Source organism: Alnus glutinosa, chromosome 13 (genome assembly GCF_958979055.1).
Source record: "Alnus glutinosa chromosome 13, dhAlnGlut1.1, whole genome shotgun sequence".
Taxonomy (NCBI): domain Eukaryota; kingdom Viridiplantae; phylum Streptophyta; class Magnoliopsida; order Fagales; family Betulaceae; genus Alnus; species Alnus glutinosa.
The window spans coordinates 3,692,363-3,764,095 of record NC_084898.1 but is presented as its reverse complement, the minus strand read 5'-3'; the positions used below and the strand labels follow the sequence as shown (position 1 = coordinate 3,764,095).

Here is a 71,733-nt window from a genome sequence, read left to right as displayed (position 1 = left end):
AAATTGGGGAGTTTCCTTCATATAAGCTTGTTCCATAAAAGAAAGCACTACATATAATCTATGAGTTACTTCATTTGCCTCTGTTCTGACATGTCCGGACAACTTTGAATTCTTCATATAAGAACTCACGTCAAACAACGGATATATATATATATTATGGAAGAAAACTTTATAAACCAAACACCAGAACTACAACACACCAGAGACTGGTAATTCAATCTACACAAAGGGCAAAGAAAGAAAACAACGTACAGCACCTTCTAAGCCCTCACAGCATGACACAAAAGCAGACTATTAATCTGTAGAAATTAAACAACCAAGGCAAAATACAAGCCCGAAACCACAAAGCCTAACAAGGCTACAGAACACACCAAAAACAAGCCAAACAACAGAAACTAAGGCTCTGTCTTCTTGTAATTCCCCTTCACAATAATTCGAGCTCGAACCTCCCATTTAATTAGATCCTGAAAATATTACTAAGAATGCTGAATTGTCGAGTTTATTTCTACTAATATAAGGTAAACTTTGGTATTTTGAGGTGACTGACACTTGGTTAGTTTAACTAACTATAGAATGAATTGTCAAGTGTTTTTTGGCAGTGATTAATTAAGCAGTCTCCACGTCAGATAATGCAACAGATATTCAAACACAACCAACAGCATCAAAACAGAGATAGCATTGATTTCAAACGTTAGTTTCATATGTATAGGTTAGATTTTATATATTCAAATTTTGTATTCAGTTTAGATAGAACGAACTCCAAGTATCAAGGAGTTTCAGTTTTGATTATACTCTATTTAAACCCACGTACATACTCAATAAAAATTATCAAATATTCAATCAATTCATTGAAATCTTACAGTGACGAATTGCCAAGTTCAAACGGCTGCTTAATTTGCTCGATCTGGGTAAAAACTAGATTTTTTTTTAAAAAAAAAAATGGGGAAAAAATTAGCTCTGTAAAGGTATCTTTTTGGTCGGTACGTAATAAAAGTTGGAAAATACTTGATTCATCATCAGCCACAAGAAATAGCGACATATTGAGAGAGTTGCAAACATGGTTCACCAATAATAAAACCGAATTACAAATAGACATATGAGCGTGATTTTATTGCAACCAATTACGTGAATACGTAATATGGCTTCTGCACACGTGTACGTACGTGTGCACACAAAGCCTTTAAGCTTTTATTACATCACACATTATTATATAATTTATATATTACTAGCTAGTAGCTAGTTTCCTTCCACTTGAAGTACTACCTCAAGGGCAGAAGACAACCTTGTAGTTAGTCCCTCCAGGGCACGTGACTAAGCTTGTTGGGTCATCTTGTGGGTAACTATAAGCATCAGGGCATCGAGCTTTAAAAAATCTGGAATAATCTGTAGGTTGACAGCTTCCAGAATTGCAGCAATATTCGTTGGTTTTGAAGACGGTACATGGATTGTTACAGCCGCCATCAGCCCTCAACGCACTGGGGCACTGCCCATTGATATCAGCAGTACATCTTCTACTACGGGTGGTGCACCCATTAGATGTGGGGCCAAATTCCATAGCAACATTAAACCCGTCAACAAGGGAGATATCAAAGTAGTCCAAATTGTTGGGTTGGTTTAGTGCAAATTCAGCAAGGGTGTTTGGGGCTGCACCATAGCCTTGGCATTGGAGAAGCCCGCCGCAGTCACCGGTCTGGCATCTGCCACGTCCGGAACCGTCGAAACTGCACCCTGTTCGAGGCCAAATGCGAGCTTGTGTAGTGCCAGCATTAACATCAAGGTTCCATGTTTGACCTCGATTAAGCTGCCTACCACCACCGGGCTTAGCCCCGGCCCAAACTGTGAAAGGACAGTTGTTTGTTATGTCAAATCTAGCTGCATGGGCTAGACCAAAGCAGAGAGTGATGAAAAGGGAGAAGAAAATGGATAGGCTTTTGGAGAGACTCATTTTGTGAAGCTTAGAGATACTGTGTAATCTCTTGTGGTTTGTGAGGGAGATGCGTGGGGGTTTATATGGGGTGAGCTTGGGGTGGTTATGGCCTTCTGGGAAGGTGCGTATAGTAGGTCCTACATGCCATTGTGTCTAGCTGGCGAAATTCTATTGGCTAGCTAGTGATCAGGCTTTTGTTAGAAAATTTGACGCACAGTACGTTTTATCTTTGGCTAGACTTGAAGATAAGAGTGATCAACAAATAGGAAAAACCAATCTCAGCCACCATAGTCATCCACTCAAATTTTCTTTTGGGGACCCTTGTTTTATCTCTCCTGAAAAACAATCTGCAACAAAAGCCATGGGAGTGCTTCCCTCCCCCTTCTCCTTTTTTCTCGATCTCCGACCTTCTCCTCCTTTTCTTCTTTGCTTCCACCTTTTTTGAGACCTTTATCTTAAAAGAGTTTTTTTTAGCCTTATTTGCTTCTTCGAAGGTCCTATCTGCCTTTTTGAAGGCCCTGTATATCTTCTCGGAGGCTTTGTTTCTTTTTTCCTTAGTACCATCACAGTTTGCACCGGCCATCTCCCTCCTTCACAGTGTCTACTGCCAGTTTTGTCAAGGATCTCGGATCGAATTTTTCGAAGCTAAATTTACCTTCCTCCGTGATGCCGGGCAGAACTAAGATTATTCTGACAGCGTATGATAGCAGCAGAAACTATGAATTGAATATAGAAAAGAGAATTTAGAAAGAGACAAAATAACAAATAGGGAAAAGACAACCCTTAATTGCCCCAAATAAGCAAACAGAGAAATAACTATGAAAGACTTAAAATTTAATTGATACTTCAAAACTTGATTACAAAAAATTACAGACATAACTTTATATAGGCAAAGTTTGAGTATTTTCCAAGTAGAATACTTGGAGAAAAAAAAAATACTAAACGTAACCGTAAACTTTGAGACAAGTTAAAATTCTTGTATAGAAAGTAAAATATATTATTCAAAAAATAATCTTCAAATATTTTGTATGATTCTTTCCATTCTTGGACTGATCTTATTCAATAAATAATATTCAAATCTTATGCCTAATTTTCTCCTGCATCACTCCGCCAGATCTTGCTCGATACGAGCCACTCCACCGTGTTCCTCGTCGTCTTCTGCCTCCGCTGATACTAGTCATGCCTCCTTCGGACCTCCATACATTGGAGCGTGGCTTGTACACGCCAAAGAGTGGATCTCACTCGCCATCACGTGGTGGCTACGTCTCTCCTCCTCGCTTTCCCTACTACTATTGTCGATGGCTCTCGCTCTATTGACCTCTTCTACAACTGTTGTTCCTTCACCATCTGGCGTGTGGTTTTCACGCGCCGACGTCTATCAACCTCACGAATTGCCTCTATTCCTCATATTTTCGTGGCCTTCCTCCGTTGTTGCTGGTCTGCTGTGATGGTTTTATTGTGTTGCCTCTGTTTTTTCTAGGCTTCTTGGTATTAATTATTATGTCTTTTTTTTTTTTTTTTTTTTCTTATTTTGCTCTGTAGTTGTTACTGTGCAGGTGTTCGGATAGGGTTGAAGGGTATTGCGAGAGTCATGCTCATATTTGAGTCTCATTCTCGAGTGGTTTAGGTAGGGTTGAAGGGTCTCGTAATGGTTATGACTCTATTCGCACAATGCTTAACCGCCTTAATTGGTGGCCTAGTTTCTTGGTCTTCGAGCCAAAAATCAATAGGACCACATCATTCATTTGATACATTATCTTTTAATTTATGTTTTTCCAGGCTAGGTGCTTCTTGTTGGATTGCTCGACCCTAGTTTATTATTCTTAGTTATAATTTTTCTTGTATTATGTACTTACAAAAAAAAAATGAGAAAAAAAGAACCCAATGACTTACGTCTTGTCGTTCCGATCCTTAGTTCTAATACTTTATATGTGCATAAAGTAATTCTAGGTCCATGACATTTGTGAACGATGTTTTTGGTCCCTAGTTAATACTTCTAGAATAAAGTTTCACTTATAATCATTTCAACACTTTAAATTTTTTTTAACTAATTTTTCTTTAGATGGGGAGTTTTCAAACCAATCTATAAAATTTATATATGTTTTAGATCACGTAATTGTTATATACTTTTTAAAAAATGCACATAAAAAACATATACTCTATTAAAAATATTTATAAGAATAATATGTTTTAAGGCATAAATTAAATACTTATCGAGTTAAGCACATGTAAAACCTTGACAGGTAAAAATTAAATTTTTAATTTTTATCTCACAATTCTCTTGCAGTAGTTATGACGTACATGATGGTTAATTGAAATTACCACGTAAAAATGCGAGGATGTTTAATTATGATGCATGTCGGCCTTGACTTGGACTGCTCCAAGTCAACAAGTGGAGTCTTGCTAGCAAGAAGGCTAAGGTGTCTGAAAGAGAGAGCCATTCATTCATGTGGACGAAAGCAAACTAGCTATATTCCAGATCACATAAATTATCCGTGTATTAATTTATTTTTATTTTATTTTATTTTATTTTTTTCTCTCTTTAATTTTCTCTTTCTTTTCAATGAGTCTCATTTTCTTGACAATCTTAACATTTTTCATTTACTTTTCTTTCTTTATTGAATAATGCTTTGGCTCATTCTGGCGGTACCAATTAGTTTTTAGATCAATCTTTATTTAAAAATTAAAAAAAATTAAAAGATAATGAACACTGTCACATCAGCCTAGTAATATTATAAAAGTGAAATCAGAAATAAGTATTTAGAATTAGTAAGTTGAACTAATCCTCCTTTAAATTTAATATAAAAGATTGAACCAATTTTATCCCGAGCAAAAGAAATTGATAAATAAATAAATAAAAATTGCTTTATTGCAGTGTATTAGATATTGTATACGTTGATTATAAATAGAAACCAGACCCAAAAGATTCAATTGGGCTGATTTACCAAAACTCACGTGTTATTGTAGGTCACTCTCCAGCTTTGCACACCATACAATACGCGTCTGGCATCTTTCTACCAATTGGCCATACCTGTTCTTATTCATCTCATCCTTCTACAATGCCTTCACTCAGTCGCGGAGCCAAAATTTTAGGTAGGGTCAAGAATTTTTTTTTTAATGAATAAAAAAATATTAAAGTTAAATAAAAATTAATTAAAAATTTTAACTAAATATCTTTTTTATAAATATGCTCTTCAAATGTTGTCTTTATCACTACGATGGTAATTAGAATTTTTTTTTCTTAAGCAAGGATTGGTTGTCAGATTTGCTAAATCTACTTCAATACGAGCTTATTTAAAATTTGATTGTAGTTCAATTGAATTATTGTTCTCCATAATCTCACACAACTACAATTATATATTTTATATAATTAAAATATGAAACAAAAATTATATATATTCATAAACACTTAAATATAAAAACAATTATAAAAAAAGCAATCTAAATATAAAAGAACAATAAATTGAGAAGAACAATTCAAATACAAAAGCTTAAATCTTAATCAATATGAAAGTTTATTACATACCTAACTGAAAGGTTGAGTTTTGTTTATAAATTAATTTGAACGTTGAACTTTGAAGGCTTATTTGAATGGTTGAATGCTTTGAGTTGGAAAAAAATACCTAAGAACAAATCCAAATTCTTCTACTGTTCTACGCAGCTATAAATAACAATAGAGCTGTCATTTGGATTTTGTTGGTACTTAATTGATAAGGAAGACTCAAGTTTGATTCTTTGTTCTTAGAGAATTCACAGCAGCTTCATTAAAGGGGGTATGTTCCTTAAGTTTTAGGAAAAATTTCAAGAAAGTTACAAAAACCCCTCCACAGCAGCTTCTCTAAAATTTTTGTTTCCCTAAAATTTTTTGTTTCACAAAATATAGTATCTCTCTCATACTTTATCTTCTTTTTCCTACTTTTAATTAAAGTAAAAGTAAAAAAATAATATTTTAATGATATAGAGAAAAATGAAGGGAAGCTGCTATGTGGTGTTTTTTGATAGGAAATAAAAATTAATTTTATTCCTTATATTTAGATAAGGGGTAATTACCTTTTCCCCCATGAACTAGCAAAAAATGCGCGACACCCCCATAAACTACCAACTCGGCCAACATAGAGCATTCAACTACCAAAGACAACCATTTTTTTTCCCTTCCGTCAGTTAGAGGGGTTAAAAGAAACAGTCAACGGGTCATGTGCCGTTTTACATGGGGGCATGTTGGAAGATAGTGGTAGTTCATGGGGGAAAAGAGGAAGAAAATGAGGGTATAACGGCGTGTGACGGTCACGTGACCTGTTGACCGTTTGTTTTAACCCATTTGACTGACGGAAGGGGGGAAAAGGGTTGTCTTTGATAGTTGAATGCTCTATTTTGGTCGAGTTAATAGTTCATGAGGGCATCGCGTATTTTTTGATAGTTCACAAGAGAAAAGGTAATTACCCCTTTAGATAAAATAGTTGAGAAACCACTAGAAATGCTCTTAATTCTCAAAGGAAACTCTAGGTTCTAATCCAAATGGGGGATAACCTGTAACGTTGAGAATGGTATGACATTCCCCCTTTAGATGACAGTAAATATAGGTCTATAGCCGTAACTCTAGATTGTTTTGTTTTGTCCAAGCCAATCCGTCCGAAAATTTCTGATCAAGGCTTGTTTGAAAATCTCCCCACGCACTCTCCCCCCCCCCCCCCCCCCCCCCCCCCCCAACCCTTGGTTCACTGTGCACAAGGACAGTGCACAGTGCGCAAGACAGCTTTGACACGGTTTTTACCCTTTTCTCTATTCTTTTTATTTGTTTTATTTGCCTTTTTTACCCCTTTGAACTCTGAAAAAGCGAGACTAAGTTTTAGGGGTTTACAAGTGGTTATAACTAGTAATTATTGGCTAAAATTGTTAACCGCCTAGCGGTTATTGTATTTCACCAACCGCCTAGGCGGAGGCGGTTATTTTAATAACCACCGGTTAGCGGTTATTGACTACATAACCGGCAGTTATATAACCGCTTTTGAATATGAGTTTTGGGCCTATTTTGGGTTGGTTTTGTGCCTGTTTTGGATCAATTTTGCCTTATTTTGGGCCGGTTTTGGCCACTTTTTGGGCCATTTTAGTGCAGATTTTGAGATTAAAAATTCAAAATCCAAAAGTTTCTAATTAGTAATAAATCCAAATCTAAAAAAAAATAATCAAATCAAAATCAAAATCAAATTCTAAATCCAAATCCAAATACAAACCATAACAAATCCGAATATCCAAAGACAAACAAATCCAAAACCTACCAAATACAAATCCAAAACATTACAAATTCAAATACAAAACCAAAACATTGGAAAATCTAAATATAAAATTCAAAACTTTACAAATCTAAATAACCTTACAAATCCAATATCAAAGGTCCAAAACATTACAATAACACACTACTAAGTACTAACATACTTAGATAACGTTCACTTTAGTACTTGATTGATCGTCATCTACAAAACAAGAAGTGGTAGTTAATTGAAAAGTAAGTTTCATAAATAATAAAATGTACAAATGAAAAGTTTCAACTAATTTAGTAAATTTACAAACATTTATCTAGCTTTTCACAAATTCCTCCAACTCCTGAATGCCAACAAAAAATGATTATGACCTAATCAGTAAACAACAACCCAAAATGAAAAATATAAACCCTAAAATGAAGAAATAATATCTTCCAACATCCAGTAAACAGAAAAGGAAATAAAATAAAACCACTTCATTCTATTTACTTAAAAACTATTCTCAGATCAAATTGCCGCAATAATTTTCTAAAAATATATATTCATTTCTCAAGTCTAATTCTAACAAACGCAAAGTTTTATATATTTTTGTACTGGTAAACAAAAGAAGAACACATAATCTCAATTCTCATCTGTGACAACTAAATGAACCCTAACTGTACGTTTTGAAAATAACCCATTAAATAATTAATCACATACATAAGGCATGAATTCATCTATAGGGTTACCAAAATAGAAGGAAAAAAGAAAGAAATTTATTCCCACAAAAAAACACTTGAACATAATATTCAAAGCAATCCCAATACTAGAACACTTACCACAAATACAAAGATCTTCACCCAAAACTAGATACCCCTCCGAAAATTCCCTCATTCTCCAAAAGCTCGATCAAACCCTAATATTCAAAGCAATCCCCCAATCAAAAACTAGAATGAAACCGCTAAAATCGAAGTCAGATAAGGCACACGAATGAAACAAAAAATCAAAGAGAAAAAACTAAGAAAAAAACGAAAGAAACTGAGAAAAAAAATGAAAGAACCTTACAGTGTAACAGCAGCGGCGGAGACGAGATGAGCGAAGAGGTCCGAACGGCACTGGAGAGTGGAGGCCGGAGGAGAGACGAGAGAGGAGGCGAGACTCACGAGAGACTGGGCGACAGGGTAGGCGGAGTAAGGTGAGGAGAGGAAAATGAAATGAAGAAACTGATCCAACCCTAAAAACTGTTCCAGGTTTTTTATTAATTTTTTAAAATATATATATATATAAACGGTTAGCGGTTATTAACCGCTTTTCCCAAACCCAATAACTGTTAACCACCTCCGCCTAGGTGGTTAGCAGTTAGTGGTTATAGGCGGTTAGCGGTTTTAAAGCGGTTATAACCGCTCCGTTTGTACACCCCTACTAAGTTTATAGAGTTGTAGACTAAATTATAACTCTTGACTTTTTAACAAAATTCTGACAACTTCTACATTGTGCGTTTAGAGAAAATAAAAAATAAAAAATTGTTGCCAACTCAGCTTGTCTTCCACCTTCGGCTTTGTCCCTTCTTCAACCTTTCAAACCTCTGTATTTTTTTTTTTTACCTATTTACAGGAGTGAGAAACGTTTATGAGAAAGAAGAAAAAAAACCCATGGCAAAGGGTGGGCAAGTTTGCCCATTGATGAAATGTTGAGGGGGGGGGGGGGGGGGCCATTCCAAATTTCCAAGGGTAAAAAATAAAATAAATAAATAAAATTTTTTAGGAGGTAATGGAGGCATTTGACCCCTCTCAACCCTCTCTCCCTTCGCCCCTGCCTTCACTACCTGGAGGACATCACCTTCAAGTTCCATCTTTTGCACTCCCAGTTTCCTGACGAATTGAGCAACCCTCAAAGCCGCAGTGGTGTCAGTAACAATCGAATCAATAATATAGTAATTTTTTGGAGTTGACAAAGTCATATCACACCTCCCCCATTTGATCTCTCAGAATCACACCAATACTCATCATTCTTGTTAGAATATATATTCTAAATATAATATTATTGATTTATATTTCCTAGTCTAGGTCGATTTGTATTTCCTTACATAAATCGATTTAGGTTTATTTGTATAGGTCAACTTATTCAACTATAAGTAGGGACCTATGTATTGTAAATAATCAAGTCAATGAGCACAATGTAGCCTTTAGAGCTAATTCTTAGAGCACAATCTGCTTTAAATCTATCGATCGGCGCTGCTATCAAGGTGATTGGATTGACTTTGGAGGGGCGTAGTTTCAAAGGCAGAAACTCTTGACAGCGCATGAAGGCATGATTGGACTGTTTAGACCAAGAAAAAATGGCTTTGATACCATGTTGAGATTTGTGTATAAATCTAAAATATGAGAATAAAAGCGAAACAACTGCGGAAGCGCGCAAAGAGAGAGAAAAGATACAAAATTTACGGGTGGTTCGGTATTAGACACATACGTCCACCACTACAAATTAGCCCTAATGAACACAATGTAGTACAAGCTAAACCTAAATCGACTTATACGAGAAAATACAAATCGACCTAAACTAGGAAATATAAATAAATAATATTATATTTAGAATATATTTGAAATATATTCTAACACTTCTATTGCCCTCATCCACAGCTGCATACCCGTAGGAGCCTTCCACACATCGGTCCCAATATTACTCTCACCTCTCCACACATGCGGCCTTTTATTCGCAGTTTTGGAAGACTATGGATTCACCTGCCTACTCACAATTTGAGTAGGATGTTTGAAAATTCCGCCATGAATCACGATGTTAATTTCTTCTAACCATAAATTCCTAACTGCCCCTACCGCCATTAATTAGTTCAAATTCCTCATTATCTAATATAGTATATATGAAGAGCCTACACAATGTAAATAAACTCCTCATTCTCTATATATATAGACCTCTCTTTGAATCTTCTTGCCACACATATTTCACGCATCTCTTGCCGCTAGGCAAGACCACAGGACATACCTACTAGTCTCCGCCTCATTCTCACAAATACGACATAACATATTTGCAACAATTTTTCTTTTAAACAGGATTGCTTTTGTGGGCAAAGCATTGGTACAAGCCCTCCTATATATCCACATAAAAATCTTGACTACATTAATGGGAACATTAATTTAAAGCACATAATGTGTCTGATCATCCAAAGTGTTGTCATTAAAACGCACTGTTTTAAACCTTCGAGTCTCCAATGGAGAAATCATTTCGGCCTTCATAAAAAAGCTTCCCTCCATTGATACTATCAAAGAGGAAGCAAAGGCAGCTTTGCTTGCTGTGGATATACCTATATATTATGGAACGTTGTAATTCTTCTCGGATTGGAGAATCTCACCAATCATTGTCAATATGCAGTTGAAACTTCAGCAAGCTTCATGAATCATGTCTATACACCTTTAAAAGTTTCAATAGGTGCCAATTTTCGTGTGCACTATTTTGCAAAGTTGATTGTTTTTAATTTTGTGTTTGGAAGCTTTCTCGATCAACATGTTCCTATTTTTTTCTGCTATTACTATTGGCAAGGACAGAGCCCACCATTTATGGGGAAGGGCCAATTTTTTTTTTTTTTTTTATCCTTATATTAAAATAGAGATATCAAAGTATAAATGAAAAATATATTATATTTAAATATTAAATCCGGGAAGGGGCTAGCGGGGCTTAAAATAATATTTAACTTCTAAAAAAATAAAATGAAAGGAGTTGGGGGCCATGGCCCCTACCGGCCACCCTCAGCTTTGTTGTCACTAGCTACTAGGATTAAGGCCTTGTTTGGCAAATGTTTGTACAGAATAAAGTAGTGGGTTGTTAATTTTGAAATTAATAAAAAGTGATGATGTGATATAAAATAAAAAGAATTTGTATAGAAGTGAAAAAAATTTGTATTGCAGTGAATTTTTTTATTTGAATAGTAATAAAAAATTATTTATGTGATATAAAAAGTGAAAAAAGTGTGAATGTTTTGATGTTGATTGTTATTGAAAAATATGAAAAAAGTGAGAAAAAATATATGAATAGTACTTAAGAGCACTAGCAGCAAATTTCCAACCATTTTCCCTATATTTAGGGAACAAAACTACTTTTTGCTTCCCTATAAAAAAATACCCCACAATAGATTCCCTTACTTTTCCCTATATCAATTAAATATTATTTTTTTACTCTTATTTTATTCTTTTTCTTCCTTTCTTACTTTTTCTCTCTTCCCTATATCAATTAAATATACTTCTTTTATATTAAAATAATACATAGGGAATGAATAGTAGACATGTATACATAGGGAATCACTATTCATTCCCAACCCCCTCATCTAAATATAGGGCATCTGCTGTGGAAGGTTTTTTGATGATTTTCATGAAATTTTCCCTAAATATAAGGAAGGGAACCAATATAAGGTAACTGCTACTAGTGCTCTAAGCACTACTCTGTCCATTGCAGATGTCCTATAAGTAGTTATGTTCCCTAAGAGCACTAGTAGCAGTTACCTTATATTGGTTCCCTTCCTTATATTTAGGGAAAATTTCATGAAAATCATCAAAAAACCTTCCACAGCAGATGCCCTATATTTAGATGAGGGGGTTGGGAATGAATAGTGATTTCCTATGTATACATGTCTACTATTCATTCCCTATGTATTATTTTAATATAAAAGAAGTATATTTAATTGATATAGGGAAGAGAGAAAAAGTAAGAAAGGAAGAAAAAGAATAAAATAAGAGTAAAAAAAATAATATTTAATTGATATAGGGAAAAGTAATGGAATCTATTGTGGGGTATTTTTTTATAGGGAAGCAAAAAGTAGTTTTGTTCCCTAAATATAGGGAAAATGGTTGGGAATCTGCTGCTAGTGCTCTAAGATATGGAAAATTTGAAAATAATCACAGCAGTTACCCTATTTTAGAGGGTCATCATTGGGAAGCTACATTGCTTCCCAATACATTGGATAGCATTGTAGCTACCCAATACAATATTTTAATTAAAAAAAAAAAAACAAAACGCCTCTCTCTCTCTCTCTCTCTCTCTCTCTGATTCTCTCTCCTTCACACCTTCACGCAACCCGCCTCTATTCTTCTTCCTCATCTTCTTCTTCGTTCAGCCTTGGTATCCCATCCAACAGCAGCTCGTCGTTGAGAGGTTATGAGAGCAACAACCATCGAATTAACGAGAACCCATTATCAAAAACTACATTTGGGATCGTTAAGAACAATTTGAAGCAAATGGGCATTGACAGAGACAAACACAGCTATCTATGCAAAAAGATTAGTGAGAACTCATTAATAAAACCACAACAGGATTGTTTTAGAACACCCATGAGCAAACGAACATTGACAGAAAGAGGAACACAACTATCTATGCAGCAAGATTAGCGAGAACCTATGACTGAAACCATAATAGGATTGATTCAGAACACTTATGAGCAAGTCTAATAGGGATATAAAATTGAATCACTGACGTAATGGTAGTAATTGTCGTGGGTGCTGTTGTGATTTGCGTTACATCTGGCCTTCATCTTTTTCAACAAAAAAATTAAACCAAGCCTCTTCCACCAACACCGTTGCCTTCTCTTGTGGGGAGTGGGAGCCCCAACGTTCACGTGGCTCACGTGTGCCTTTCCCCTCCTCCCCAGCCCACGAACCTCCGGTGGCCTGCAGTTCCGAATCAGCGACCACTTAATCCCATCAACAAAAGGATGCCTTTTTTTGTCGGTGGCTCCCCTAGTGCAGAGCCAAGCACAGAGCCGCTCTGATCTACGCGTTTGGATCCTGCTCCGTGAAGAGCACGTCGGCCAGGGGCTTCAGAAACGAGACGAAGCAAGAGAATGAAGAAGAACTGCACCCATCTCATACAATATTTTCTTTTTCTTTCCCAAAGTGATGCAGAGATTTCAGAGGAGAGAGAGAGAGAGAGAGAGAGATTTGAGGGAATGAAAGGGGAAACGGAAGTAGGGGTGGGCAAATTATCCGCCTACCGACCGCCTACCGAACTGAACCGAACCGCCATCGACCGCCTACTGACTTTAACCGACTAATTTCGGTTCGGTAGTCGGTATAAAATTTTATTCCGAAAGCCGGATCGGCAGCCAAGCCGAACCGAACCGAACCGCCTTTTAAGCGGCAGCCGAACCGAACTGAATTCTATTTCGACCGATTAACCGAACCGACATAAAACGAAACGACGTCGTTTTAGTAAGAACAAAACGTATGATCATTTTTTTTTTCCTTTAAAAAAATCAAAACGACATCGTTTCATTACCCATTTTAACCAAATGTTAACCGATTTAACCAACTTAACCGACCGCCTATTAACCGTCTTACCGGCTTAACCGACCGCCTATTAACCGCTTAACCAACTTAACCGAAATAAATTCACTGACTACATTCCGACAAAAGTCGATTAACCGACCGAATTAACCGACTTAACCGCCTACCGAACCGACGCCCACCCCTAAATGGAAGAGATGATTCTTGTTTAGACAAAGAGAGAATAAAAGAAATGAATAAAAAAACTAAAGTAAAAGATAAATATATATATATATATTATTTTAATATATAGAGAAAGATAAAGAGAAACTGTCTTGAGGTGTTTTTGTATAAAGAAAAAAAAAAATAAGTGATTTGATTCTCTAAATTTTTTCTAAAATAGAAAAAATGATTTGGTATCTGCTGTTAGTGCTCTAATAGTGAGAAGTATCATCCTATATAATTCCATCCTTTTTCTTTGTACTGCTCAAGGAAAAAAAAAAAAAACCAAATTTATTACCTTTGAGACATTTCAATTAATCCATGTCACGATTTGGAGAGCTAACTTTATTATATCTTCGACATGCACTTAGAAACGAGTAAAGTTTATAACTTTTAAGAGGTAATTTTAAGAAAGTTTCTCTATAAAGTAAATTATCCTACGAAAAAAAACCTTCAAATATAAGGCTGGATCTAATATATGGTTGCTTGAGGGAAGAGGTTATTTTTGAAGACCCACAATTTTATAAGTAATTAAGGTTCTATTTTTTCAAGCCCAAAGTTTACAAACGCTAAATTACGTTTTTATTTTAATTTTTTGTTAAAAGGAAAAATCAATTGTGTTTTTATTAAATGCATTGTGAAATTATTTTTATTTATTTTTTTCAAATTGCAAAGTTTTGAAACCGTTAAAACGAATTCCAGAGGGCATCTTCGTAAACAAACAAAAGATTTTATTTTATTTTTTGGAAAAAAAAAATTGTTTTCCTATTTTGGAAAACGTTTCGAACAAGCTACAGTCCCTCTTAACTTCTGACGTAAGCTTCTGAGAGCGTTTAAAAGGACCTCCAAATCAGAGCACCAACCGAAACTCAAAACAGAACAACAACCACTCTCATTTCACTGCACTCTCGGAGTCCTCACTCACCGCCTCATCAAGCTCTTGCTCTCCTCAAAACGACGTCGCCTCTTCACTAAACTCACATTTTGTTCGTTCTTTTTATCTGTTTCGTTATTTATAATATCTGTCTTGTTGGCTTTGGCGGTTACAGTTTCAGAGTCTCATTTAAGGACGAAGAGAAACCGAAGCCGCTCTGACGAACCCTAGAAGCTTCTTCTCTGAGGTTTGTTTGCCTTTTGTGCATGATTGTAATATGCTGTTGAATGCTTTGTGCTTTTTGATCATTGGACTTGGTTATTTCTTTTGTTTTCTGGTTAGAAATTTATTTTTTTTTTTTTTTTTCTGGTTTACTCTGTTTGGTTTCCAAGAAAATGTAGGATAATGAGATAGATTTAAGCTTTCATTTTTTGGTTTTCCGTTATTTGATTGAGACTTGAGGAAATGAATCCTCTGTCCTCAAACGTTCGGTTGAAAGAGAAGTAAACATGTGTTAGTAGGTTTGATTTTCTTTCGGCTTTGGTGTTTTTGCTTTCCCGGAATCGAAACAGAATGTGTTTTGCATTGGTTTGCTGGATAATTTCTGCTTAATTTTGCAAATGTGGTCAGGTAAATGATTTAGGAGAAAGATCATGGTAAAGGTTAAGAAGGTGAAGGAGGAGTGTTCTGTAGATTCAGCTATAGAAGTTAGAGTCGCTGCGTGTTCTTCATTATCATATGGCAATTGTGATACCCCTGTTCTGAGAAGAAGCTCTGTTCTAGGGTATGTGGTTCTTTTCCAATTGATAAAATTCATATGGGTATTTGTTGCATTCACAATGATAAATACTAAATGTTGCCCTAGCCTACGTGGTAAAGCCACAACATAGCGGTACCAGAAGCAATGGTTCAAAGCTTTGCAAGTGTTAGCGGTGCATGCCATGGCCTCTGTCACCTATGGTTTCCGTGCGTATGTGAGAGAGGCCTTGACTCATCCACTGGTTACACGGGATACCGTCTTACTTTTTGGGTCTCTAGCGTCTAACTAATTCCCCAACAGAAGAAAACATCAACTGTTGTACTTTTGTTTTATGCATTATGATGATGTGGGCTGTTGTGTAATTGAAGGAGGCCGATTGGTCCAACAAGACGTTCAAGGAAAGGAGGCTGGACAGAGAAAGAGGTCAGTCACTGGAAATTCTAGTTTAATTTTCTATTTTGGAATGGAAAATATACTGTTATAAGTTACCAATAGCTAATTAAACTTTGCACTATTACTTGGATAATGTTGAATTAGGGCTTGCGCTACTACTTGGAGGAACTGTAATGCAATGTTAGCCTGTTCATAAGACATTGCTAGTAGTTTGCAGAGCAAACAAGCCACATTATTGAATTGTGTAACATGTTGTGTCTTTGATTCTTTTTTTTCCTGAATTTCTCTAGAAATATAGTTTCATCTGTTTGGAATTCAGGAAAGTTGGCACTTAATAGTTTTGATAAATGCACTTAATCTCAACATTGGTCTAAGCTCTCTCTCTAGAATTTGCAGCTTTCACAGTTTTCTAACTTAAATTCACAACTTGTGATGGACAGGATATTGTTTTACGTGAAGTAGTCAAAGAATACAACGGGAAGAATTGGAAGCAAATAGGTACTGGCAAGACAAGTTTTTTCCTTGCTTTCAACTTTGTGCTTTTAGTCTTCTAAGGGGACTATCTACTATTTGTTTTCTGATATCCACCATTGAACTTTTATCTTTGAGGAGGAATGTTTTAAGATCTAGTCATGACTGGCCATTCCTCTGGTTTCAGTTGGTTTGATCTGTTCATGATCCTGAATGCTCTGGATATTAGTGGCACTAATGGTTTGGCGATCCTCCGGCTGAAATTATTTGTTTCATTATTGGATAGTTGCTATGAGGGCTAATCTCAACGTGAAAAATGTTCTTCATTAATCTTCAGTTTGCAGGAATTTCCTTGATGCATACTATTATTGAAAAAATCGCTATCATTTTTCATTTTTTTTGTATTATTCTTTGGATCATTGGATATATATATAATACATAAGTTGTCCATTGCCTTATGGAAAGCCAATCACTTTATTAGTTCCATTTCTAGTACAGCTGCATATCTCCCTGGGCGGACAGATGTTCAGTGCTTGCACCACTGGCAAAAGGTTTTGAATCCTGAACTTGTAAAGGGATATTGGACAAAGGAGGTAAAAATCAAATAATTTTGCATGTTTTGGTGTCCAGAAGAAATAATGCATTCATTCGTATCTTCAGTATCATGGACATGTGATGGTGGTCCTTCTCTTTTTTTCTTTCTTTCTTTTTTTTTTTGGGACTTTCAGGAAGATGATTGTATAATTGAGTTTGTCAAAAAGCATGGCTGCAAGAGATGGTCTCTTATAGCAAAGTCCTTATCAGGTCGCATAGGCAAGCAATGCCGAGAGAGGTAGGTGCTGTAGTTTTCCAGAGACTAATAAAAAAAACTTCATTATTGTAGAACTCAGTTGAAGTGTCAAAGCAGCTGTCTGTTTCATACTTATCTGCATATGCTTTAACAATCTCGTTTATATGCATTTTGTGTTGTGAAGTATATCAGTTAAGAGAATTTGAAGTTAATAATTTATTTTTCCAGGTGGTACAATCATTTAGACCCAGCAATAAAGAAAGATGCATGGACAGAAGAAGAGGAATCAATTATTGCTTATTACCACCAAATCTATGGTAACAAGTGGGCAGAAATAGCAAGGTTTCTCCCTGGAAGGTATGCATCTAAGATCAATATATAAAGATAGATTATATATGATAGGGTAGTAAGTAGTAACAGTCTTGGAATGCACTATCATTGCAAGAATTTACTGCCAAATGATACCCACTTAGATTGATATGTTGGGCTTTTTGGAGCTTCAAAAGTAAATTCTTTTGGAGTTGTTTTTACAACAAAGAGAAAATAAGCAGCTTATATAGTTCTTTTAGTTCTTTGAATTAAGTCATTGTAGCAAGGACTTTACAAGTTAGCCAGTTTCGGTTAAAAATTGATGGAAGTGTAACTTTTGGTTTCTTGGATATGACACTGTCATTATTTAGGGACTGAGTCGACTGACCAACATAGGCTCCCATCCAAAAAATATGGAGAATGGTGCAGAGAGAAAGTAATAAAATGGATGAGTTATCTTCAGGGTAGGGATCATCACATGATGAACTTCACCTTCTCAGTGCACCAAGCTTTAAAAAAATGATTACACTTTTTTTGCTTTGGTTTATTGTTTGCAAACTGAATACTTATGTGCATTGCTTTGATATTTGCGAGCATATTTTAGTATTGCCTTGTTGAATTGGAAAATGGGAAAAATGCTGCATGTATGTATGCTTTTGTACCATTACATCAAGTTATATGTTTTCTTGCAACTATCAAATAGAGAGATCCATGCCTTTTTATTGGATGCATTATTATCTTCTGATAATTCATATATGCCCAAAATTGGCAGGACTGACAATGCAATTAAGAATCGTTGGAATTGCTCAATGAAGAGGAAACTGGATTCATCCTCAATTGATCGTCGTGAAATGGATATGTACGAAACGATGTCTCCTGATTTCTGCAGTCCTGAAACAAAACCTAGATCTCCTGATTTTTGCAGTTCTAAAACAAAAATTGAATGCAGGAAGGTTGTAGTAGAGAGACGGAGTTTTAATGATCAAAGAATGGGGTTGGAGCATTGTGTTGACACTTGTTCTACGGATTTGGTTCTTGGAAATGCTTATGGAAGAGAGATTTGTTCAATGGCAAAGTCTTCAGCTAACAAGCTTTCAGAAAGAGAGGAAAGTAAACTGTTTGATGCACTAAATGCAACAAATTTTGATGACACGGTTGCTGCTGCAAGTAGTACCTCCACTAGATCTTTGACAGACAATGTTAGCCATGATAAAACACATGGACCCTTATCAGCCCCTTGTTTGGATGCATCTGCTTGCACTAAACCAACTTGGAATCCTGTTGAGGTACTTCCTGTTGGTCACAAAATACTTGATTTTCCTAAAAGGTTAAGGGATTATGCTTCAGGCGTTAAGAATTCGATAGCGGGGAATGAATATGTCAATCTATGTTCAACTTCTTTAACACTGGGATTTGGTGATAACATGGGTCAAGTTGGCAAGAAGAACAGAGTCTATAGGGTTTTGCTACATGCAGTGGATATAAATCACGGTTGCTTGCCTTCTGAGCCACCTCTGCTGAATGATTCGATTAATGCTGTAGAAAATAGTAGATCTCCAAGTACAGATGATCATGTTACGCATCGAAACAGTCCATTTTGCTATTCTACTCCAACTTACCTTGGACGAAGAATGTATGCTAATGGTAGCAGTCCATCATCTGTATTAAGGAACTCGGCAATGACCTTCAAGAATACTCCTTCTATAATAAGGAAAAGGACTTCCTCAGAGACTGGTAATGCCAACCTTCCTGGTGTCACCTGCACACCTGAATTTACAGTCTCATCTATTCAGGACGAACACGATGTCAATAGTACAGACTTCCTAAACACGAAGCATGGTTTACTCTCTTTCTTTCATAGACCTGAAACTTCAGTTGTTGGTTCTCTGGGAAGGTGCCTCGAATATGCATTTGACTTGGAAAAGGATTCTGTCCCTGTTAAATGTGGCAAATTAGTATCTGCAAGTGTGTCTCCAAATATTGATATTGGTGCAAATACAATGCTTACACCGTGAATGGTTGAGTTGAGTAAGTGATTAACTTTCTGTTTAGATTTCTTGGCAATGAAACTGAGCATAAAACATGTATAACAGAGATCTACTTCAATTACAGAGATTTCTCTATTTGATTCTTTCTACATCATATTAGTCTTATCAATTTACATTCTTGTAGGCATGCTTGAGAATGAGAGATGACCTTGGTATGTATTTTAGATCTTGAATTGATGCCTTTATCTTCTTCTGTGGCCCTACATTTAGGTGGCAGAAAAACAAAAACTTTTAGAGATTTGAAAGGCATGCAATGGAAATCTGCGTTTTAAGTTGTTCATCATAATTTCTAGTTCTATCTATATCCTATATGGTTAAGTCATAAAAGAGTTATGTCATGATGCAATTGTGTTCTTTTTCTTGGCAGCGATTTTGTATCTTGTGCGTTCTATAAAAGCTATGACAGGCTTGTGAACTGCATTCAATGGAGAGCAATCGATGTAGAGAGGTATCTATTGCATTTGCTCTTCACTATTCTTATAGTGAATAAGATCTATAAAACCATGCATTTTTCAGAAGTGTCACCTGAAACTATTGTTCTTTTTTATTATTATTAATTATTATATTTTGAATGAGGCTGTCTTCATATTCAATCAAAGGGTAAAACCAAATCAATTTGAATGCTATTATATGTAGAAGCAGATCTATGGCAATCTGACTAGTGCTATAATAAAGCAAAGTGGGCCGGCCTTGACTGATCTATATTCTTCTTAGAATTTTATGTTTGATGATGGCATCTGTACTCCATCAAGCATAGCATTCCTCTTTGACCAACTTTATGCATTTTGCCTTATGTATGAATCTGATGTATGCATACAACACATAATTGTTTATAAAGTCAGATTAGCTCATTCACATGTTTGAAGATTCCATGGAGTATCCTTTATTCCCACTCCCCACCGCTTTCCCCGGAACAAATTGAAAAACAGCTTTTACCACAGTTATGCATTTGCTGAATAATTTTCCTATGTTTCAAGTCTAATTCCCACTTCCACATTCTTAGGATTCAATGGAGGTACTTGAATTACCAACTGGAAAATTATATCTTTTAGGCCTTGATGAAATTCCAACTAAGTCTAGATCACTGATATCACAAATAATATGATTTTATCAATTGATTTCCCATGGATTTTATCTAATCTCTTGCAGGTCATAATTCGAAATACTGTCAGGAAACAATAGGAAGCCGCTGCAAGACAGCATAACCCTTAGATAAAGATATCAGTTCTAGCACTGGAAGATTAATGAAGAGACACTTGGGCTTAACGAAATGGTTCCTCGCCATTTCTCTTGAAATTGAGAGGATCCTAATTCGCCTTTTCGATGGATTTCAATGTAAGCCTAAATCTAATGTGATGATGTGTCCCTTATTCAACTAGCTAGAATCAAAGCATTCTATTGGCTCTTCCAAAATACAAAGCAATTATTGTTTACTGCTTTGTACTTTTGAGTTTGATTTCATGAATCGCTTTGGTTTGATCGGCTGATTTCATGTTCAAGCTATAAATAAAACGCTGAAAGCTATAGCACCAATTTCTGTTTTCATGTTCAAGAAAGTGTTTTAAAACACTTTTTCCCAAAACTATCAATGAACCTTTCAAAACATGAAGGCTAGTTGGCAAAGCCTTTTTAAGATTACTTTTTGCTTTTAAACAAAAAAACAAAAAAACAAAAAAAACAAAAAAACAAAAAAAAAAAAAAAAAAAAAAAGGGAAAAAAAAAAAAAAAGCAAAAGCAAAAACACATTCTAAAAATCATTGTCAAACAAAATAATGTTTTCAAATGTAGGTCCAAAAAAAGAGTTTTTTACATTTATATCACATCAAAATATTTTTTCGAACCAAAACTAAGAAAAAAAAAACATATTTCAAAATCATTAATTATTACACATACCATAACCTTACAAATAGATATAAAAACAGACACTTGGAGAGAAGGAATTAAAAGAAATAATGCCTAAATATGCAAACAGACCACCAATCTTGATATCAAATCTAAAAGAAACAAAATATCATCGGTCCATTTACTATTTTTACTAATAAATTGCTTTTATTAACTTTTCTTGCCGTGTTGGAATTTGAGTGATGATTCGTTGCCACCTTTTGATATAATTTTTCACCACTTTGCTTATGTGGCAAGGTGACCCCCCATCTTATTTTATTTTTAAACAAGATGGTAAAAAGTTGTATTAAAAGGTAACAATAAACCATTACTCTTGAAATTTTCTGATTGATAAATCATACTTCCACGTTTTCAGGGCACATAAAAATAGAAAAAGAGAAATTACACTTACCCTTGAACTTTCAGCCAAATTGTAAGGTATTTCTTAAACTGAAAAAAAAAAAAGTTACAATGCAATTGACCTCTTAAACTATCTATCCCTCATGTTCAGCTAGTCCCATAGAAGTCTTAATTCAGAAATAAATAGTATAGCACACTTGTAGGTTTGGGTAGAGAGCCTATATCGTAAATTAGTCCAATAAAGGTGGTAACATTTATTAGCAACCTAAATTAAAACCTGTTAGATTGTGATCGATAGATAAAGGTGGCTACATGCCTAAGGTAAACCATATTAAATAATTAATATGTTTTATGTTAGTCAACTTATAATATGAATATGGCTAGCTAGAACACTTGTAGGTTTGTCTAAAGCATAAAGGACAAGATTCCTGCTTCTGCTCGGATAATTATATGCCTCTCTCACCGGCCCAGCTTCCCTAACAACTCCTATCCGAGGTGGCTCATCCTAACATGCAGCTCTATTCCCTTCCCCTTACGTTGGGTGTAGACATTCATAAAAAAAAAAATGTCTGGTTCACGTATTAATTACAAGCCGAACTTTTATCTTTTCATCTATCAATACAACCAGACATTTTTTTTTTTGAAACAATAGCAGACATATTTGATTTGGAAGTTGGGCTTGTTAATACATATAGCAGTCTAGTAGACATATTCGATTAGGTAGCTACATGCTTAAAGTAAACCATATTAAATAATTAATACGTTTTATGTTAGTCAACATATAATATGAATATGCCTACACCCAACGTAAGGGGAAGGGAATAGAGCTGCATGTTAGGATGAGCCACCTCGGATAGGAGTTGTTAGGGAAGCTGGGCCGGTGAGAGAGGCATATAATTATCCGAGCAGAAGCAGGAATCTTGTCCTTTATGCTTTAGACAAACCTACAAGTGTTCTAGCTAGCCATATTCATATTATAAGTTGACTAACATAAAACATATTAATTATTTAATATGGTTTACCTTAGGCATGTAGATACCTTTATCTATCGATCACAATCTAACAGGTTTTAATTTAGGTTGCTAATAAATGTTACCACCTTTATTGGACTAATTTACGATATAGGCTCTCTACCCAAACCTACAAGTGTGCTATACTATTTATTTCTGAATTAAGACTTCTATGGGACTAGCTGAACATGAGGGATAGATAGTTTAAGAGGTCAATTGCATTGTAACTTTTTTTTTTTCAGTTTAAGAAATACCTTACAATTTGGCTGAAAGTTCAAGGGTAAGTGTAATTTCTCTTTTTCTATTTTTATGTGCCCTGAAAACGTGGAAGTATGATTTATCAATCAGAAAATTTCAAGAGTAATGGTTTATTGTTACTTTTTGATACAACTTTTCACCATCTTGTTTAAAAATAAAATAAGATGGGGGGCCACCTTGACACATAAGCAAAGTGGTGAAAAATTATATCAAAAGGTGGCAACGAATCATCACTCAAATTCCAACACGGCAAGAAAAGTTAATAAAAGCAATTTATTAGTAAAAATAGTAAATGGACCGATGATATTTTGTTTCTTTTAGATTTGATATCAAGATTGATGGTCTGTTTGCATATTTAGGTATTATTTCTTTTAATTCCTTCTCTCCAAGTGTGTGTTTTTATATCTATTTGTAAGGTTATGGTATGTGTAATAATTAATGATTTTGAAATATGTTTTTTTTTTTTTTAGTCTTGGTTTGAAAAAATATTTTGATGTGATATAAATGTAAAAAACTCTTTTTTTGGACCTACATTTGAAAACATTATTTTGTTTGACAATGATTTTTAGAATGTGTTTTTGCTTTTAATTGTGATGTGATACAAGATGAAAATAGTTTTAAATGTTTAATGTTTTGAATTGCTTGTTAATATTATTTTTCAAAAAAAAAAAAAAATGCGAAAAGTAACCTTAAAAGGCTTTGCCCAACTAGTCTTTATGTCTTGAAAGGTTTAGGCCTCGTTTGGTTTGTATAATGGCTATTCCATTAAGAAAATGAATAGCTATATATTCCTGAGAATAGAAGAAAGTGGAATGGAATAGCTATTCCTATTCTTTTGTTTGGTTGTAACTTGTAACGGTGGAATAGAATACTAAATATGAATTCATTTGTTTGGTACAATGTAATACACTGGTGAATGGAATCATATTGTAATCAAATTTCTTAAACACCCTTATAATACAAATATAATTTACATTCTTAAGGACATTGTTTTTCTTTATTTTAGAAACATAAACAGTCATATTATAACTCTTCTTTTTTTTTTTTTTTAATTCCATTGAGTTCGTGCAGTTTTTTTTTCATATACAATTACCCTACAAAATTATTTATAAAAATAAAAAATAAAAAACAAAAACAAAAAGCACATAATCGTCATATCACCATAAATTTTTTTTTTCTTTATTTTAGGAAAAAAAAAAACTATGAAAAGCACATCAACTAACTTGACATCATTTTGTAAAATGAGTCATTATAATGATGGAAAATCACATAAATTAAAATAAAGCGGCCGCTAATGCGCATCACAAAATTGTCTCATAATACTCAATAAAATTTAAATAAAATCACAAAATCACTTATATTTCACCAACCATACCATCCAAAAATTAATGGTCTAGCACCTGTTCTTAATTTTTTTTTTTTAAAAAAAAAAAAAAAAAAAGACATAAAGTCCAACTAAAAATAGTTGATTTTTAACAATTGTTCATTCGTCATTTATAATTCCACGCACTAATTCTTCCTTGTCATCATCTGGAATGCTAAAAAAGAGATCCATTACTTCATGCTGACAAACAATTGATCTTTCTGCTTTTAGACGATCATTAACACTAAGACCAATTATTTTTGATAGTTCGTCATTAACTTTCAATCTATTCTCAGGTGCTACCGTCCTGCTAACTGTCTTGCTAAGATTATCTGATGTAGTAATTAAATTTGTTGCAAGCATGTTACCAACTTCTCTCTTTGTTTGGGCAATGTTACCTTCGCTACCATTGTTATTCTTTTTCCTTTTTCAACCTGAAAGTCCTTCTCCTCCATTGCCATTAGGGGGCAACTATGTGCATAACACGTCTTCGTTAATCTCTTCTAGCTAGGTCATCTTTCTCGTTTTGGCCAATTTGGTTTTCATCCCCCTTCTATGTTGGTTTTGAACAAAAAATTGTCTTTTGATTTTATGAAGAAGGAACGTCTCTACAAAAGTGAAGAATAAGCTTTTTCAAAAGAAAATTCTTTCTGACTGCCTCGATAACATGCTACCTTTCTTATTTTTCAAGCATTTGAATATCTAGAAATGACTTAAATTGCATAACTTTGAGAATCTACAAATTTTTAAAATTGTAAGAAATCCTAATCCCACGACCTTGCCACGCCTCTACTCCTTATCACCTGGCCCTTTCCCCACACCTTTGCCCTAGCCTCCCCAATCTATACATCAGGTTGGTCGCCTGCTAAACAATTGTAAAATCGGATTGAAGGGGGTACGTCGATTCAGCTAGGAGGTCGACCCCCTTCGTTGGTCGGCCGGGTAGGAAAACCTCCCACCGACAGTCGTTGGTAAGGGCTGAAAATTGACCGCTTCCTGTCAGATTTCAGCCATAGGTAGCCAATTAAAGCAACTGGCCGGAAGGCAGGCCTAGGAGTCAACTTCGAGCGCTCAAATTAATTAGCCGCAGCCCCATTTGCCAATTCAAACGTCTTTCTGCTTTGTACATGCATCGGGTGCAAACCTACAAGCTAGTGTTCTGGCCTCCCCTTTACGCACCATATATTAGTCAAAGAGAGTTTATCCCCCAAGGGGCAAGGGGATGGGAAAGAGTGGTGATTGTTGTACGTTTTTAAAAAAGCATGTCTTGTATGCATACATAAGGCAAAAAAAAAATGCATAAAGGCATAAAGGTCGCCAAAGAGGAATATGCTATGCCTGATGGAGTACAGATGCCATGCATCATCAAACATAAAATTCTAAGAAGAATATAGATCAGTCAAGGCCAGCCCACTTTGCTTTATTACAGCACTAGTCATATTGCCATCTTCTACATATAATAGCATTCAAATTGATTTGGTTTTACCCTTTGATTGAATATGAAGACAGCCTCATTCAAAAGATAATAACTAATAATAATAAAAAAGAACAATAGTTTCAGGTTAGAAGTGTCACGCTTCTTTATTTTACCCATAAGCTATGGCATGTTCTTCGGTCGTGTTGTAATTGATAGAAAGGTGGAGAATCATCCAGAAAATAAAGATTACTAATGTCACCGCCGTGTGGTTGACCAGCGATTACAGCTTTATGCAATCGAGTTGCTTCCTACAATCCGAACTGAAGATGGCTTTCACTTACAATCCAAACTGACGTGGCACTCAAATTCTCAGTCCTAGTATTTGTTGATTTTTACTGCTGCATCATCAAATTATTGTTAGAGCATTTTCAAATATTTTGTGTCTTGGGAATGTTTTAAAATAAAGGTATTAAAAAGCTTTAAATAAAGATAGTTCCACATGGGAAAAAGAAAAAGTATAATTGACATTTATAAGGTCCAACACACTTCAAGCATTTAAAGTAATGCTCGGATGCATGCACTTACATATATACTCTAGTACAGCGCGAAGCACCGGATGCGTGTCGCAGTGGGCTGTGAGGCGCTAGTGGCGCACTTGGCACGAAGCATCGGAATGATCTAATCATGACCTTTCAATTTTGGATGGTCATGATCAATCGATTTGGTGGTTTGATCTAGACAATAGGATGCTTCTTAGGTAGATCCAATGGTTGAATTTATTGGACCATCACTAAAGTAAATTGTAAGGTTAAATCACATTTGATCTAACGGTTAAGATTAAATAATAACGATGTAATGATTATTATTAGATAATCATTGATAGTTATTTGATCTAATAATCAGAATTAAGTATCTGTTAAAATAGCAATTTATGACTGTTACTTAAGCAGTTATGGACGATTGGATACTAGACAAGTAATTGATGTCCAGTTATTAACAAAAGATAACAAAATTTCTTTTATCTTCAGTGTTTTTTCTGATACTTGTTGTATTTAAAAATTTACAAGTCTCTGTCTCTCTCTTGATATAATAGAAAAATCTAAAAGTATTCTGGTTTAATTTCATTTGTGTAAAACGCAATTAAACAAACAGATGATTCTGGACTCCATTGTATCATGGAAAAATATTTGTTGTAACTTTTTGCATACATTTCTGGTGGGAACAAATAATTTATTAAAAAAAATGATTTATTTTGTTTTTCTGCTTTCTTTTACTTTTTTTCTAACAATTGTTTGACAGTCATTACTCTTATTTAAAATGGCATTCTAGTAGTTTTACAAGCATTAAGAAAAAATTCTAACGGCATATGGTTAAGTGAAACGTAATATGAGGAATTAAGTGAAACGTTTTTTTAGTTTGAGGAAGATTTCAACTCAGGTAAAACTTGGGAAAAGTTCTATTTAAAAAAATAATAATAAAAAAAAATAAAAAGAGGTAATCTCTATTTTGAGTTGGGGGAATGGGTAATAAATATTATAAATTAATAATTAGGCGATTTTTCTTTAAAAAAAAATAAATAAATAATTAGGGAATTAGGAGAAGATATTGGAAATGACCTGTCACCTGTGCCTATCCCGTAGCCGATATTTTGATTTCACATGATGTGAGGTGTCCCAGTCTCAAGATTCGACGCTAACCTCAAAGGGGAAATTAGAATTGGAATTACTCCAAAGCGCGCCAATAAAACCGTACACCTAAACTGAAAACAGACTCAAAACAAACCCTTTCTACCTTTCTCTGCGGCTCTCTCTCTCTCTCTCTCCGCCACTTCTTCGCTATTATCACCTCGATTAGCTCAATCTTGCTCTCTCTCTCTCTCTCTCTAAGCGTTTCTGTCACTTTCTCGGGAAAATTTTCGATTTCCTTAGTTTTGGTTAGAAATGACGTTGATTCTGGTGACGGGCGGGGCGGGGTTCATTGGCTCCCACACGGTGGTCCAGCTGCTCAAGAAGGGGTTCAAGGTTTCGATCATCGACAATCTTGACAATTCGGTTATGGAAGCGGTGTTTAGGGTTAGGGACCTGGTGGGGCCCGAGCTCTCTCTGAATCTCGAATTCCATCTGGTATGAGATTTACGTTCTGGAATTTTTCTCTTTTGGTTGCCGAGAAAAAATGAGGGGAAAAATGGACTGTTTTTGTGCAATGCTGGTTGTGATTTCAGATATTAAAGCTCAACTAGATGTTCGTATTTTCATTGCGTATTGGGAGTTTGGCTCGGTATGATTGTTCTGCATGTTGGTTTGGTTGCAGGGTGATCTTAGGCATAAGGAGGACTTGGAGAAGCTCTTTTCTCAGAATCAGTACGTTAATCTGAGATGCGCTTTTGATTTGAGACTTTTTCAGAGTTTTGTTATTTGATGTTTACCGGCATTAGCTTTTGTGCTTATGCATGAGACAGATTCGATGCTGTGATCCATTTTGCTGGCCTTAAAGCTGTTGGGGAGAGCGTTGCGCACCCTCGCCGCTATTTCGATAACAATTTGGTTGGCACTATAAATCTTTATGAGGTTATGGCGAAATATAATTGCAAAAAGGTGTGCGTGAGATTTAATATCCCGAGCTTATTTTTATTCCTTTAAATGCTTATTATTATTGTTATTATTTTTAATTTTGCTAAGTCTTCAGTTTTGGCATATTTCTTATCAAATCAAAACTATATACCAGTGATTCCCGATAAATCACCACTTGTACCAATTTATTTAAATCACTATTTATCCTAAAAACTTAAGCCAGCACGAAATGATAAACTCAATCATTTATAATTAATATTCTAATAATTCCTATTTTTAAACCAATACTATATATTTATGATTCTAGTTGAATCACCACTTGTCCCAATTTATAATATTAATATTTTAACACTATGGTGTGGACTAAGACTATTTCTCTGTAAATGGGTGGAGATAAAGTATGGAGCTAGGTCCGAATTCTGCTCTAACACCATATTAAATCACTAGTAATCCTAAAAGTTTAAGCTGACAAGAAATAATAAACTTAATCATTTTATAAGTAATATTCTAGCAATTCCTAAATTGTATATTTGCAGTATTAACTGTGGTGCTTCCAGTATGTAATAGTTGGGCGTTGAAGTATGACTTTAATAATAACATTCAAATTTGCAATTATTGTCTCTTGTATGCCCATGCCACCAATATAACAGCATTCATCTCTGGTTGGATCTTAAACAGAGAAATGCTTAGTCTTAGCATGTGCACCTTTTTGCATTGATTTCATCACATGTTGTCATGATCTGCCCCTACTGATACAAGTAATATTATCCTGTGGGAAAATAGATGGTTTTCTCGTCATCTGCAACTGTTTATGGTCAACCTGAAAAAATACCTTGTGTTGAGGATTTCAAGTTGCAAGCTATGAATCCCTATGGACGGACCAAGGTATGCGTATCGTGTCCTAAATAATGTTTCTTTGAACTTTTTTCTATGCCAGATATGGCATTAGTGTTCGAAGTTGGATAATCTCATCAGCTATTTCTTGTGATCAGGAGTGTGCAGTTTTTTTTCTTTCTCCCTAACATTGAATTTATTCTATCTTTCTAGCTTTTCCTTGAAGAAATTGCTCGAGACATCCAGAAGGCAGAGCCAGATTGGAGAATTATATTACTGAGATACTTCAACCCTGTTGGGGCTCATCAGAGTGGTAGAATTGGTGAAGATCCGATAGGTATCCCAAACAATCTAATGCCATACATACAGCAAGTAGCTGTTGGCAGATTGCCTGAGCTTAACGTATATGGTCATGATTATCCCACAAAGGATGGTAGTGCGGTAAGTTCTTTTTCCAGTTAAGAATTTTGGGGTAGGATTGGATAGGAATTTCCCTAGTTGTTGGGTAATATCCATTAGTTCCATCCCATGGGCCTGTTTGACGCAGACCATGTATAGTTATGTATTCCACTTACACTCCTTTGTGTAATCATGGCACTAATATTTGACTTTCTGTTTTATCACACAAATTCAATTGAAATGAGATAGGTTGTTTCTTTTTGCTGATAAAATATTAATTGTTTTTCTGATAAACAGATCCGCGACTACATCCATGTCATGGACTTAGCAGATGGTCACATTGCTGCTCTTCAGAAGCTTTTCTCAACAGAAAATATAGGTGACCATTCGTCCTCGCTCACATATCTACATGTTGATGAAATTTGCTGTCTCCTGTTAACTGTTTGTTAGCCAATCATCACAAATGCATCATCTTGGGTTTCTACGACAATCTTGTTTTAGCATTTGGGTAAGGCAAATGTTGAATTAATAGATGGTTTACTCACTTAGGTTGCACAGCCTACAACTTGGGGACTGGATGTGGTACATCTGTCCTTGAAATGGTTGCCGCATTTGAGAAAGCTTCTGGCAAGGTAACTGTCTCATCTCTCTCTCTCTCTCTCTCTCAACTAAATGTTGGGTGCATGCTGGATTTTTTTTCTTATTTTACGTGTTTCAGAAAATCCCCATCAAACTATGTCCAAGGAGGCCAGGAGATGCTACAGCTGTTTATGCTTCTACAGAGAAAGCTAAGAAAGAGCTTGGTTGGAAGTACGTAGTTATTACATTCTTTCCATGTATAGAAGTTGCATTACATTTATATTTTTTCAAATTTCTTCTGATACAACATTGACTATGGATCCTCTATACTATAACATACCTGATTGCCCTACACTGACAATGCTATTGCCATTAATACATGGCTGATAATGTTCGTTAAATCATTATTTATCCCAAAAGTTTAAGCTGACAGAAGTTAATAAATTTAATCATTTAATTTATATTCTAACACTCTCCTTCACGTATGGGCTTAAACTTCCTTTTAATGAGTGACGTCTGGAGACAATCACACATATATGGAAAATAATCAAACATGAGACATATAAACCCAATATAGAAAATCTATAATCTAACAGTGTTCATGTGTCTTACCCCTGCTAGTTCTTACAGCTACTCTGGTGTGCCATTTTCAGGGCGAATTATGGAATTGAGGAGATGTGCAGGGACCAGTGGAATTGGGCAAGCAACAATCCATGGGGGTACCAGTCCAAGCCTTGAATGGCATGCTTAAGTGCGTAATATACAAGTTATATAAACCCTTTGTATCACATTCTACCAAACCACATCCCACATTTCTTTTAGCTACCTGCCTTGCCATCCGGACAAAGAAAATGAATAAGCTTTTGTATATTTAATATAATTCTGCTATAGTTGGGATGAATTTGTTTGTAGCAAACAGATTAATTTCATAAATGGTTTAATGAGATTGATACTGAATGATCTTTCATCAATCTTCCTAGACTCTTCCTTAAGTTTCGTAAATTGATCGGAGCTACCCAAATGCTTAAGATGAAGGAATCCAAACCCACAGCTAGTTGTGTCCAGAGACGGCAGAAGTCTGCCTTTGTGATGACAGCATGAATCAGCATGCATTTTTGCTGACGGAGGTCCCAGCCCCTGAAACCTCATCAATATTTGGTACCTGTTACCGACTATGTCAAGTTAATTTCACAGATGGGAATCGGGTGTAATTAGCTACTGCATTTGTTTCGGCACCTGCTCGGGCTGCCCACCAATTGCCTGAGCAGGTGCGGAACTCAGTCTTTTTCACATCAACCGCCATACAGACTGTTCATTACACCCGATCCAAATTCGAATTTCACACCCAAAATTAAGCTTCTCAGTAATGAAGTAGGAGTGACAATTTGTGTTGTTAGGTTTGTGTCCAGTTTATGGGTCATGTTAAAAAAAAAAAAATTTGTTAACCCTATCTCACATGTTGGGTTCGGTTTGTGGCTAAACATGAGTATAAGACTATATAAATCAACTCAAACCCGACTTATTTAATTAAAACTAATTTCATATTAGTGGTGTTAAAAATTGTCAATCTTATAATAAAGTAACTCGAGTAGCAAAAAGATCTCATATATCTTGGCGCTTTGTTTAGGGAATTAGGCAGCTGAAGGTTGGCAAAGAGTGGATAAGCGTAGCTTTGGCATCAGTATTTCTTGTCATCGATCATGGGATGGTCTTGCAGGAAACAGATTGATTAGGATGATGACGAATGGCATGGATAAACTTCTCTTCTTTTTCTTTTCTTTTATGCATTTGAGATTGCGTGCAGCAAGTGCATGGTTCTCTGATTTGCTCTCTACTTCAAGTTAAAGAAGATATTAAAGGTTGACATGAAATTTCGCTTTCCATTAGCAGCCTCCTTTTTTTTTGGCTTTGGCTTCCAACACTCTATCCCCCATGCTTATCCAACCTTCACCACCAAGAAGCAAGCTCGTTATAATCTCCATAGATTTAAATTAAAGATGATACAATATTGTATAAAAGTATGATTTCTTTTATTCTCTTTTAATTTGAGAATTGGAAGTATTTTTTATTGGGTTAGTTCGAATCAAAGAAAGGTTTTTTTTTTTTTTTTTTTAATTTAACTTATTTTTTTTTATTTTTAATAGTTCAATTAGTTCACACTGGTTTATTGTTGAACTAGGACCAATACCAAAAACAATACTTCTTTTCCAAACGACATTAGAAAACTAAGAACATACAGAAAAAGAGAAAAAACACATTTATTCCCTTTAACTATCAAGCAATTTGTAATATTTAGGGATGGGCATTCCTGTAATTTCTTGTCCGAATTTTAGATAATTCAGACAAGAAATGAGAGAATAGTGTAGGACTCGGGGTGTTTGAGAAAGTGGGCCTCACACCCTAAGCAACTCGGAGACCTACTCGGGTACCTAAGACCCGCGCACCCCCTTCTCTCATTCTCTACCTGAATTTTTATGATTTCGGGCATGAAATTTCGGAGGATTTAGATTCATTTTAAAGTAGCATCGAGCTGTGATTAAAAACCGGTAAGTTTATGGTTACTAAAAAAGTTGTACCCTTATGGTTTAGGGTTTTGGGATCATCTTCTTTGACCTCATGTAATTAGTGGGCTCGCATGAAGATAACGCAGAAGAACTGAGCCATACGAGTAAAATGAAGTCTTAACATAAAGTGAGTCAACTTGCTCGATGTAGGCTTTTAAAAAAAGGAAGTGGGTAAGGCTGGAACGTCTCCTACAATTGCAATGGTGGAGACAAACAAAGCCAATCTGCTTCAAAAATTCACGAACATTGTCATCCACTACCACAGATTGGTGAAAATATCTTATTATCTTACTTCTGGAACTTGACAATTGATAATCATCAATTGGCAAAACCAAGCTGGATGATCACATCCTTTTGCCCACAAAAATCAAGCTGGTAGGATGATATCTTTGTTATAATAGTGTGAGTAATTATTAGTGTCCGTTTGGTTTAGAAGTTTCAAAACGTGAGATTTAAAAAAATATTGATTTCAAAACACGGTTAATAAAAATGTAATTTTTAAAAACACAAAACGTTTGGTAAAAATCGTGGTTCAGAATATAAAACCACGGTTAAGCCTATAAAATCATACATTTTTAAAAACACACCCTTTTGCATACGGTTTGAAAACGTGATTTTATCCACGTTTTCAAACGCACTCCCAAATGAGACACTTTCTGCGAATTTGTTTAAAAACAATCGTTTGGCCTTCGAAATCACGGGACCAAATGCATTCTTAGTCCAATGTCATATATAGGTGCTGCCTAATTCTAACCATATTTACTTTTGGCTACCTGACTTTCCAACACTTTAAAAGGTCCATGAGACATTGCCTGTAACTTTCCTTGCTATTGCCACTTCTGCTTCAGATTGCTAATCATTGCAATCATGCTCAACTTCTCAAGCAACTTCTCCGCTCTAGTAGATAACGGCAGAAAAATTCTTCTTCTTCGTACTTGCTTTTTAGTGTTAAATCTACTGTGATACTTCATAGGCTCCAATACAATTGAATGTTGGTTTTCATTCATCATACTAGAAATTGCTAGAATTATCACTGTATTGGTTTTCATTCATTCTAATAAATATAACCAGAAAAAGAAGGAAGAAAGAAGATCAAGAAAAAGAATTTCATTTTGCTCAGGAAAAAAATAACAATTTCATTTTACCTTTGAAAAGATAATCTAGATTGGCTGTTATTTTTCCTCTTCTCCTTCTTTTTACCCCCCTTTCCATAAGTAGTCTAGGTCAGCTTTTCAGGGTAAATAGTGTAGGTTTAGAACCTTTATTGTTTCTGACTAGGAAGGTCAATACGTGGCAAACAAGTTAACTGTAAGCTCTATATTATGGTGGTCAAACAGCAACCAGATTGTTTTATTCAGGACATTTATAGCAGCTAGCAATGGTATTCCATATCTCAATATAAACTTCAAGTCACTACATAAAGTTGCAAATTACATAGATGTGCCCTGTTTAGTGGATTAACCTTGCACTCAGCAACTGATACAAAAGAATGAACAGAAGCAGGAAAAAAATAAAGCGAGAAAAAAAAAAAAAAAAAAACGTCTATGTTGATTCAGGAAGAAGGAATGCTAAAGATGTAAAATGTCTTCTCACCTTACAGCTGGAGTTTCTCCTTCGTCCGTGACAGCAAATTTTCCCTCTGTGAACTCACAAGCTGGAATGGGAATGCCAAGCTGCTTCTGCATCTTCTTCACAACAAAAACTTCTGACTCTTCACATATGCTCACCACAGTACCCTTCCTGCCAAGCCGACCCGTCCGGCCTGCTCGATGTGCATAATGAATTGAATCCGTGGGTAATCCTAGATTAACCACAAGATCACATTCTGCCACATCCAAACCCCTTGCCGAAAGTTCATTTGTCACCAGAATTCTCAACTCCCCATTCTTGAATTTTTTTAAAGTTGTAGATCTAGCAAGCTTCCCAAGATCCCCATGTAGCTCTGCAGCTTTTATCCCGCGAGCCTCTAGCTTGAAGACGGCATCCTTCAGCTGCTTACTGTGGTTCATGAAAGCTATCACAGACTTCGCATCAAGTGCATGTACACATCTTCGTAATGTATCAACCTTGTGTTGTAACTTCGTGACACAATAGTAGTGTTTCAGAGAGGGAGGTAGGCTCTCCACTGCTGCCTGAGGCTGCAAATTTGACTCTGAACCTGAATTGGACATAGGTCCCGATAACTTATTGGGTCCTGAGGGGAGAGATTCAAGTGGGATTACTTTTTTGGCTTGTACAAGAAGTGGGTCACAAGCCCAGCTCCTGGCTGCCCTTATGACCGAAAATGGCACAGTCGCAGACACCATGATGGTCTGACGTTGTGACCTTGGGGCGACTGGGCTTTTTGGTCCACGAGGGTCCGCACCCGATCTCCTACCTACATGCTCCAGTATCCGGTGCATGCTCTCTCTAAAATTAAAAGAAATGAGCTCATCCACTTCATCTAAGACCAAGAAACGACATCCATGGGTGGGAAGCTTTCCAGCTGCACTGATCTCTGCAATCCGACCAGGTGTACCAACAACAATGGCTGGCTTGTTTTTCTTGAGGGCTTCTTCCTGCCTTGATCGGTTTGCACCCCCCACAAGCTGCTGAACGAACTTTCTATTTGAAGGTCCCAAAATCTTCTCAAACTCCCTTACTATTTGCATGCCCAGCTCTCTAGAGGGAGCCACAATTACTGCTTCTATCTCCATTTTCTTTGCAGGTTTTCCATCATCAGCAGCAGGTTTCTTCTTCAGTGGGCCAACTTCAGAGAGTATAGGAAGAAGATACGCCAATGTCTTTCCCGAACCAGTGTAAGACTGAATCACAACATCGTGATTCTTAAGTATGGTAGGAATGGCTGCAGACTGTACATCAGTTGGAACTGTAAAGCCCTCACTCTCTAACCTCTCTATTAATAAAGGTGGGAGGCCAAGCTCAGAAAAAGACTTTGCAGAAAATGGAGCTGACTCTATTTCAAGCAATGTTTTAGTCCCAACTACCTTGATTTCATTGCTTACAACTGCATTGAGTTTACTCTTGGGAACTTGAACAGGAGAATTCAACTGCTTAAGTTTATTTGATTTGTTCTTGTTCCTTGAATCAAATTCATTCTTGAACCCAAGGCTCGCAATGGTAAGAGGCCCATGGTCCCGCTGAACCCTACTCAGAAAACGTACACTTCTGTGCAACCAGGCTGTCCTAGACACATGTGATAACTTTTGGAAAGGTAGTGACTCTCCAACAAGAAGGAGCATCCGCGTTGAAGCTAATGTCGGCATCCTCTGTAAAGTTATTCTAATCAGTCATTATATAACCTCTCTATAATACCTTATACCAGCAGCATAGGAACATCAATGCCAAAACAGAGACAATAACCCCCCTCAAGCTGCAATTTTGAGCAAATACATAGGACTAGAGTTACAATAATGTAACAAATTAGATACCTTCTAGCTCCTATGCATGCAAGAACAAGTTATCCCATTTATCTGCAGCCCATATGCAAGTAGAAAACAAAATTAACACGCTTTAATATGTGAACAAACCAACTTAAAAGAAATGCATTCACATCAATCAAGTAAAATAATAAAAAAAACCTTAAGTAATAGGCACTAGTAACTCGATATTCTAGTTCTCAAGTTCAATCGCAAAATTCCCAATTGTAGAGCAGCTAGAGCAGACAAATGTTAATCTTCTTCTCATATAAACACATAATTAAAAGCTTCCATACCATTACAATATTCTTACAACAGCATAATCAAGCACCATCCATTCATTATAAGGCACCGCAATTCCAATTCTAGATATTGATAATAATTCTTTCACATTAATATTAGCATATAAGACACTGAATTTTTTATTCTTCAAACACTTGCAACCAAACAAACCCATTTTCCTACCGGTTGAGGCACTGTATCAAACAGTGGCTGTGCAAACAGATGGGAATTTGTAGTTAAACCAAAAACCGAACTGAGTCGAAACCGACCCACATAGATAATAAGAACTAGTTTGGTTTTCCAAAGAAAACCATGAAACTTTCAAGTAATGAATTTTCTATGCCAAAAAAAAGTCAAATAGAAGTAGATAACCAAATAAAGACTTAAACTGTTGTAAAAGAAATAAGATTCCCATTTAGGTATCCACAGAGAGAGAGAGGTGAAGTGAGAAGCAAACCTACGACGACGTTTTCGAGCTCAAACAAGTGCTCATTGTTCGTTTGCTTGTGGCTTTCTTTGTGGAGCAGAGGAAAGCTCAGAAGAGCGAGTATATGTATATGTATAAGAGTAGCTTCGACGGGTTGGTTAATTGGTAGCGTACGACGTCGTTTGGCTCTTCACGGGTTGGAAATATTTGTGGGCTGGATGACCTTTTGTTTTGTGATTCGGCCCACTATTCTATTCGGATTTTTTCTTCTTTTCCTCACCCACTCCAAAAAAAAAATATGTTTATTACAAGTTTAAGACAATCATGCAAATATTAATTAAATATTTAAATTCATTATTTTATTTTTTAAAATATTAAATAAATAATTAAATTCACATTTTTCTATTAATTTAAGCTTATAGGATAAGTAAATTTAAGTTTAAATCATTACTTTATAGTTTACCTTTTATTTTCAATAAAGGGCAAAGTTTTTTCTCCGAAGTATTTTTTTTTTCCTCCAACCCAGTCTTTTAAACTGCACTTCTATCTCAATTTATTAAATTGACATATGATTCTCATTTTGGGCACATATCAATTTTATAAACTGTGTTGAAAAAAATTCATTCAACCTTGGCTATTTGAATAATTTTGTCCTTCAATTAAATATTTCTTGTATTGAGCGTTTAAACTTTTGAAATAAATAATGATTTAACGGTAATAACCAATTTTATTCTCAAAACTTGGCCAAAAAGTGTGTGATAAAGATGGCATATTTCAAGCTTATCTCAACAAATTAAATTTAAAGATATCGTACACTTGTTGATACCTTTACCTCAAAAAAAGGATGATTGGAATTTGGAATACCTCCTTGTACTCTTCACTCCAAATCAACAAAACTAACACGCTAGCACATCGAATAGAAGACCATTAAAAAATAAAAAAATAAAAACCTTTAATTATAATGTTCTGAGTTAAATTTATTTATCACTCTTATTTTTAGTTTTCTCTTTTTATATAATTACTAACGAGGAGAATTCAAAAGAGATATATAGGTGAGTGGTCATATTTATATATCACATCCTCTAAATGTTTTGAAATAATTTCACCAAAGAGATTTAAAATTTTAATTATTATTTTTAATCAAATTGCTCTAACTTTATTATATTAATACTTATGATCACATTGTGAGTTTTATTTTAGAATATGGGAAAAATGCACTTTATCCCCTTGACGTTGGACTTCTTTTTCGATCTTGGTTCCGATGTTTAAAAAATGGCAATCGACTCCCCAAAGTTTCAACCGTTGACAAGATTGCCAATCTATTAGCCTCTTCTGTCTTCCCTAACAAAAAATACTCACGTGCGTCACAAGTGAGTTTTTAGGGGATAAAATCTCCAAAATGCCCCTAAAGTATTAACAAACAAAAAAATAATTAAAAACCCAAGCCAATTAAAACGAGCCCCATATGGCACATTTAATGGTGGCCAGCCACCCCCATTTTGTCAATGGGCATTTTGGGATTCATTCTCTAAAAACTCATGTGTGCACATCATTTTTCGCCAAGAAAGAAGGAAAAGGCTAATGGATTGGCAAATTTACCGACAGTTAAAACTTTTGAGGGGTCTATTGTCATTTTTTAAATATCGGAGGCAAGATTGAAAAATGAATAACTTCGAGGGGGTAAATTATATTTTTCCCATAGAACGTACATAGTAAAAATAATGTAATACGAAGATTATCTATTTCATAGTCGGGATTAAATTTCACTGATTTAATAGTGTATATATATTATTATTTCGGTGACATGCACCATATAAACCACTAAATACAACAAAATAAATATATAACAAATATTAATAGAAATGGAGATCGAGGATCGGATCAACATGTAATTCGTTGGTATTCGTCTAGTCTAGCTACCATATATATATGACGTGCCATTCATGTTGCCCAAACCCAAAGCATTCCATTAATTCGGATTGAGACATCAAAGCTTCGAGACACATCTTCGACTGCTGGGTATATTGTACAGATTTGGGACCATTACAGCAACAGCTAGATTCAAGCATTGATTCACTTCGTTGATAAAAAGCAAAGCACACACCAAAGTGCATGCACGTGTCGTTAATTGCACCAAGTTCTACACTTTATTGGTACGAATTTCATTCTCTCCCTCATTCTTTTCTTTCCTTGTTTCTTTTGAATATATATTTAGTGCATGTTAGAGGTATGATTTCTCTGAAGCCAATATTTTTTTTTGTTTATAGCTGTGAATAAAATATGATGAACAACATTTTAGAGCTTCCATGTTTATAACATGCTAAACTTGTTACAGGTTTCAATTAACAGGTACGAGGGTTGTGATTTGGTTGTTGTACATGCCATTTGTATTATCTGTACGTCTCAGTCCAATCTCTTTATGTTCTGTCTCAACTCTGATCGCCTTCTACTTTGCCTGTTTATATATATGGCCGGTTTCTCATCAGCATATATATATATATATATATATATATATATATATGAAAAACTGATTTTGCTTATGACATTAACATGGTTTATCGCTTAAGTTTTGGCATTTGTAGCTTGAACCTTGCCGTAGTTTTGGTTGCAATTGTTGCCAATCAGACTGTTGAGAACAGTGATAATGAAGCGATCGTCTGCAGTTTTCTTACTCCTTTCCAGTGCAGTACTCAGGTTCAAGTTCCGATCCGACAAGTCCTCTCGGCGTGCTTTGGGCATCTAAGGCAACAAAACAATCATAGCCACTATCAAAAAAATGAAGTAATGTTTATTTATATGTTTATCTGCACCATTTGCATTTTGTTTTGGATGGGGCCGATGCTTATGATCAGTTGTGTTCTAGAATACAAAACTGTTGTTACCGTGCACAAGAATGATGAATATTAATATATATGAAATGGAAAAGAGAGAGAGAACGAGAAAATCAAGACACAAATCTACGTAGTTCAACAATGTGCTTACGTCCATAGAAGTGCGGTTATATTCGATAATGATTTAGGGTTACAGCATCACATATTTATACAAAACTTTACTTTACAAACAGATATGAAAAAATCCAAAATACTCTGTACCATACCGCAAGGGTGATACTCCGCTAACTAGGCACTAGACTGACACTCTCGTATTACGTACTTCTTATGCCCAAGAAAATACAAGCCACTTGTTCAAACAAAAACGACTATACATGTGTCACGAACATGCGCACATATGCACCAAAAAATAAGTCCCATCATATTTTTCCATGCGCTTGAGCAGAATAGGGTGTATTTTTTTTGTAGTGTACACACATGAGCAAAGAGAGAGAATTTTGTAGATGCATTTGCTTCATTGTGCTTCACTGACTACCATTATGGCCTTTCAAGACATGGGTGTTCTGAAGAAAGAGAATTAAATCTTCTATTGGTGTCATGTTGAGCATATATATGATCAGCAGCTAGTAGTCAGATTCTGTATGCAATTTACAAAACATCTAAACTTTAGTGCTTAGATTTGACTTTAGTATTCGTTGATTCAAATATGAATCATGCAGGCTTACATCAATTTTAATTATTTTGTTTAGGGGGCGTGTAAGATGGGATGAAGCTAATCTTGCTGAAATTGAGGCAAATAAACCTACAAGGCAAAATATTGATGAGCCCAAGACACCATATCCCCCAGTTATTGGGGCAGATGGTAAGGTGATTTTTGTTCTCCCTTTTGGAAACACATTAAAAATTGTGCAAGTTATAATAATAATAATTGTTGACTCTTATTGGTTCACTGTCTCCTTTACAAGATTCTGTTGGAAGCCCCGATTATTCTACACATTCTGAAGCTCTAAGAAATGCTTTAAATGAAGCAGTTTCAAGTCAAAAAAATTCTACTAATTTTGGGCGATGGACATCATCATCTGATGATGAGGCTAATGCCATGAAGCAAGATGGAGGTTTTTGAATTTATCTTAACTAAAAAACTATATACATTACATTACGCAATTTAAACTTAGGACCTCAACTCTGATACCATGTTAAATTATTGCTTAACACATTTTGTTGCGATTTTTCTCAGATTTTGTAAAGATAAGGCATGGCACGAGCTTCACAGATCATAGGAGAAAACATTATGACGAGTTCTGGAGGGTGAAAGAGCTCAAGAAAAAGGGATGCTTTCTGGAGAATGAAAATGGTGATCAGGATAATGATGCAGCTGGGAGGTATGATTCATCTGCTTTGTTTAGTGATGGTTTGAGAGAAATACACATTGCCGGTGATCATGATCATGAGATTAATCCGCGAACAATAGTCATTCAGGGAGATGCTGATGAGAGTATGCCTAAAAGACAATTCCTTCCATGCACAAGAACTTAGAATCAAGCCGGCAAAGTTGAAACTAAGTAATTACTAGTCTGAAGTCTCCTTCTGTTTGCATCAGTGTTTGACAGTTGAAATACTATGTCTATATATGAACTTTTCAACGACACTCTTTTCTTGAAAAGATTTTCCAAAGGATAAATATAATACTTGTTATGAACCTTCAACAACGCACGCTAGAATGATGAAGTATTATAATTCAAAGCGTTCCCACAATATAGCACACTGCAGTCCAACAAAGTTTTTGTTCAGCATCCACGTTTGTTTGTGCATTTCTGTATGTGTTTCATTGTCTTTCACTATCTCCTTTATTAGTCAAAGAACGAAAGTCCTAATTGCCGTTTCCATTCAACATCTATCATATTTAGTACACTTTTCCAATCAAAGGATCTACATCTCCTCAAATTTGTTGTTGGAATTGCGTGTAACTCGAACAATTTCACCGAAAGAGATGAGTTGAGATAGATGGACCTCACGTTTGTAAAAATTTACTACTGTCAAGTATTGGAGTTTATTAATTAGTAGCTCAAATCTATCGTCGAAGGTCTTTAAATTTTGGTATCCGATTGCCAGATTCCCGAGCCGGCAACTGCCACCGGATTCCGGCAAAACAGGCCGAAATTCGGCCGGTGCCAAAATATGGCACTGGTCCGCCAGAATCCGACATGGTCATCGAATTTTGGCAACCCAATTTTGCCGAAATCCGGCACCCAAGACACATTTCAAAATCTTACAATCAACTCAAAGTTTTTTGGACAATCTATGAGTTGAACAATCATTCCTATTTTAAGGAAACAGTATATTAGGAGAATGTTTATGGAAACCTCCTATTAAAAAGTACTTTTAATACCGCTAAACAATAAGTTGATATATTTGATAAAAATCTACAAAATGCTTCTTTAACCCTTTCTTTTTTTTTTTCTTTTTTTTTTTTCATTCTTTTTTTTGGGTTTACTCTAAAACACTTTTTCTGGAATCTATTATCTTACGTACTCATGTCGGTAGAAGTTTAAATGTCCTTATTTACTGCTTGTGTGTAAGATAATTCAATTATTCAAGTATTGAAAATGATAGAAATTTTTTTCTTGCCTGCCTCCGTACAATGGATAGGCATTATATTTGCAAGAGAGACAGACATAAAATGGGTAAGGGAATAGTGAGTGACTGCTCTCACTTTGAATTTTTCTGTGCATTAACACGTTGGGAAATGTTAGAAAGTGTTGGTACAGTTTCCGGTATGGTGTGAATCTGAAAGTTCCTTTGATGTTCTTCACGCTTCTCAATAACTCTGCAAAACAACAAAACCTAGGGACCCTTCCGGGGGTCCCGCTCCGATGCCTAAGTTAGCTTCTGTGGGGAAATAATGCTTTGTGCATAAAATTCAGTCTTAGTTTATACCTGGGGTATGGGCCTATTTATAGGCATAGAGGTAGAGTCAAACCTGGATTAGGACTCCTGCTCCTTGTTGATCTAGAACTGCTGTCCGAGTTCTAATTGGACTTCAATCCTTTACTAGACTTCTAATTGGATATCTTCTTAGACTTCCAATCTGATATCTTCTTAGACTTCTGATCTGACATCTTCTTAGACTTCTGATCTGATATCTTCTTAGACCTCTGATATGATCATTATTCTTATCTTATCATTATTCTTATCTATTTGGACCTATTTGACTTTTGAATCTTCTCTTTGGATCGGGTTGAGTGGGATTTATCCCCAACAGTTACCCCCCAATTCCCTTATCCGAAGCTTGCTTGAATAATGGGAATTCCATGTCTAAGGAAACCCGATCTTTGTCTCCTTCTGAAAACCTGCTAACCTGCAAAACCCGAGGGTTAAATCTTACCCCCCAAGAAGTTTCTTCTTGCTCTCAGCTAGGACTGATCCGAGATGCTCCTTTCTCTCGGCTAGGACTGATCCGAGACTCTCGGCTAGGACTGATCCGAGAGTTTTCTTCTTGGTCTCGGCTAGGACTGATCCGAGACTCTCCTTCTCGGCTAGGACTGATCCGAGAAGTTGTTCTTGCTCTCGGCTAGGACTGATCCGAGAGGCTCCTTCTCGGCTAGGACTGATCCGAGAAGTTTTTCTTGCTCTCGGCTAGGACTGATCCGAGAGGCTCCTTCTCGGCTAGGACTGATCCGAGAAGTTTTTCTTGCTCTCGGCTAGGACTGATCCGAGAGGCTCCTTCTCGGCTAGGACTGATCCGAGAAGTTTTTCTTGCTCTCGGCTAGGACTGATCCGAGAGGCTCCTTCTCGGCTAGGACTGATCCGAGAAGTTTTTCTTGCTCTCGGCTAGGACTGATCCGAGAGGCTCCTTCTCGGCTATGACTGATCCGAGAAGTTTTTTTTCTTGCTCTCGGCTAGGACTGATCCGAGAGGCTCCTTCTCGGCTAGGACTGATCCGAGAAGTTTTTCTTGCTCTCGGCTAGGACTGATCCGAGAGGCTCCTTCTCGGCTAGGACTGATCCGAGAAGTTTTTCTTGCTCTCGACTAGGACTGATCCGAGAGGCTCCTTCTCGGCTAGGACTGATCCGAGAAGTTGTTCTTGCTCTCGGCTAGGACTGATCCGAGAGGCTCCTTCTCGGCTAGGACTGATCCGAGAAGTTTTGGTCTCAGCTAGGACTGATCCGAGACGACCCCCCTTTCTTCTTGATCTCGGCTAGGACTGATCCGAGACTCTCGGCTAGGACTGATCCGAGAGTTTTTGCCTGCAAAAGAAACAACATCAACAGGTTCCTGGTCCCTAGACCGGGAACACTCCGATGCTTAAGTCAGCTTTATTCATTTATTCTGAAAATACTTATTCCCAAAATCTGGGGAATTTTCTGTCTAGTCTGAATTAAAAATAAAAGTCTAGTTCTTTGCAAATATAAATACTAAAAAATAAAAGCAAGCCTGAAATTCCCGAGAGTCCTTTTTATGGGATCACGGGCAGATACTGTTGTTGCCTCGGCTCTCTATGCCTAGGGCTTCTGCTTCCTCGGTCTTCTCTTCTTTCTATGTCATCTCGGGGAGCATTCTCTTGATGCCTCTCGTCTAGCTGAGGACGGTCTCGGGGATAGTAATCCCGTGGCTGTTGATCTCGGGGTTGATAGTCCTGATGATTCCGAGGCCTGTTATTTCCTTGATGGTTCCGTCGCTCTCCCAAGAACCGAACCAGCTTGCCATTCTTTATGAATTCTTCTATTAACAACCTTAGGGTTACGCACCCCTCGGTGTGATGACCTGCTTGTTTATGGAAATCACAATACTTCCCTGCATTCCTATAAGGAGGATTACCTGGTATCTTTTGCGGTTCCCGAAACGCCGGATCTCTCTTGATCTCCATGAGGACTTCTGATATCTCGGCATTGAGAGGTGTAAAGTTGTAATCTTTGAACTTCTTTACCTGCCTCTGCTCTTCCCAATCAGCTTTCTTGAATTCTTTCCTTTTCTTTTCTGGGGCTGTCTCTCGGGGTAGTCTAGAACTGGCCATAGACTTCAGCGTCTCTTCCTGATTGATGAATTCTTCTACCTTATCCATGAGGCCCTGCAAGGTACTCGGTTGCTTCCGGATCAACTTCTTCATCAAAGGCTCCTCGGGTGAAATTCCCTGATAAATGGCAGCAAAAATCATATCCTCGGTCGGATCTTCGACCGTAGCCTTCTCTCGGTTGAACCGAGCCATAAACTCCTTAAGACTCTCATTGCCCTGCTGGTGCAATGATAGCAAATATCCCGAAGGCTTCTTCCTTGTCCGGAAAGCCAAGAACTCCGTTAGGAATATCTTGGACAATTCCTTGAACTGATCAACGGAATTCGGGGGCAGCTTCCTGAACCAGTCTCGGGCATTCCCCGAAAGAGTAAGAGGGAAGGCCCGACATGCTACTTCATCGGGTGTCCCGTGAAGGTCTAGATGAGCTTTGAAATTCTCTAGGTGATCCAAGGGATCTCTGTCTCCTGCATAACTTAGAATTTGGGGTACCTTAAACTTATCGGGAAGCTGATAGTCTGCCACCCGTCTGGTGAAGGGTGAGTCTGTACCCATTAGGAGCTTGTCCACCATTACGGATCTGCCTTTGTCCTTTCTTTCCATCTCCATGTCCGTGCACCTTCTCTCCAGCTCGGCAATAATTCTGCTCAGATCTCCTTGACGGTCATCCTCCCTCCGAGGATTAATGTTGCTATTGTGATCTTCTTCCTCACGCTCATCCCTGTTCATCTCGGGATTGGGCTGTCTCTGCCTCATGCGTAACAATTCTGCATTTAAGTCTTCAATCTGGGCTTCCAACGCTGCTATGCGATCTTGATCTCCACCCCCCGGGGGAGGGTTCGGTGGAGGCTGCAAATTATTCTGAATAGCCGGTTCCTGTGGGGCCACGGGCTGTCGATTGGTCTGGCTTCCGGAACGTATGTTCATCACCATGCTGGATCTTTTTTTTCTTTTATGAGGAACGAATAATCGTTTCCCACAGACGGCGCCAAACTGTTGGTACAGTTTCCGGTATGGTGTGAATCTGAAAGTTCCTTTGATGTTCTTCACGCTTCTCAATAACTCTGCAAAACAACAAAACCTAGGGACCCTTCCGGGGGTCCCGCTCCGATGCCTAAGTTAGCTTCTGTGGGGAAATAATGCTTTGTGCATAAAATTCAGTCTTAGTTTATACCTGGGGTATGGGCCTATTTATAGGCATAGAGGTAGAGTCAAACCTGGATTAGGACTCCTGCTCCTTGTTGATCTAGAACTGCTGTCCGAGTTCTAATTGGACTTCAATCCTTTACTAGACTTCTAATTGGATATCTTCTTAGACTTCCAATCTGATATCTTCTTAGACTTCTGATCTGACATCTTCTTAGACTTCTGATCTGATATCTTCTTAGACCTCTGATATGATCATTATTCTTATCTTATCATTATTCTTATCTATTTGGACCTATTTGACTTTTGAATCTTTTCTTTGGATCGGGTTGAGTGGGATTTATCCCCAACAGAAAGTTTATTTTTATTTTATAATTATTTCACAATGTTAATGTGTTAGTTTTAATTAACTTTTTAATTATGATTAACAATGACTTATTCAATAATTAGTTAGAACTAAAACATTAATGTTGTGAAATATTTGTGTGATAAAAATATGGCTTCTACCATTATTCCTTCTAGCAATAAACATAGAGACCTGTTACGTGTACTCTTGCAATCCATCTCTTTTATAAATCTAATGATTAATTTGTGAAAAAGCTATATGGTCGGCAGATGTATAAAAGATGTAAAAATTCACATTTCTCGTAAAACTTATATTGTCAAAAAAAAAAAAAAAAACACAAAAGGAATCAAAATATCAATATAAAGAAGAGCCCCCTAAACTAACAACCGATTTTAGAATAGTTTCCTGAATTTCTAAGTACAACAATGCAACCCATCAAACTACCAAAATGTGTCAAAAATGTCACTTTTATCGAAATATTCATATTCTATCATTATTCTCTTAAAACTTAAAATAAAAAAAAAAAAATTAAAAACTATTTAAAAATAAACTATTAATATAAAACTAAAAATTGAAAGAAATCAAAAACTTAAAAAAAAATTAATTAAAAAAAAAAAGAACAAACAAGAAGAAAATGGGTGGCTCGGCTACCACCCCAATTAAAAAATTTTAATTTTTAATGTTTTTAATTTCTTTAAATTTTCAGTTATATATATTTTATTAATACTGACATGTTTCGTCATTTTATTGATGTTAACGTAGCACACTAACAGAATCCGTCGAGTGTTTTGATACAATTTAACAACAGTGAGTAATTTACTTTTATAATAATATATTTTTAATATCTTGATTTTTTTTTTTAGTGAGAATGATACATTTTATCATTTTATTAGTGTTAACGTTGACACTAACAGAATCTGTCAAGTATTTTGACAAAATTTAACTACAATGACTAAATTGTTATTTTTTGCTTACCTTAAAGATCTTTGAATTATTTTTTATTCAACAATTAACAATTTAAAATTTAGGTCAACTACATAAATTTATTTTGCATTTATTTTTTTTTATTAAAAAAAAAATAGTTTAGTTAAATTTTTTTTTATAGATTTTAAGAGAGTATAGGTATTATATGAATATTTGGATAAAAATGATATTTTCTACGCATTTTAATAGTCAAAATTTAAGTGGTTATTTTAAAATTACCTATTAGTTTAGGAGGCTTTTTAATATAAAAATAATATCGGCATTTAGTCCAAGCCAATTTCGGCACGTCTTAAAGCCGAATTCCAAATTTCCTACCTTTTGTTATCTAACGAAAATATCTACCACGTGGCAACAACAATGCAAAGCCTTATCTCCTGCACCGGATTGGGATCTCCATAACTTTACCGACACGTATATCCTATTACGAATTCAAAAGAACTAATAAAATAAATTGAACGATGGAGTGGGAAGCTTCTAGAAAAGAAGAAGCCACGTGCTCTCTAACAAATCTCTATTGGACCGCTTCCATATGGATAAGGATATTTTTTTTTTTTTTTTTTTTGCAATTATTAAATATTAAGAATGGTAAACGTCATTAAAATTTAGAAAAACAAAAAGCAAAAACAGTGAGTAAAAGGGGTGGCCCACGATTCTAAAGTAGCAAATGCTGTCTTTTGCTCCTTTATAAGTAATAAAGCCGGTCTCCAGACCCTCCACATTAGGCGGAAACATTCTTACTTTTGGGGTCTCGCCTCCCAAAATTTAAGAAATAGACCCCAAAAAATTAAATTGTATCCCCCCATTTTTTTTTTTTTAGTTTTGTCCCTGGTTTCTAAAATTATATTTCCCCTCTACTCCTCACCTAAAAATAAACACTTGTTTTTTCAACATATTTATATTTAAAAAATTGTAAAGAAGTTTTTTAAAATGTATTTTTTGTTTTTTAAAAAATTGGGTCTTCTGGGTCTATTTTGGGTATTAGGTCGACTTTTTTTTTGTTTAATTTATACGTTTTTAATCCTTTTTAAAAATATTTCAGTCTTTTTTGGCCCAATATGCTGGGTTTTGCTATGGTTGTTAAAAATTAATAAATAACTTTTGGGCTTTTTTTTTTTGTGAGGGCCTGAAAATCCAATGTTTAAAATTGCCACTGAAATTCATTTTAAAGCTTACATGAGATTAAATTACATCTACATATATTAAATACCCTAAAATTTTATGATATATATATATATATATATATCTTCAAAAATCGATAACCGCTCCAGTAAAGCCTTTTTAATCGATAACAAAAGCATTTTGTCAATTTGTCGATTACCAGTTACTGGCCGGCTTTACACCCCTACCAACAACCTCACTGTTTTAATTATGAGAAATGATATTTTGCCACCCAAAAACACAACTATTGACTTTTTTTTTGTTTCTTTTTTTTTGTTTTAATTTTTTAATTTTTTTTTTTAAAAAAAATACAAAACCAAACCTCAACCCATTTACATGGTTTCATGATTTTTTGTTTCATAAAAAAATTTAAAAAGTCAATAATTGTGTCATGAAGTGGAAATATATTATATCTCTTTAATTATTCATTTTCGAGAAATGTTAAAGTTCATTATAGTGTTCTTCTAGGGTCCTTTTATACTGACATGACACCGTAAGAGAAATCAGTTGTAATTTTTTTTTATTAAAAAAAAATATCATATCAGCATAAAAAAACTCTAAAAACACACTAGAATAAACTATAACATTTTTCATTCTTTTTCAAAGATTTTTTTAGAGACATTTTTTTCTTCTGTAATTTTTAATAATTCAATTCACCAAAATATCTATAAAAATAAATAAATAACTATTTTAATGTGTCTACTAAAAATACTTGAAGGTGATAGTTTGAGTACGCGTACTTGTTTCCCAATAATTATCTAAGAAAATTATCCCTTCTTTGAAGTTCTTTCAATCTCTTTTTTGGTGGGCCCCACCCTCGTTTGCTCTTTTTCCTGATCTTTCAATTGCCCTTTCCTTCGCCTTCTGGAACCCACGAACTTCCCTTTTCCCTTATCATTTCCTCGCACCCCCCAGAACCTTCTAGAAACAACAAAACCTCTCTCTCTCTCTCTCTCTCTCTCTCTCTGTGTCGTTCGCTCCGAAAGCTCATAGCTCAGTCCCTGGCGGTGATGTTTGGTTAAGCGTTGCCAGCTGAAAAGGTTTCGTGGGGAACCAGCCAGTTCGGTTACGCAGTTCTTGTTTGGTTGGAGAGAAAATTCTAGCACTTTTCCAGGTAACATTGACAAGAGCTATTTTTTTTGTTTGTTTGTTTATCTAAACGGGATTCGTTTAGTACTCATACGCTGAGGAAATAGAAGAAAATACGGGAAATATCGGAGAAAATCTGAGATCTTGAAGACTTGAACCTGTTCTTTCATGATATGTTGGGTTTCGCAAATGAATAAAGCATCGCGCAGTTATATTTTATGTATTATTCTAATTCTCCATTTTGTTTCTTAATTCGTTTTATTGAACCTTCTCGCCTCTCGGAGACCAAACGGTACACAATTAATGATACATTTAGATATATTAATTATCAAGTTTTTGTCGTTATTTATCGAGTCCGATCTAAGAGAGCGTCAAACATCAGATTGAGCCAACACGTCAAGAAAGTTCCAGTGTTTTAGGGCTCGGATCCGAGAGCGAGGCCTATGGCGCCATTGCCGGTCGAACAGACCGGCGATTCGGGTCCGGGAGAGTCGCAGAGATCTCTCCCGACTCCGTTCCTCATCAAGACCTTCCAACTGGTTGACGACCCCGCCGTCGACGACCTCATTTCCTGGAACGACGACGGATCGACCTTCATCGTCTGGCGCCCCGCTGAGTTCGCTCGCGATTTGCTTCCGAAGTACTTCAAGCACAACAACTTCTCCAGCTTCGTTCGCCAACTCAACACTTACGTAAGTTTGATAGAGATTTTCTCATGTAACTTTTTTACGCTTTCTCGGAATCCAAACTTTATGTATACTTTTGCTCCATGTATTTTTTCGTTGAATCTGTAGGGATTTCGGAAAGTCGTGCCGGATCGGTGGGAATTCGCGAACGATTGCTTTCGGAGAGGCGAGAAAGGGCTCCTCCGCGACATACAGCGCCGGAAGATCTCGATGGTTGCCGCGTCTCCCGCCTCTCAGGTGGTGACGGTGGCGGCACCGTCGCTTGCGGCGGCGCTCGCAGTCTCGCCGGCGAACTCCGGAGACGAGCAGGTGATCTCGTCGAACTCGTCGCCAGTGGTTGCGGTGCACCGGAGCACGAGCTGTGCCACGGCGCCGGAGCTTCTGGAGGAGAACGAGCGTCTGAGGAAGGAGAACTCGCAGCTGAGCCACGAGTTGACCCAGCTGAGAGGCCTATGCAATAACATACTCGGTCTGATGACGAACTTCGCCACCGGTCAGTTAGACGGTACCGGAGCTTCCGTACCGGAGGGAAAGCCGTTGGAGCTTTTACCAGCTAAGCAGGTGATCGCGGTTGCGGAGGACCGTGGGGCCCGGAAGTTGGAGGAGGACGACGACGAAGACGACGAAGAAGACGCCAATGATCAGGACGACGGGACAACAAAGACGACGCCGCGGCTGTTTGGTGTTTCAATCGGGGTTAAGCGCGTGAGGACGGACGAGGAGGAAGGGCAGAATAGGGAAAATTCTCAGGAAAAAGAGTCCGGGTCAGAAGTGAAAGCAGAGCCGTTGGATGGGAATTCTAACCATCAGGAACCGCCCTGGCTAGAGCTTTGAAAATGACGACGATGGACTCTGATCTGATCTGAAATCTCGATGGTTTCCACGAGGGAACGAACGAGCGGATGACTCGGGGGGCAAGCTGTCACGTGACTCCGTGTTGTTGTAAAAATATGTAAAAGGAACGACAGCCAACGCCTAAGCGTTTGTAAAGCCTTGTGGACTGGTGTGGAAAGTTTACTGTGACAGGTCGTTGTTGCTTGAGCACGCCACCGTGGAAAGAGTAGGCACGATGGGATTGGGAAAGGGCGCTGCGTTGGACAGATGGGAAAAGGAGGAGACTGTAGAGAGTAGAAAAGTTTTGTGAATTGTCAAGGTTGGGGTAGAGAAGAAGAAAATAGAGCCAGCTAGATGTGATGAATATTCCAGAATGGAAGATAGATAACTGGAGCCTGTTTTAGCCTAACAAGCTGTAAATAGTTTGGTACCAAATTCTATTTAGGAGTAGAATTCTTCCCTGATGCAGATCAGTGGTTGGTGATGTCTTCTTGGTTATGTATCCTATTTTTCTTTTCTTTTTTTCTTTTTTTTTTTAAGTATGTTTTAGGCTCTTGTTAATGACACTAAGTTTAGCTTTGTTTACCTTTTGTTTTCTGCTTCCAAAACAAAGCTATTGACAATTTTTGAAACAAAAAATATACTCTTTAAAAGAATAATTAATAAATGGAGCCAAATGTTTTCCAAATTTTCTAATTATAGTTTTCAAAATAATTGTATAGGGTGCGTTTGGAATTGCGATTTTGTTGACAAAAAATACGATTTTAAATCAAATTGTAAAAAATCAACCATTTGAGAATTACGTTTTTAAAAAATTGCGATTTGAAAATGCAGAAAACTGCTTTTTAAAATCGCAAGTAATGAGGTGCTTTTTTAAAAACGAAAAATTTTAAATGCTAACTTGCGATTTTAAAGGTATGATGGTCAAGCCATCCCCTTGGCCAAATCAAGGTGGCTGAACCATCCTTCCAGTCTGACCACCCCCACCATCCTTCCAGTCTGGCCACAGGGGGTGGTCGAGCCACTCCCTTGGACCCAATGGGGTGGCTGGGCTAACACTCTCGCTAATTGTTTTATTTTTTATTTTTGGCCTTTTATCTTGTTTTTTTTTTAATTTTGTATTTAAGCTTTTATTTAAAAATTAAAAAAAAAATTACACTTTTTCCCGTTGGTCAAAAAAATCAAGGGTTGATTTCTGTCTAAAGAGACAAAAAATAGATAGATAATATTTTTTGCTACAGTAAAATACATTAAGGCCTCGTTTGGTTTGCGGATTAGACCCATGGAAAGGAATAACTATTCCTACTGAATAGTTATTCCTTTGTTTGGTTGTATATTATTTAAGGGAATAGTTATTCCCATGGAATAGCTATTCCCTTACGAAGAGGAATAGGTATTCCACTCAAAAAGGAGTGGAATACCTATTCCTTTCCTGTGGGAATAAATAAAATTCGTCTTTTGCCCAAAAACCCCAACCCTCTCAACATCCAAGTCTCTTATCCCTCTCTCTCTCTGTTTCTCAACTCATGGTGTATTTGGATACGAAATTTTGAAAATAAAATATAATTCTGATTCTACTTTTTTCAAAAATAAATCATATTTTATTCAACTTTTTCAAAAACAAATCATATTTTATTCAATTTTTTTTTCTTCTAAAAAGTCAAATCTCAAAATTCGCAAACAGAATAAGAATTTAATTCTGATTTCAAAAATTTATTACTCAAATGCACCATCAGTATCTCTCTCCATCTCTGCAATTATATTCTCATCCTCCTCTCTCTCTGTTTCTCAACCCAACTTAATTTGTTGTGGGTTAGTCCTTTTTTTTTTTTTTTTTTTTTTTTCCTCCTATGATTTAGCCTACAGAATGCACTTAGACGTAGCAAAACGAGTATCTCTTAATATCGGGAGGACTCCAATTGCCTGGCGGAGGTTTGAGAAAAACTTTGTAAGCAAATAATGAATGTTTGTTGCTGAAAACAAATAAAAAATAATAAAATAAAAAGGGCTTTGCAGATGATTTATTTTTTCTTTTTATTTTTTTATGATGGTGATATGATGATTATATGTGTGTGTGTGCGTGTGTTTTTTTTTTCCTTACAAATCATTTTGTAGCGTAATTGTATATGAAAAAAAAAAAAAAAAAAAAAAAAAGCCATGAACTATATGAAATTAAGAAAAAAAACAAAAAAAAAAGGTCATAGTATGATTGTTTATGTTTCTAAAATAAAGAAAAAAAATGTCCTTAAGAATATAAATTCTATTTTTATTATAAGGGTGTTTTAGAAAATTTGATTATAATATGATTCCATTCACCAATGTATTGCACTATACCAAACAAAAGAATACATATGCAATGTTCTATTCCACCGTTACAACCAAACAAAAGAATAGGAATAGTTATTCCATTCCACCTTCATCTATTCCCAGGAATAGTTATTCCTTTTCCTAATGGAATAGACATTCCACAAACCAAACGAGGCCTAAGGGGATTTATTGTCGATTTCTTAGCATTGGACGCTAAAACTCAAATGGATAGATACTTTGGGGGATAAAATGTATTTTTTCCTTAAGATTTTGTTTTATTTTATCTTACGGTTTATATGATGTCACGTTATATATTATTAGATACAATAAAATAAAATTTTTTAACTCTAAAATAGCTCATTTTCATTTCAAGCCCTTGTCCGGCTAGAGGGTGTTGTGGATTTAGATTTTTAACAATTTGCTGCCTAATTGCTGTTCAAATAAGTTTTGAATTGCTCGGCCACCTGCTCGGCAAGCGAGACCCCATTTGAAATCTTTTACATTTGTTGCCCAAATCCTAATATGTGACATGTGTCCCTAATAATTGATGGGGTAATCGAACTTGCTTAAACAGTGACTTCGGTGTTGCTTAGCTCCTAGGAATGCTCTTCATACTGTTTAGACGAGTGACAATTTAAATGTTTTGGATTTATTTATAGAAAAGTATTAAGGATGCCAAATCTTTTACCAATAGATATGTATAAAAAATGATGTGAGACTTATTTATTAATAATCGTAACATTTTTCTTTATTAATTTTTTTTATCTCCTCCAATGAATAAGTCCTACATTATTTTGGTATCACTTTCTTGATAAAAAAAAAAAAAAAAAATTAGTACTCTTAAAATTTATCAAAGTAATAAAAAAATATTATGGTTTTAACTCATAAATATATATATTTTTCATGGGCACCCAAAAAATAACCATCATACTATGAGGTTGAATTGGGGGTGGTTGAATCAAAAGGGCCAAGGTGGTGTGACCACCCCAGAGGTTTGGTTACGATGGTCGACGACTGGGAATTTATTTTTATTTTTTTCGCAAAATAAAAGTAGAGTCTTTTAAGAATATTATTTTTATAAGTATTGGTATTTTAGAAAATTTGGTTGAAATGTAATTCAATTCTAGTTAATAATTTTAGTCATTCATTTGTTGTCACCAGACCGGACCAAACCAGACGAATGTCTATGAATGATCAATATTCCATTTCAACCTTTTGTATTCTTTGTAATACTCATTTATATTCTTAGGTAATATTCATTTTAGTGTACTAAACTTATCCAATATTTGGCATGCGGAATAAAACCATAGAATGAAATGACTATTCTTATTGAATAACCATTTATTTATTTGGTTGAAGTAGACCATTTATGAGAATACCCGTTTCCATGAGAATGTTTTTTCTCCTAAAAAAAAATATAACTATTATTCTAAAAAATAAAAGGAATAGTTATTCCTATAAGAACACAATTTTTTTTTTTCTTCAATTTCAAAATTTATAAAAAAATCCTATTGTTTTGACCCTCATGCATTAACATTTATCAAGAATCCAAATCCAACGGAGAGAGAGAGAGAAGTGTAGTATGAATTTTAGGTTTATTCATCAGCCCAAATATGAAGGCCCGTTTTTCTTTCTATTTTGCATGTGTTATTGGAATTGTCACTTTCATGCCCTTCATCTCCTGCAAGGCTCCTTCCTATGTTGAATGGGTCAAGATCCACTCTCTTCCCTTTGAAGCCCACAGCTTAATCTTGCTGGGCTCAAGGTTTTTGCCACTAACTCCCTCTAACTACATCCTTGGGCTTTTTTACTAATTGGCATGTATAGCCTATAATTATAGTTAAAGAATTCGAATGGAAGTAATTCCTATATATTTTGGCTTTGATCAAATGGCTTTTCTAGCTTGTGTTCCTAATATAAGGAAAAAGATCGGGTGCAATTAGATGTTCGTATTACATGAAATGCAGGTAGTCTCATCGATACCGTAGATGTAAAGTTTATCTCTTCGAACGGGTGGGCTTTGCACTCTGGGTTGTCTAGGCAAGTGGGCCCTGCAACATGTGAGAAATGGGTTGCTAGAAGAGTAATGGTATTTAGTAGACTACTATACGACTATTATACAACTGAGATAACGCGGCAATCAAAATAAACTTTCATTTTTTTTTTAAAGTGTTAATCTAATGGCTAATTTTTACTACCATATCATCAAGTTATATAACCGTCATCTTATTAAAATATACACACAAATGAGTGTGATGGATTAAATTTTGGAGTCATTAAAAATGTGAATGATTGATACTTATATAATAGGTCACTGTAATAAATCTAATTATTTCGGTTAGTAATAATATACTATATGAAGATCTCAAAAAAAAAAAAAAAAAAAAAAAAAAAACCCTTTTTAATTAATTATCTCATTTACTTCAAAAAAAATATACATATTATTTATCTCATCAACGGGAGAGAACTGGGGGCCACCCTCTCCCTCCCGGTTTTAAAAATTAAGCTTGGCCTAATCAAAATTAGATTTAACCTCTCATTCATGCTCCCTCCTCTCTTTTCTATTTATGCTCCGTTTGTTTCGGCGTAAAATGATTTCCAGAAAATGATTTCGGTATTTTACGGTGTTTGGTAGGGGCGAAAATAACGGTCAACGAAAATCATTTTCGGTTTGACCGTAAAACCTTCTTTAATTTTTGGAAAACGATTTACGGTTTTTAAAACCGTAAATCGTTTTCCAAAATTATATTCTTCGTCCTTACACGCACGTTTGATATTTGACTGTCCGAATCCGACAATAATCGGTCGTTCGAAAATAGGCAACACCGGAATCCGGCATCATCAAGTCACTGGAATAATGCCGGCGTCGGAATCCGACCACCGGAATCCTGCCGGCTGCCGGAATACCGCCGGCCGCCGGAATCCGGCGACATCCGGCAACTGCGCCGAATGCCGGCGGAATCTGGCCGGAATCCGGCCATGGACCGAAACCGGCCGGAACCCGGCCTGATCTGACCGGATCCGGCCACTGATCCGGCCGGATCTGGCCAAAATGGCCGGGATCCGGCCGGATATGACCGGATCCGGACACTGAACCGGCCGGATCTGGCCAAAATGGCCGGAATCCGGCCGGATATGACCGGATCCGGACACTGATCCGGCCGGATCTGGCCGGATCCGGCCACTGATCCTGCCGAGATCCGGCCAAAATGACCGGATCCTGCCGGATCTGACCGGTCCCGGAGGTTTCCTGCCGGAATCCGGCAATTTTGGCCGGATCCGGCCAAACATGTTCGCCGGATTCCGGCGACGGCGACCGGTCGTTGCCGGATTCCGGCGACAGTTGCATTTTCACTTTTCGTAATTTTTTCGTGCGAACCAAACGCCGAAAAATGTTTTCGAGAAAATAATTTCTTTTGAAATTGATTTCGTCGAAAATATTTTACGACGGAAACCATTTTACGTCGAAACAAACGGAGCATTAATGAAAAATTCTAATTCCGTTCCTACTCACCGAAGCCTTATCCTCGGTGCTCTCTCCATTTTATCATGCTCCTGTCATAGGGTGGACAATCTGCTTTATGTAATCATCCTCTTGCACTAGTAAAACTTTAGGCAAATAAGTATCTATATAAAATAAAAATAAATAAATAAATAAACTTTAGGCAAATATATGTTATTGCATCTTATTCAATCACATGTTTATTGAATAGAATATGCAAGGTCATTTTCAGTTTCCTGCTCTATGACTCATCATGGAATTGGAATTGGTTTTGCATCCTTTTTAGTGTAGAATAACAATAGTTAGGGAAACAATTTTTTCTACACGTCCTTACAAATGACACGTTAGTCCATTTGTCGCTTTCGGCGTCAGTTATTAAACAATTAAATATATCAATTAAATTTTGTTATTTTCTTATTTTTTTTTTAAATGGTGTATCACGTGGCCATTCGAGTCTATAGTAAAGTTGTAGTACCCCGTGCATTTTCCTTTAGTCTAATGGCTCCCTCTTTCATCACTTCTTTAAGTCCTTTTTTTTTTTTAACAAAATAACCGGAGTTACTATGCATTAATTTGAAGAAACACGAAGGCAAATATAGTGAATAGAGGCACATCAACACCTTACACACTAAGTCAGAAAAATCTGACTTGGATGCTGCCTACAAATAAACAAATATTTCAAAGACAGATGTTTGAGCCACTCTTTAACAATAAAGCACCTATAACAAAGAAAAGATGGCTGATCTAGCTAACAAACCATAAAAAGTTCCATAAAATATGCAAATTTAATAGACAAACTTATAAAAACTACTCTAAAAAATAGAGAAAAAAAAAAACAACTACAGAAAGCATCCAACACAAGCCAAAGTCGAAAGAAAAATTACTCGTATCTTGTAGGAACTGGCGAAAAAACATAGATTTGGCCTCAAAAATAGATGTAGAAGAAGAAAATTCAGCCAAACTTTCGCCGGCAACACGGACGGAGAGATCGCTTCCCTATGAGATGTCTTATGTTAGTCTTTCTGCCTAAAGAAACCAAAAACAAGAAAAAAATACAAAACTCTATAGTCCTAGAATGATTAGGAGACCCAAAGCTCCATAGCCCTAGAAGGACTAGGAGAACAAAAGCTCCACTGAGTCTAAACCAAGGAGAAAACAAAAAACCTCCATAGCCCTAAAAGGACTAGGAGGGAAGCACCATTGGGGGAGGAGAGGCGTGGAGCCTCCCTCCTCCTCAGACACCTATTTTCTTTCTTTCTTTCTTTCTTCTTCTTCTTCTTTTTTCTTTTTTTTTTTTTTTTTTAGGGCCAGCTCTCCTCCCGTGAAAGCCAATTATATGTTATAATGTTGGTTATAACTCCCCCTTCACCTCTTAAGTCTAAGCAAATGAAAAGGAAAAAAAAAAAAAAAATTGACATATAATCTTCATCATTTTTTAAAGTCCACACTAATAAAGTTAGTCCATAAATTTAATCATCTAATTTGCATTCTAACAAATATATATATATATATATATATATATATATATATATATATATATATATATATATAACTAGTTTCTTCTAGTGTATTTGGGGAAGATTCCAGTTCTTGTTGTTATGGCGTCATCTATGCCTCCGTTTATGGTTTCTCTCTTACGTCATGGTGGTGACTTAGTCAAAAAAACTAATTTCCAGATAGTACAAGTGCATGTGTTTTGCCAGTGGCGGGATGTGTTAGTTGTACAGTTAAAAGTATACAATTTTTACACAATTAAGACATATTGATGAAACCCTCGCGCATGAATTCTACTAATATGTCAAAAATCATTTTCCTTAGCGGTGGCTTTCAAGCACGTATGCTACAGCTGATGTCTCTTCAAGCAGAAAACTACACGCACGCGCGGTGTCATATTGCCGAGTGGGGGCGGCCTTTCGATCTCTTGTTAAATGAGCTAAGATTCAACCGGATTAAGACAATTCTTTGGCTCATTCTTCCTAGCTCTACAATCTTCATGCACTGTTTTGGCTGGTTCTTTGGGTGTCTACTTTGTTGGCCACCTTCCCCTTCCCCCTTTCCCTTCTCCTTATGTAATTGCTTTGAAAAATACACGGTAAATTTCAAAACAAATGAGAATATTTTTGTTCAAACAAACAAAATTAAAGAACTTCCCACCACTGCCGGCTGCAGCTATTATTGACATTTGGCTGTACCAAAGAAGATGATTAAAAAAAAAAAAAAGGGAAAGAAGAGAGAGCCTTTGCATCCCCCACTTTCTTTTTGGTATTGCAGAAAGTAAGATCAACTTGTCGCCCACAAGAAATGACACAGCAATTAGTAGCATTGATTACAGGAAAAGACTACAACTTGATTGGGAAATCTCCATTAATTTTCCAAATTCCTGTTTCCTCGAAACATATATTAAAATATATATCCAAGTTGCAATCCATTTTCACAAGAGAAATTAATGCAAGCTAGTTCTTCCTGTGGTTCCTGCAGAATAATAAAGTCAGTCACTACTATTGTAAGAATATTCCATGAAGTAGGGCAAGGATCTCTAACAGCTTATTTGTCTGAATAGGTAGTCGGACAATCCAAAAACGTAGTTACGCATACGGTCCTATCCTACATAAGCTCTCTCATAGTGTTAATTAATTGATAGAGATCCCACTCCTACCATGATAGTGAGTTTTGATTTGCTAAAATGGACTAGATATACAGTTTAGAAAAAATTATTCAACTCAATCTATAAAGTGAAAAATACATTTTTTCTTTTTAATATCACATGATTTTCACTTTTTTTTATTTTAGTAAGATTAGTTTTTAAAAAAAAAGTGTCTCATATGTTTTACAGATATGTTGTTAAATCATTATTTATTCCAAAATTTTAAGCTGATAAGAATTAATAAATTTAATCAATACTTTAACGCTCTCCCTCATGTATGAGCTCAAACTCTCGTGAAATATTTAATTAAAATAAAAGGTAAATGAGATAAAGACACGATTCGAACTTAAGACCTCTGCTCAAATACCATGTTAAATTATAATTTATCCTAAAAGCTTTAGATAATAGAAATTGATAAATTTAATTATTTAATCAATACTTTTACACATAACACTTTTAAGAATTAAATTAGAAAAACTCTTCCATACCGGTTTGTAAAAATTTCGATCTAATTCGCTCCATTATACAACACAAAACCCATCCCCCCTTGAATGGGAGAATTTTTTTGGCTTGCTCCATTGGCTAACAATATTTTTGCAGGAATTTTTTTTTTTTTTTTTTTTTCTTTTTGTAAATTAAAATTGATTCAACAATATTAAGGAGACAGCCTGTGTGAAGTGTGCAGATTATTTAATATTTTTGTTGTAATAAATCATAATGGTTGGATAATGTCCCAATTTTCTAAATTCCTGTTTCCTGGAAATATTTAAAAATCCTCGAAGTTGCAATCCATTTTCATAAGAAATGCATAGGTGGTTCCAACGTACTAAAGGCGTAAGCAGCGGGATGTCAGGCACGCATGTGAGAAAGCGAAATAATAATAATAATAATAATAATAATAATAATAATAAAAATGAAGGACTTTGCTTAAAGGAATCGAAGAATTGGTCAAATAACTTCAAAACGTCGTACAAATTAGGATATCAAATTTTGAAAACGTCTTAATAACGCGTTCTCCTTTTAAGTTTTACCGTTAAATTTTGTTAAAATTTTTAAAATACTATTATATTTATTTTTTAAAATAATTTTATAAAGAATTTCAAAGATTTAGGTATGGGTATTTTTATAAATTTTGTTAAATTCTGACCAACACCTAAATCTTGGTAATTTTGTTTTGTTTTTTTTTTTTAAAAAAATAAAATTAAGGGTATTTTGAAAATTTTGGCAGGATTTAACAGCAAATCCTAACGGAACACCCGTTATTAAGATGTTTTGAAAATTAGATACCCTAAAATGAGATGTTTTGAAGTTCAATACCCTTAAATCAAATAAGTCAATACTTCAATACTCTTAGGGTGCGTTTGGGATTGCGACTTCGTAAACAATAAGTGCGATTTTAAACCAAATCGCATAACATAAATCGTTTGGAAACTGCATTTTTAAAAATCGTGATTTGAAAACGAAGAAAATCTGCTTTTTCAAATCGCAGGTAAAATGATACTTTTTTGAAAACGCAGAATTTTAAAGCCGAATTTGCAATTTTAAATGTTAAATTGCGATTTTGTCAAACGCTTGACCTCGTTTTTATAAATCACTTTTTTCAAATCGCACATTTTAAAATCGTGATTTTAAATCGTAAGCTCAAACGGACCCTAACGAGTTCTTCCTAATAATAATAAAAAAATAATAATAATAATAAATTAAAAAAAAAAAAAAAAAAAAAAAAAAAGAGAAAAAAAGAAAAAAGATGTGGTGCACAAATTTTTCTACACGCTAGAAAATTGCAGCTCCTGCTGGGGTCCCCAGCGCGCAGGAAAGTGAAAGGAGGATTGCATGTGATTTGCTCTGTTCGCTCTTCGCTCTGGCCGTGCTCTGCCTTTTTCAAAGTGGGCTGTCACTTTGTCGCTTCCACATCACTTATTATGAGTTCTGACTTGGTAAAAATACGACCTTTTCTTCCCCCCTTCACTTCTAGGAAAGATTGAAGCACCTATAGAGTTGTTGCTTGGGTCTATTATGGTGTGTTCGGGTAGTTTGAGTTCCGTTTATTCGGATTGTTTAGGTACATGTTTAAGTAAGAAATTGTTCGTTGGACAGGTATTCGAGTAGTTTGAGTTCCGATACTTGTTCGGATTGTTTAGACACGAGTCCAAACGGGTGAGGTTAAGATAATTTTTTACCTGAGATTGCTTATTAAACAGGTGTTCGGATAGTTTGAGTTTTACTTATTCGGACGGTTGAGACACATGTCTAATTAAGCATGTGAAGTTCAGACAATTTCTCACATGAGACTGCTTATTGCAATTTATTAGGACAAAACGCTCCTTGAATAGGTGTTCGGAAAGTTTGGGTTCTAGTACTTATCCGGCTTGTTTAGATACGTGTCAAAACAATCTTTTACTTAAAGACTTGTAATAAGACAACCTTATTTCATGCCGTGACGAAACTAGAGGAGGGTTGGAAGGGACCATGCCCTTCTTGCAAGAGTAATTAAAAATGCTTCTTGTTTTTTTCCTTTTAAATTTGTTAAAAAAAACACATTTTAAGTTTTGCATTTCAACTTTGGCCCCATGAAAAAAATTTACTATAATTACCCATTTAAACCAACTTTCTAGTTTCGTCCCTTTTGAATGTGATCTTGATGACTCGAAGATCATAATTGTGGGTAGCGTACGTCTAGACACATGTCCAAGTATGTGAGGTTCAAGCGATTTCTCACATGCGGTTGTTTATTGCAATGTAATAGGACAGCTTTATTACACGTGATTTTGGGTTTACAATTTCAAAAAGCATAATTTAAAAATAACAATTTGAAAAGTGATTTTCAAAAACACATTTAAGTATTTGAGAAAATCACAATTTGACCCTTAAAAATACATTTTTTATTTATAAAAAATCGCAATTATAAACGTACCCCTCGAGGTGAAGACCAAATATAGAAGAAAAAAATTACCATATAGAGAGGAAGCGTCCAGATATAGAAGAAGAAAATCACCATCTAGAGAGGAAACGTGGGAGATATACATGACAAAAAAAACACACTTCCACAAAGCAAAAAGTTGCAAACGCCGTATATTGACTTCAATTTTGTGGAAAATTCTAACAAAACGGAAAGCACGACAGCTGTAACATGCCAACATGAGACGCGGGCACCACTCAACAGCCGACTGAGTTTTTTTTTTTTTTTTTGGTGGGAAAAAAAATATTTTTTATTTTATGAAATGTATTTTTATTTTTTTTCATTTTTTTTTCTTCACAAAGGGAAAATTGCAGTTTCAATAATATATAGATCGGGAGAAATGATCTCTACACTCATTTCTCACAACAGCCCCACAACAAGGTGATGTGGCTGGTAATATTTTATTATTTTTTTACAAAAAGAAAAGAAAAGAAAACAAAAAAAATAATAAAATATTACCAACCACGTCAGCTTGTTGTGGGGCTGTTGTAAGAAATGAGTGTAGGAATCATTTCTCATAGATTGGTGGGTCTCTATTCCCCCTATCCGGTATTGAATATATTGGTAAGGATATTGTAAAAATTGAAATATTGATAAGACCTTACAAAAAAGAAGGTTGTTACATGGAGTAAATATAATTTTTTATCCTTTATATATATATATATATATATATATATATATATATATATATATATATATATATATATATATATATATATATATATATATTATCAATCATATATACTCACAATTAGATTGATGACAAAACAATTTGATAATTGAAATCTATAATCATAATAAATATTTAATTATAGGGGTTATGAGAGTTAAGCAGACAGACAAGAATTTGAACAGTTTTATTAATTATATCTGAGAGTAATGTAAGATATTATATTTTTATCTTACAATTATTTCATAATGTTAATGTGATACTCCAAATCAATAATGTTGGAACAACTGCGCATTCTTTGATGTTCTTTACGCTCGTCAAGAATACAACTAAAATTAAAACTTTTCTGAGGTCTCGCTCTGATGCCTAAGTCAGTCTCTAACAGAAAAGCATGATTTATGCATAAAATATTCAGTATATCGTTCATATCTAGGTATGGGTCTATTTATAGGCAAAAATATGGAGTCAAACTTGAATTGGGTTTATTATTCCCACTTAAACTAGAAAGGTCTAATGTTCAATTTGGTATAAGAGTCATATTTTCATTCAACTGGGAATTAGGCTATTGAATAGATTATTCACAGAGTTTTTATTAGACTGAGATCGAAACTACTATCCTAATTCGACTTAAAATAAGATTTCCCAACAAACAATTTGATCTTTTTCTTCATTTAAAAATGATTTATCAAAATGTTAAGCAGAAGAAGTATCGCATCAGATTTATCGAATAAAATTATTATATTTATCATTTCTTTATAGTACACTTTACCCCTAATTTCAATCTAATAATGGCTGTGTCTAGAAGAAGTGGACGTCGGGGAAGGGTAAAGAAATTCAAGGACAGAATTTATTCATATTTTTAGTGAAAAAAAAAAGATATTTCTGAACGATCTGCAGAATTTAGTGCTCCTTTAAACCTATCTCATCACCTCGCATGACAGTGACTGTAAGCAGACAAGTGAAGATGGCCATGGTGCGTTTCAAATCGATGGTTGATGGGGAAAGTATTTTTTACTGTTCATTACAAAGCAATGGCCATAATTGAAAGAATTATGCCTTTTGCAGTGTCAATCAGTCACCAACAGTCCAACACTAATTTTAAAATTCTTCAAAAATTTTGGGCACGGTAACCAAATGTAATTTTTATTTTTATTCAATGGAATTCAAAATGATTACATGAAAAAAAAAAAAAAAAAAAAGAGCAAGGGGTGGGCAACACAACAATAGGCCAAATAAATAGCCCGACCTGTTGGAGTAGCTACTAGAACTATCGGTTTGAAGTGGCAAAGTCGAAGCAAATTTACCAACACAACACTTAATGTAGAAACCGAAGAGGTGGAGAAGAAAACCACGGTAGGAAAAGAAGCACTGAAGATATATGGTTGGATTTGATCCATCGAAGAGAAGCATCGTCTTGGCATCCGATGAAGAAAGTGTTAGAAATAATCAACATATTATTTAATCTAACATGCGCAGCGGAAAACGAATAAACAGGATTCAGGCTTACCTCTAGCCATGTTTGCTCAAGCGTCTCCACGATCCATCTGAAGAACAAGAAAGATTATTTGAGGGATCTTCTAACTTATGCCTATTGCTTGATGGCTGTACTGATGGTGTACACAGGCACTCTATTTATAGGCTAGGTTAGGGACCCTCAAAATGGTAAACACCGTATTTGTTTCCTTCCATCAAGGAAACAATATCGTTAATTGATTTTAAAATCAATTAACCGATTCCATATTTACGGTAATCTAAATTAATAGAAATAACCATAATACCGATTCCATATTTACGGTAATCTAAATTAATGGAAATATCCATAATGCCGTATATGTTTATTGAAAAAATAATAAACATAGTAAATACCGTAAATGTGATATAAAGGCCACAACCAAAAAGGAATAATATATTACATTCTCCCACTTGGACTTTATAACACATGACCATATGGTATTAGGTTCTTTAGTTTTGGCCAATCTTTTATGGAATCCTCCAACTCAGTTAAGAAATGTTTCACACGAATCATGGCGGTAAAACCATTATAAAATTAGGTCGTCCCTTCCATGTATCACGATGTAAAACACTCCTTACATGAGTACCTTATGGATAATCAAGCTTTATAAATGAACTTCCTATAAGTCATTCGGGTCCAACTTTATTTATCCTCATGGATAAAAATAACAAATGTGCACAAAAAATCTTTATTATAATAACTTTATGTCTATAGACCAAAAAGAGACAAACCAAGTGAAAATGAATTAATGAGTCTCATATATTCCGCATGACTTTATTCTTTCTTTACCGGTAAACTTTAAGTCATGGGATCCGCAATCATTAATTCAGTACTTATATGCTCAATAGACCCTTTATGTCTCTTAATGTTATCTCTCGTACTGAGATACTTAATGTCGATTTACTTCTGCTTCTACTCTTTATTCTTATAAAAGAAGATTATAGTAGAATTACCGCAGAGTATCTTTATGGTCTAACTGTAAAATCGACAAGATTGAGACTTTCAACAAATGTCTCAACCATCATGCCTGTGTACCAAATTCATAGCACGCTAGACTTTTAGCTTTCTTGGTAGACGTAGCAACTATAGTCTGCAAACTGCATCTCTAGGATCTATCCTTCAATAAAAAGATATATACCTTAGAGTAGACTTTCTACTATCTACACAATCAGCAAACTCAAATCTAAACAACTAACCACCTTCAAATGGAAAGTGTATTCTTAGGTTAAGTTGTTCTTCTTGGTTCCTTGCATATACCGCAAGGCTTTATTTGCAGTACTTTATTGACTCAATATACTTATTGTCAGTCATATGGTTATGTATAATGCAGACGCTTAAAACTTTTCATCTGTCCTTATTCCAATACCTTTTGGGACATTAATCTGTATTTAATTAGTCCCTCTTAATTGCTACTGAAGGTGCAAATCCTTCATTCTAAATTTTTTCCAAAACTTTTTTCAATGTAGGCCTTCCGAGACAATGTTAATATTCTTTATGTCTCTGTGAATCTCTATGTCAAAAGACATAAGAGGTTTCACCCAAATCCTTCATTTCAAAGTTTTGTGAACTTTATGTAGCAAACCTAAATCACCACTTGCAAATATAGGACTAGAAAGATTACTGTACTCCCACTGACCTTAAGGTATATATACTAATCAACAAGGTTTTCTATAAACAATAACCTTGTAAAAAGTATCTTACCATTGAGAGATCTATCACAGCCCATAAATAGAATTCTTTAATTTGCAAGCTTTCTGACTGTTATTTATAAAACCTTTTGATTGTTTCATGTAAACCTCGTCCTTAAGATCCCTATTCAGAAAAGTTGTTTTCGCATCCACTTGATGTAGCTCTAGATAAAAAATGAGCTACTAATGCTATGATCATCTTGATGAACCATCCTTAGACACTGGAGAGAATGTTTCACGATAATCAATGCCTTCCTTATGAGTAAAACCATTGGCTACGAGTCTAGCTCGACCCTTCAGCCATGGACTTAACTCTCACTTCATGGCACTGAATCTCAATGTGGAGTTTTCTCCACTCATAGCATATGAAAACAAATTTGGATCATCTTTATGTCCAATGTCAACATCAGACTCTGGGAGATATACAACATGATCACTAAGAATTGTTGATCTCCTTATTCTATAGGATTTTCTTAATTCTACTTCCTCTGCATTTTGCAATGGGAGAATAGACTTTTGAACCTATTCTGTATGAGTTGGTTGTTCTAGAAATGATTGTGGCTCAGGATAATCAATCTGATTTTTCCTGAATACAATCAATCATCCTCTATGAGGAGGAGACTTGGCCAACTCTAGTGCTTCCTCAAATTCCAATTTATGTGAATGAGCACTCCCACTAGGTTCTGCATCCTCTAGAAATTTTACAATCAACAACTCTAAGATTATACGAAGGATAATAAAATATTAAAACCCTTTAAAGTTTACTAGATAGCTTATAAAAGATCCGTTGGTTGTCCTTGAATCTAATTTCCTTAGGCGAGGATTATAAATCTCCTCTTTAGTAAGGCAACCCTATATGTGTAAATAATTTAAACTTGGCTTCCATCTTTTTCATACTTTTAAAAAAAAGTGTCTTAAGAATAACCTTAGATGGAATCCTGTTTAACATATACACAACGGTTTTCAAAGCTTTACTCTATAAGGGTGATAGCAGATTAGTATTACTAATCATTTCCTTTTGTGTGTACCTACCTTAATACTCTATGCCTATACTAGATCTTATGATCTTCATATTGTTTCTCTTCTTCTTCCTTATAGGTATTGAAAGCATTCAATACCCCAGCTTTAATATTTAGAAGATAGAGATACATAAACTTTATATGGTCATCACTAAAAGAGATAAAAAATATCTCTGACCATTTAGGCAATGAGTATGAAAAGGTCAACACCTTTTAATGTACATGATCTCAAGAATCTCAAAATGCTCTCTTTGGCACCTCTAGTGGTCTTGTTGGTATGCTTTCCCTTATGCAATCCACACAAGTACCAAAGTCAGTAAATCACCGACTTTTATTTTCTGTATGGAGATATATTTCAATCTCCAAAGCCATAACAAGAGCATTTTTAAATTCTTAAAGACTCTAATTTACGTCAACATCACTATGCAGAAATAAACAAATAATTTTGTTTAAAAAATTGGGACGTAGGTCAATTTTAAATAGACTTTAAATAAACCCCAACCAATATTCCACCAAAAAATAAGAAAAATTTCAAGTTTAAAATAAAATTGAAATTTTTAATAAGCCAAACTAGAAAATAGATTTCAAAAAGATTATGGAATATAAATCATTTTTTGAGGTCAAAATTATAACTGAATTTTAAAATTAACCTATAGATCCCAACAAGCTCAAATTATAAACACGTGTTATCCATTTTTAAAAAGGACTCTGCATTTGTGTTGACAATGTGGATTGTTAAACCATAATCAATCCACAATATATTTGATTGAGTCACTAACAGAGATTCACGACATACTAGATATGGAGATTATCTTTATTTTAAGTCATTTCTTATACTTCATGCAATCTTTCTTTATATGCCCTTAATTTTCCTTATTTCATGAGAAATATGTATCTTGATTGCCATAATACTTTATTGGCACCTTATTCTCATGCTTTAAGTGTTGGACATGATTGCATTTATTGGTCCTTCCTTTGACATGAATAATCATGTGAACACTTTATAAATTCTCTCATATCCTTGAACACACATGGTTAGAAGTTTATTTACTAACCATTTATTATTACGTGTGTTACAAGATAAAATTCTACACTTAGAAGAGAGAATTCAAAAAATTGAAATAGACCAACAATGACTCAAAAATCTCAATCTTTAGGGACTTAAGCTAATCTATAATATCCTTCATTCCCATAATGGGATTATAAACACTTCAGAAACTGTAAAAGGTTTGTCTTTAAAGCTTTTTCTATTAGGGTGCTGGCCAAGTTTTGTTTGAACTTACTAAATGTTCATAAACAACCTTTATAAAACTTTGGCTCTAAAACATTCAGGAATAAATCCCTGATGACTTTAGTGACATGAGATTTCATGAACATCTAACTTAAGTGATTAAATCACTCCCACCGTTCATGCTTAATAATCTCACGTGACGTACTTAATTCCGCGGGAGTAGGTGGTTTGTCCACACGGAGTACCAAAATTTTTAACACCCCAAATGAAAAAGCATATCAATCATTTTTCCAGTCAGAAAAATATTATCATAATGTATTGGAATATAAAACCACCAAAAGGTAGAGTAACAGGAATAGCTGCAATAACCCAAAATTAAAATAAATACTTTAATGCTATGAAGTAACTTTATTTTAAATTAGCCAATGCCAATTTAAATAGTAAATTTCAACCTACCTTTGGGCAAAGGTTGCATCACGCATGAAATTTACTCTTTATTGATAAGACTAATAAATTTAAATATTAATAAATAAAATTCTTCGTACCTTTGGGCAACCGAAAGAAATTTTACTTTTAATACTAAATTTGTTATCTCATTCTAATTAAGTCATAAAAATAAAAACTTCCCTTTGGGGATAGGTAATTAAATTTATGAGTTAATTACAATACGATGTTAATTTTTCTATATGAAGTTCATGTGTACGATCCTTATGCAATTATTACAACATTAGGATGCTTTGGCTCTCCCAAAATCATAATAATCACGCTGTAATTCATGAACATCTAATAAATCTTTATGAGGTTCATGCGTGTGATCCTGATGTAATTATCATACAAAAATGGGATGCTTTGGCTCTCCCATAATTATTATGATAATTACGTGTGTGTAATCTTGATGCAATTGTCATTCAAAATTGGGATGCTGTGGCTCTCCCAAAATTATCATGATAATTGCTACTTCATTAACATCTAACAACTTTATAGATGCCCCCTTAATGGCCTTAGGAATATAACAAACCAATGCTTAAATGGGGTAAACAGCATTTTCCAAGGTGCAAGCAGATGAGCTCCCAGGAAAGTGAGGGGGGTCACACCGGACACACTTAAATCCCAAGACTTTCCTTGCCAGAACTTTCCCCGACATTGCATTCTTAGATATTACTGTAAACACACCAGTATATATGGTATTGTTAATTATTCTTAGGTCTAGGCATCAAACAATTTATATTTAAACAATATAAATTTAAAATATATATTCCTCAATTCATGTATTAAATAAACAATAATTTTAATACACAATACTGTAAATAATAAAGGGAATAAAACTTTAATATGAGGACATAATAAAACACATGGCCTAATGGTTTAGTAAGTGGCCAAGGCCCTTTACACCTGGTGAACCCAGGTTCTAAACACCATAAGGCCTAAATTCCCCTTTTAAAAAGAACTTGATGGGTTACTGAAAAGGGTTGCTGTATTGGGCTGACCCAATTGGGTTAACCCATTTAATTTGGGTTGGGTATCTGTATTGGGCTACTATATTGGGTTGGGCTTCTGGGTCACAAGACTCCAAATGGGCTACTGTATTTGGGCAATTGGGTCAACCCACTTAATCGGGTCAGGCCTCTGGGTCCATGTATAGTGCTGGCCCAAACTAGGTCAGCCCACTTAAATGGCCTAAAAACTGCATGGGTTTTAAAAAACCCTACCCGAAAATATATCAAACCCAAAAACTTTAATGGGTCGTAACCCTACCCAGTCACCAACCAACCCGACCCGTAATGTTCCAGATGGGTTGAAAACCCTAAAAATGGAACCCTAGCCGCCACCCCTTTATGAAAATACCCATATCAAAATTACAACAACTCAAAATTAGGCAGTATATCATAATACACAGAATAGTGATAAAACAAAAAATAGTTTTATCAAATTTATGGGTTTTCACAAACAGTACGTGAACAACAAATATTCACAAAATAATCGCTAATGCGTTTCTATCATGTCACAAAAGACGAAATATTGCTCAAACAATATTGACAAACAGAAGTGAACAATACCAAATAGAATATACTTGATTCAATATTGATAACACATAGTAAAATTATATGCTAAGCAAAATAGCATAGAGGCTGGCTCTGATACCACATGTTAGAAATAATCAACATATTATTTAATCTAACATGCGCAGCGGAAAACGAATAAACAGGATTCAGGCTTACCTCTAGCCATGTTTGCTCAAGCGTCTCCACGATCCATCTGAAGAACAAGAAAGATTATTTGAGGGATCTTCTAACTTATGCCTATTGCTTGATGGCTGTACTGATGGTGTACACAGGCACTCTATTTATAGGCTAGGTTAGGGACCCTCAAAATGGTAAACACCGTATTTGTTTCCTTCCATCAAGGAAACAATATCGTTAATTGATTTTAAAATCAATTAACCGATTCCATATTTACGGTAATCTAAATTAATAGAAATAACCATAATACCGATTCCATATTTACGGTAATCTAAATTAATGGAAATATCCATAATGCCGTATATGTTTATTGAAAAAATAATAAACATAGTAAATACCGTAAATGTGATATAAAGGCCACAACCAAAAAGGAATAATATATTACAGAAAGTACCTAGGAAAGGATTTGGTGGACACAAAAAGTGAAGTGCAACTAGGTTTGAAAATCTCCATAAACCAAAAGAAGGTATCAGTTATGGAGATCTATTACAAGAGAAGTAAAAAAGTTAGCGTTTTGACTTGTGCACCAAAAGGAGGCGGCAACGACAATGACGCGTGCAACACACGCATGCGAGGGCAATGTATGGTGTGCACATGTAGTGGTGGAGGATGTTGGTTGAAGCAACAGAGGTCAGTGGTGGTAGAAGGAATGCATGTCGGCATGGCAAGAAAATTAAATACGGTGAATCTGACTTTCAAGTTGCAAATAAAAGAGAAATTAGAGGAAAGAACCAAAGATAAAAGGAGAAAAATAAAATTGAAAACCTTAAAAAGGCAATCAAAGAAATGAATGAGGGAAAAGGAAGGATGATGTGACAAAAAGTCATATCACCTCCCCTAGTAGTAGGGAGAGATTTGGAGGGGGGATATAGGCCGTACCCTCAATTTCAAAAAAGAAGAAAAATGTTATGTAAAAAAAAATTAACCTATTGATTCTTATCAATAATTTTTTTTTTTTTTTTTAAATCTAACCTATGCTTATAAGAGTTTTTGGCTCTATCTTTGCCCAGTGCAACTCATAAAGAATGCAAAGTTTCTCACGAAAAAATAGGCATTTTCCTCGAGAGAGATTTCAAGGTTTCTTTCACTTAAAACACTCGTTATAGAAACAATAGTTATTTGTTTGTTTTAATATCTGATTTTTTTTTTCTTTATATTTTTGAAAGTTGATTAGTTATATTATTCCATTCAAAAAAATTATCATAAAGTCTATAT

General features: G+C 35.4%; 6 protein-coding genes across 11 annotated transcripts; 4 read left to right on the top strand and 2 right to left on the bottom strand.

Moving 5' to 3' along the window:
• Nucleotides 1–1,040: 1,040 nt before the first annotated feature.
• LOC133854477 (protein P21-like) lies at nt 1,041–1,988 on the bottom strand. The gene has a single exon (XM_062290702.1). It carries the CDS (start codon nt 1,943–1,945, stop codon nt 1,265–1,267), a length of 681 nt encoding a protein of 226 aa, XP_062146686.1. The 5' UTR covers nt 1,946–1,988; the 3' UTR covers nt 1,041–1,264.
• A 13,174-nt stretch (nt 1,989–15,162) lies between these two features.
• LOC133853737 (uncharacterized) lies at nt 15,163–19,264 on the top strand. Its single transcript, XM_062289758.1, has 7 exons — nt 15,163–15,310; nt 15,655–15,709; nt 16,120–16,177; nt 16,649–16,743; nt 16,879–16,982; nt 17,169–17,297; nt 18,022–19,264. The coding sequence occupies exons 1-7, from the start codon at nt 15,180–15,182 to the stop codon at nt 19,262–19,264; spliced, it is 1,815 nt and encodes a 604-aa protein (XP_062145742.1). The 5' UTR covers nt 15,163–15,179.
• An 8,034-nt stretch (nt 19,265–27,298) lies between these two features.
• Nucleotides 27,299–30,939, top strand: LOC133854282 (bifunctional UDP-glucose 4-epimerase and UDP-xylose 4-epimerase 1). The gene is made up of 9 exons (XM_062290399.1): nt 27,299–27,709; nt 27,897–27,946; nt 28,045–28,180; nt 28,940–29,041; nt 29,204–29,431; nt 29,687–29,768; nt 29,939–30,021; nt 30,108–30,199; nt 30,622–30,939. The coding sequence occupies exons 1-9, from the start codon at nt 27,527–27,529 to the stop codon at nt 30,704–30,706; spliced, it is 1,041 nt and encodes a 346-aa protein (XP_062146383.1). The 5' UTR covers nt 27,299–27,526; the 3' UTR covers nt 30,707–30,939.
• A 2,963-nt stretch (nt 30,940–33,902) lies between these two features.
• On the bottom strand, nt 33,903–36,767 carry LOC133854672 (DEAD-box ATP-dependent RNA helicase 47, mitochondrial). Of its 5 annotated transcripts, none has more exons than XM_062290922.1 (3): nt 36,691–36,765; nt 35,964–36,005; nt 33,903–35,801 (listed from the first exon to the last, which is right to left on the bottom strand). In XM_062290922.1, exon 3 carries the CDS (start codon nt 35,796–35,798, stop codon nt 34,122–34,124), a length of 1,677 nt encoding a protein of 558 aa, XP_062146906.1. In that variant the 5' UTR covers nt 35,799–35,801; nt 35,964–36,005; nt 36,691–36,765; the 3' UTR covers nt 33,903–34,121. The 5 variants fall into 5 exon arrangements, with proteins under 5 accessions (XP_062146906.1, XP_062146909.1, XP_062146908.1 ...); XM_062290925.1 differs by having other exon boundaries at nt 36,695–36,748; XM_062290924.1 differs by lacking the exon at nt 35,964–36,005 and having other exon boundaries at nt 36,691–36,767.
• A 2,572-nt stretch (nt 36,768–39,339) lies between these two features.
• LOC133853812 (protein phosphatase inhibitor 2-like) lies at nt 39,340–41,129 on the top strand. The gene is made up of 4 exons (XM_062289839.1): nt 39,340–39,441; nt 40,241–40,353; nt 40,457–40,606; nt 40,729–41,129. The coding sequence occupies exons 1-4, from the start codon at nt 39,437–39,439 to the stop codon at nt 41,025–41,027; spliced, it is 567 nt and encodes a 188-aa protein (XP_062145823.1). The 5' UTR covers nt 39,340–39,436; the 3' UTR covers nt 41,028–41,129.
• Nucleotides 41,130–48,959: 7,830 nt separating this feature from the next.
• LOC133854388 (heat stress transcription factor B-2b) lies at nt 48,960–51,330 on the top strand. Of its 2 annotated transcripts, XM_062290573.1 has the most exons (3): nt 48,961–49,250; nt 49,608–49,917; nt 50,020–51,330. In XM_062290573.1, exons 2-3 carry the CDS (start codon nt 49,669–49,671, stop codon nt 50,743–50,745), a joined length of 975 nt encoding a protein of 324 aa, XP_062146557.1. In that variant the 5' UTR covers nt 48,961–49,250; nt 49,608–49,668; the 3' UTR covers nt 50,746–51,330. The 2 variants fall into 2 exon arrangements, with proteins under 2 accessions (XP_062146558.1, XP_062146557.1); XM_062290574.1 differs by having other exon boundaries at nt 48,960–49,917.
• Nucleotides 51,331–71,733: the final 20,403 nt, after the last annotated feature.

Coding starts and splice junctions, on each gene's coding strand:
- LOC133854477 (XM_062290702.1), bottom strand. CDS start 1,945: ATGAGTCTCTCCAAAAGCCTATCCATTTTCTTCTCCCTTTTCATCACT.
- LOC133854282 (XM_062290399.1), top strand. CDS start 27,527: ATGACGTTGATTCTGGTGACGGGCGGGGCGGGGTTCATTGGCTCCCAC. Junction 29,769..29,938: donor TTTCTCAACAGAAAATATAG/GTGACCATTCGT, acceptor TTACTCACTTAG/GTTGCACAGCCTACAACTTG. Junction 30,022..30,107: donor TTGAGAAAGCTTCTGGCAAG/GTAACTGTCTCA, acceptor TACGTGTTTCAG/AAAATCCCCATCAAACTATG.
- LOC133853812 (XM_062289839.1), top strand. Junction 40,354..40,456: donor CCCAGTTATTGGGGCAGATG/GTAAGGTGATTT, acceptor CTCCTTTACAAG/ATTCTGTTGGAAGCCCCGAT. Junction 40,607..40,728: donor TGCCATGAAGCAAGATGGAG/GTTTTTGAATTT, acceptor GATTTTTCTCAG/ATTTTGTAAAGATAAGGCAT.
- LOC133854388 (XM_062290574.1), top strand. CDS start 49,669: ATGGCGCCATTGCCGGTCGAACAGACCGGCGATTCGGGTCCGGGAGAG. Junction 49,918..50,019: donor TTCGCCAACTCAACACTTAC/GTAAGTTTGATA, acceptor TTGAATCTGTAG/GGATTTCGGAAAGTCGTGCC.
- LOC133853737 (XM_062289758.1), top strand. CDS start 15,180: ATGGTAAAGGTTAAGAAGGTGAAGGAGGAGTGTTCTGTAGATTCAGCT. Junction 15,311..15,654: donor AGAAGAAGCTCTGTTCTAGG/GTATGTGGTTCT, acceptor GTGTAATTGAAG/GAGGCCGATTGGTCCAACAA. Junction 17,298..18,021: donor GCAAGGTTTCTCCCTGGAAG/GTATGCATCTAA, acceptor CAAAATTGGCAG/GACTGACAATGCAATTAAGA.
- LOC133854672 (XM_062290924.1), bottom strand. CDS start 35,798: ATGCCGACATTAGCTTCAACGCGGATGCTCCTTCTTGTTGGAGAGTCA.